Below are 72089 nucleotides of genomic sequence, written 5' to 3' on the forward strand. Positions count from 1 at the left end.
TTTGGAACTATATGTCTTAGTCTACTCTCTGCAAATCAACAACTTTATACTATCAGTTTTGTAACCTACACATAGAGAAGAGGTAAAAATGTTTGTGTTGTATAAGAGCTTACCTAAGTCAAACCCTAAATAGGTGTTAACCTCTACTACAACAATGATTTATTAGAAAAGAGATCTTACCCCTAGTAGGGTAGAGACTAAATCTGAAATCGAATACTAAAATGACAAGATTATACCTTTGGATTAATAAATGGTGGTCTATGGTTTTTTTTAATGGCATGGTCAATATTTAGCCTAGTTACGAAAGGAAAAAATTTCCATAAGAGATGAAAGATGCTCATGGATGTTTTGAGAGAGAAATTTTTGCAAAGAAAAGTTAAGATATCTTAAGTTGACCTTCCTATGGTTTGTCCTTTAGTTGTTATATTTTAGTAGTTGAAGAATGATACAATGTTGTCTAGGAGATATTTCTATATAGTGTGAGATGTTTGAGGTTCATTGAAATCATTGAAAAGGTTGGTAAGAGTCACCATTCCTCCTTAGCAAGGAAGCATGCACTTTGAGAACTCAAGTAAATTACAAGTCTATGGATATACTCCACAAAATTCTTATTTTGTTTTCAAAAGATGAATATTAACCATTGTCACTATGTTTATAAAGTTTCCACACCATTTTCTTGATCATCGAATGAAGAAGGGTAGTTTCTAAAATTAAAATTTTGTTGAATAGTATATGGAAGTTAAGATATTATTTAGAAACTCTCATGGTCTTTCTTATTTCAAAGGTTAAAACCTTTTCACATCTATGTATACCCTTTCTAATAAAACTATACTTGATTAAGCCCTATGATAAGGTTTTTTTGTGTTGATGTTTGGGAAAGTTGATGTGACATGGTTGTAGAGCCATAAGGATGGAAGAAAATATCATATGTCATGACTATGTTATAAAGAAATAGACAAAGTTTTAGAATGCTTTCAAGTTTTGAGGATTTTTCATGTTTATTGACCTGTAACCTTTGCTTAAGATATTTTTTGTGTTACCATTAATAAACATATATTAGATATGACTTATGATTAAATGCATGTGTATAGATTCAGTGATACGGTCGATCTCCTTGAGTGATGGAGAGACAGAAATTAAATCACATGAAGAAACCAACACATAATGACAAAGAGAGAAGTGTTTAAATAGAATTCATTATATCCCCTACAAGAACACAATACACTATAACAAAAGGGGTTTTTTATCTACTATAAATAGTATCCTATGAATATTAATTTATGAGACATAATGATAGTCCTTGTGATCTATTAGAAAGGCTAGAGAGAATGTTGGAGAAGATGGTGTCATGGACCAAAATTAAGTGAACAATGCTCTTGAGATCTTAGGTCTTTGACAAGAAGTCTCCATCAGATTATTATATTTACTCACTTTATTAGATGATGTAACAATCTGTCAAAATCTCTATTAAACCCTTATTATTGTCCTCTTGGAAGCATAGAGACAAGAGTACTCGTGCTTCATGAATACTAAAGCCAATCTCTATAGGGGTCTCTCATAAAAAGTATATGTATGATGTTAAAAGCCTATTTGATAGTAAAAAATGGATAGAGAGTGTGAAGGCCACCTTCAAAGGTAGAATGAAGATGATATCACATTGATGACAATTTTGTAAGAGATGCAATGTTAAATGGTTTGCCAATAAGTTTGATTATAGTGTTATGTATAAAGGAATGGACCTTTAAATTATAGAGAGTTACTAAGGGACAATGAATAACATCAATAATAGTATCAACATATACGGATAAGAGAATGATAGTGGGAAGACAAGGAACCATAGTTTTGAGAGCCCTATAGGTAGATGTTTGGCAGTCAAAAAGCTAGATAAAATTTACTAGTGATATGCATGTACAAAGAAGAATAACTTAGTAGATTAGTTAAACCAATAATATTGTTGTACGTTATTCTTTTTCCTTCATTTTTGGGCATATTTATGCTTTTTCAAGCCAAAAGGGCCAAGCATTATAGTCATTGTGAAGTGATGCAGTCAAAATTGGAGGCTTTGAAATGGATTGTCTAGCCTTGCATCCAACTACACACACAAAAACACAACTAAAAATGAAAGTGGATTATAAATATGAATTTTATTGATCATAATAGAAATCTTACATGATCACAAGCCTTCACATACTAGTTACATTTGGCACATTGGCCCATTGGTCACTCATGCTAGTGCACAGTGTTAGAACATAATGTTATTAGGGGTCATACCTATTAGGATTAAGGTGACATCTACCTTATAAATCCTATGGCATGGTTCCAAAATTCTTGGAAAGTGTCCTAAGGCACTTAGAATGTATTGGAAAAATAATTTGTAATATTTAATTCTCACCATTGTTTGTAATGCATTCATAATGGGTGATGGTTTTCACTAGCAGTGGTTTAAGTGGGTTGTAAATACAATTATTTAATATTACTTTACCCACTAATGGATACCTATAATAAGATATTTAATGACAAAGAAAGTGGGAAAAGAGGGATCTATAGGCTTCAAGTGGGAGCATGGAAGAGGCAAGGAGTTTCTCTTGGTTTCTCGTCATTTATTGCATTTAATGTAATGTTTATCTTGCAATTATAGGTGTCCATGTTGGAGGGAAGGCATTGGAAACTAAATTGATGTATTTTCAAGTTTCATGAAGGCATTCTAAGGGTTGTGGTTATGAGGAATTAAAAGTCTTATTTGGGAACCTTTATTGGTGGTTTTGGAGCTCTTGTCATTCTATAAATATAGTCTTTTGGGCGTAGAACTAAGTAGAACAATTTAATGTAGATTTCTCTACATGAACAAATGACAAATGGGAGGCATAAGGAGGTTGTTCACATGTACATAGGTGTTGCTATGGTGGAGGCATAGAAGATAATGGAAGTGATTGTATTGTAAGAACTTTTATTGTTGTTAATACAAGCTTGTCCTCTCTTCTTGGTGGAGTTTTTTCTCACAAGGGTTTCTCCACATAAATATGTTGCCATGTTTGGCATAAATGATGAAGATGAGATGATGATGGATTATTGTACTGGTAAAGGAAAGATGACATGATCAGTTATTTGTGTTGTCATTGATGGAAACTAGGGTCAACTAATTTTGATGATGTTTACAGATGGTTTTCGATGATTGACTTTTTGGCTAAGTGATTTGGTCTACCAGAGTTAGAGTTTGACAGTTTGATAGCTTTTACCAACAAGACTAGGAATTAGGACCTTAACCGGTAAAGCGGATAAGTTTTGATGGAATTGGGTGATTGGTGATGTTTGGTGACTTGTGGTTTGAAACATAAGCTTTTATGATGGATTTGAGTATGTAATTGGAACCGCATCCTATGATGGTTACTGGAAGGCATGTTTTGAATTTTTGTTGAGTTTTTGCTAAAGTTTAAGAAAGGTTTAAGGACCGGTAAAGAATTCTCTTAACTGGTAATGATTTTTTGTTTGGCGGTGATCTACATCAAGTTCACGTGTTGATGATAACATGGCACAAACCACATGATGTCTCCAAAATATGTTTTGGCGCATTTGGAGAGAGAATTTTTTGGGAATGTGCAAAGTGCTTAGCGAAATGAGCTAAGGGTTTGACTTTGTACCAAATCAACTTACTGTGATGATTTATGATCATTCAATGGCTGATATTGATTTGATTGTAATGTTCCATATGATGACCTATAATGAGTTGTAAAGATCTGTGATGATCTATATAGTAAGTCTTAGGGTTTTGATAGCGACCTAGTTGTAAAGGTTATTTATGTCGATAAGGTTGATGTTTTGAAGTTTTGGTGATTTTGAGAAGTGTTTGAAGCCAAACCAGGGTGTGTGAGAAGATCTGCCAGAGAGATGCAGACTTAGAACTTAATTGGATCTGATCAAGCAAGCAGTTGAGTTCTATACATAGATCATTCACTGTTGTTCTCTAACAATCACAATAGCTAAAATCCCTTAACCAGGTAGGTCCTAATAGGCCTCACATTGTAAAATTACCTAACAGGGTGACTCAATATCTAAGTTCTAAATCCTCTTGTGAGGTTGATCCCAACAAATCAAAACTCCTAACAGGGCTTAGGTAAATCCCTTAACTGAGTGCCTCCTAACAGGGTCTACTCCTAACAGGGCATCATTGTAAGCTTATAACCGGTCTTGGCTCCTAACAAGGTGCATTCCAAAAGAGTGCAAAATATTTGTGGGTACTAATTCCCACTGTCATTTTTCCCTATTTGGGTTTCCACGTGAAAATCGTGGTGTTCATGTGTGGAATGCTTTTCTTGTGATGTTCATGTTTTATTTCTGATTATCGGTTAAGACAGTTTATGTTTTCTTATCAAAGATCTTAAAGTGGTTATCGGTATTGATGGTTGAATGGTTGATGAAGCATTCTAGTTAGTTAATAAAATGGTAATAGTGTTTGTTGATTTGAATTTGAGTTGATGGCTAATCCAATTAATAAGTTTTCATAACTAGAAATGATTATCCAGATCTGATAAGGAAATTTTTTATGAAGAATTGGTTTAAGTGTTGAATGGTTTCAGATCTGAGATAAGTTTGTTTTGGTGTTGAAAGTTTTAGTTTTTGTTAATATTGATTCACCCCCCCTCCCCCTCTCAGTATTAACTGGATCCTCTAAGATTAACAATTAGTATTAGAGCATTGGTCCTCTATGTGCAGAAAGCCTAACAGCTTGAGGAAAACATTATGTGAAAGATGATGAAGAAGGAGGGTCCCAAGTTCACCAAAGACAACTACCAGATATGGAGGGATCAGATGAAGATCTACATTAAAGGAATGGGTTCACAATATTGGAATCATGTAATAACCAAGTATGTTTCTCCTACTACCAGCCCCTTGACACTAGACTAACTCAAAGAATAGCAGGAAAACATTCAGGCTCTTGAAGCAATTATAAGTACTTTGTCTGACTCTGAGTATATTGATGTTCATGGATTAGAAACTGCAAATGAGGTAGGGAGAAATTTAATTTAATTTATGGAGGAGATGAACATGTACAAAGAGAAAAGCAAGAGAGTTTGAGAGGAAAATTTGATGATATGAAAATGGTTGACGGTGACAACATAGCTCAATATGGACAAAGGATTAAGGAAGTTGTAGGTGGTATAAAGAGTGTCAAAGGTAAGATTGAAGATGATATTGTTTTTAGTAAAATGCTTGGAACTCTTTTACCTCAGTATTCTATCAGAGTGTCTTCTATTCAAGAACTAAGATCCATTTCAAAAGATAAAGTCATTGTTGATTCTCTAATTGGAAAGTTAACTGCATTTGAACTAAACAGTTTTGATAATAGTGTTTCCAAACCCTCTGAATCTGCTTTTAAGGCTTCTATAACTGGTACATCAGCAAGGAAAGGAAAAGATGTTTGTCATAATCATGACTGCAGATCTAGTCATGGCGGTAGCAAAGGTGATGGAGATGATGAAGATCATCTGATGGAACTTGAGGCATTACTGGCTAAAAGATTCCCTAGAGGACCAAGTAAATATAAAGGTAAATTACCCTTGAAGTGTTTCTCTTGTAGTAAAATTGGACACATAGCTGCTAACTGCCCTAACACTGATAAGAAAGAGAAGTTTAGGAGATTCAAAGGAAAAAGCAAGAAACATTGTCATGTTGTAGTGGATTAAGGTGTGACCGATCATGAATCGAAAGAAGATGGAAATGAGGAGATAGTGTTTGTTGTTGTGAAGGAGGATCTGACTGATGAGAAGGCTTTGGTGTCTCATATGGATAATAGCGATGAATGGATAATAGATAGTGGTTTCTCACACCATAGGACCAGTGAAAAAAGTAAGTTCTTATCCCTTGAAGAGTTTGATGGAGGTGTTGTAAGATTTGGTAATAACTCTCGTTCCAAGGTTAAAGGTAAAGGATAAATTTCATTAAATGGGAAGAGTAATGCAGATGATTTCTTTTGGGTTGAAGGACTAAAACATAACCTCTTGACTATTGGACAACTTAATGATAAGGTATATCTACTTGAATTCAAAAGTGGAGTGTGCAGGATTCTTGGAAATAATGGAGAATTGATTGTTACTGGGAAGTAGACTAGAGGTAACCTATTTCATTTGAATACTAATGTAAATGATTGTTTGGTGGTGAAGATTGAAGACAACTGGTTGTGGCACAAGAGATTTTGTCATATCAATTTTGACAATTTGATTAAAGTTAGTAAGTCAAGTATTGTGATAGGTTTTCCCGAGCTTGTGAAACCGGACAATGTGTAATGCAAGGATTGTCAAATGGGTAAGATGACCTCGGTATCTTTTAAGAGTAAGTCTTTCTCTTCAGCGAATATTATTGATTTGGGTCATATTGATCTTTGTAGTCCTATGAGGACTAAGAGATATTTTGGTGATAAGTATTTTATGATCTTTATTGATGCTTATTCCAAAATGATGGTAACTTTTCTGAGAGAAAATTTTGAGGCATTCAGTAAGTTTAAATCATTTAAATCTCTTGTTGAGAAAGATACCGGGAAGAATCTAAAATGCTTGAGATCTGACTAGGGAGGTGAATTTACTTCTGATGAGTTTGTGAAGTTCTGTGATGAACAAGGAATTAAGAGGCAGATGTCAGCTCCTAGAACTCCACAACAGAATGGGATAGCAAAGAGAATGAATAGAACAGTTGTTGAAGCTGCTAGAACCATGATGATTCAAGGTGAAGTACCGAAGATGTTTTGGAGAAAATCATTCAGCACTGTTGTTTATACTTTGAACTGGGTACCTGTCAAAAAAAGGTAATAACAAAACACCTTATGAATTATGGCATGGAAAGACTCCCAGTGTAAGTTATTTCAAAAAAATTGGGAGTAAATGTTATATTAAGAGAGATGATTACACTGAAAAGTTTGATGCTAAGTGTGATGAAGGCATTTTTTTTGGTTACTCTACAAAGAGTAAGGCATTTGAATGTGTGTGCGGGAAAGCGGGGCGATGAAACTCAAAATGCGAAAATGCAGTCTCAAAGAGGCTTGTTCACACACCCATAGGACTTCTCAATGCAAGTTATGGAGTCATGAGGAATGACTCAACTTCCCAAGGTTGGTTCCATGGTTCTCTATCTCACAAGGTCCCTCAAGCCAATGCCTTTTCTCTCGGATCACTAAGCAAAGTGGCTTAGGGATGACGAATGCAAGAACGAGGGATGCTTATTATTGATTTAAATTATGAAATACATCATATCCATGCATGATCCTACAAATGCAATAAACTAGATTATAAGATGACAAGATTAGTAGCAATACTATCCTAACATGATATACTAGTTAATGATTTAAGCTAATGATAAAGGAAATACTCTAAAGTGATTATTAGATTAATTCCTATTACAAAGAGAAGCTAGATGTATTGATGATTTGAGCATAAATGAGATACTAAAAGCTTTCATGGATCCTTAAAATGGAGGAATGAGAGCTCTATTTATAGTGAAAATAGGGCAATGGATGGTCAAGATTGAAGGAGTTAATCAAGGGTCGGGATTGAAAGTTATCAATCCATGTTTACAATTTTCACTAATGAAATGGTGACAAATGTCAAAATAAGACTGGTTGAGAGGTGATGAAAGAAGCATTAAATGCTTGAGAAGACCTTATGGTTACCTTAGGAGGTAAGGGTTAACGTTAGGTTAGGGTTATCCAATGGATAAAGCTTTTATCCAAGGGGTAAACTCTTGTGCAAAGGTTAAAGGGATAACCATGGTCAAAGCAATGAATGCTTGATGAGACCCCTGGGTTAGATGGAGGTTAAGTTAGTAAAAAAGTCTCTAACCATGCCACTAAGGGTTAGTTAACCATTAATGGTTTGAAGACTTTGGGGATAAATTTGTAAGAGTCCTTCCAAATTTGGGGGTATTCAAGAGGTTAGCTTGTTGAATGGATAAAGGCTTTAATGCCTTTTGAAGACTTTAGTCCAAATTTGAGAAGTGACCTCCTCAAATTTAGGGAAAGGGGATAATGAATGGGTTTGGACTAATTGATTAGGATTAGATGGATTCTAGAAGAAATTAGGAATAGGGTTTAGGATGCAAGTGGGAGATGTAGGAAAATGCAAGTGGGTGAGCAAAATAGAATTTAATTAAAATAAAATTAATTTATTTCAATTGTGGTTGCAAATTTGCATTTGTAGGATTTTGCAAGTGGGGGGGATTTAATTAAATGGGCTAGAAGGGGGATTTAATTAAATGGCTTAGCTAGAAGAAGGGTATATTAATTAACTCTTAATTTAATTAATAGGCGATTAGAAGAATAAGGATATTAATTAAATCTTAATTTAATTAATTAGAAGAATTAAGAATAATTAAATGAATAAAATTCACTTAATTCATTGTGCAACTTTTAGGTGTCTACAGAATGTTATAACAAGAGAACTAAGAAGATCATTGAGAGTGTTAATGTGAAGATAGATGAACTCTCTCAGAAATATGGAGAGACCAGCAGATCTGAGCCTGAGAAAGATGAAGAAAGACTTGTGTTTATAGAACTAGAAGTGCAGAAGACTGATGAGCAAAATATTGCACAAATAGGTCCAACTGGTAAATGTAGAGAGCGATGAAGAACATGAAGCAAGAAGCACAACACCGGAAATGGTTATTCCAAGGTATGTCAGGCTAAATCACTCAAAAGAACAAATAATTGGAGATAAAAATGTTGGAGTACAAACAAGGAGGAAAATCAGAGAAAATTCTTGTCTGATTTCTACTATTGAGCCAAAAGCAATAAAAGAGGCATTAAAGGATGATGACTGGATTAATGCAATGAATGAGGAGTTGGATAAAATAGAGAAGAACAAGACATGGACACTTGTTCCCAAACCGGAAGACAAGAATATGATTGGAACTAAATGGGTCTTTAGAAACAAGTTAAATGAAGAAAGCAAGGTTGTGAGAAATAAAGCAATATTGGTTTGCAAAGGCTATGCACAAGAAGAAGGAGAAGATTATGGTGAAACCTTTGCACCTGTGGCGAGATTGGAAGGAGTAAGAATGCTACTTGCTTATGTTGCATTTAAAGAATTTAAAGTCTATCAGATAGATGTTAAATCAGCTTTTCTTAATGGCATCCTTGAAGAAGAAGTATACATAGAACAACCAGATGGATTTGCTCCATCTGAAGAAAAAGATATGGTTTGCAAACTACATAAGGTGCTATATGGATTGAAGCAAGCACCGAGAGCATGGTTTGAAAGGTTGCATGCACACCTGATCAAGATAGGATTCCAACTTACCAGTGAGGACAGTAACATATATCTAAAGATTGATGGAGAGAAAGTATTGATAGTTGAAGTATTTGTGGATGACATGATTTTTGGTGGTAATGATGACTTATTCATGGATTTTGTTGAGGAGATGAAAAAGGAATTTGAGATATCTCTTATTGGTGTAATTAAATTTTTCATTGGGTTGCAGGTCCGGCAATTGGATGGTGGAATTTTTATCTGTCAGAATAAGTATGTAAAAGAGGTGTTGAAAACATTTGGCATGGAGGATTGTAAACTGGTTGGTACTCCGATGGTGATAGGCTGCAAGTTGTCTAAACAAGATGATTCACCATCTGTTGATGAGAAAGAATACAAGTCTATGATTGGTAAATTGCATTATGTCGTTCATAGCAGACCAGATATTGCAAATGTTGTTGGATTGGTTGCTAGATTTCAAAAGGATCCCAAGGAGACTCACTTGGTAGCAATGAAAAGGATATTTTGGTATCTGAAAGGCACATTAGATTATGGTTTATGGTATCCTTATAAAGGAAAATTTTCTTTGAATGTGTTTACTGATGCAGATTGGGAAGGTAATGTTGATGACCGAAAAAGCACTACCAGTGGAGCTTTTCTTCTTGGAGGCAGATTGGTTGCTTGGACAAGTAAGAAGCAAACTTGTGTTTCTCAGTCAATAGCAGAGGCAGAGTATGTTGCAGCATCAATTAATTGCACGCAAGCAATCTGGATGAGACGTGTGCTTGAAGGATTCATATTTGATATGTCTGAACCAGTAACAATTTACTGTGATAATACTAGTGCAATTAATATTTCAAAAAATCCTTTGTTACATGCCACAACAAAGCACATAGAATTGAAATATCATTTTCTAAGGGAAAGAGTTCAAGAAAAACAAGTCAGAATGGAGTATGTGACAAGCAAAGAGCAGCTAGCAGCCACTTTTACAAAACCATTGTCGAAGACAACCTTTGAGTATCTCAGAGGTAAATTAGGGGTCAGACCCCTACTCAAAAAGAAATAGAATGCAGGATGCATCAATCCAACAGGCTTCATGACTATTTTTCACTTTGGATTAATGAGATGCAAGCTACTCCACAGGGGGGGGCAGCTTAGATGAGTTTGCAGACATGTTGAAGACAACAGCAGCAGCAACATATTTGATGATTTGTGATGCTTATGAACCTTTGGAATTAATGTCAAAGGGGGAGAAGAAATATGATTAGTCATAAGAGAAGACATATGATCAGGAGGAGAAGATAAACTGTAACTAGTAGATGAGGTGCAGCAAAGAAGAGAAGAGTTGGAGAGAAAGTCCAGATCAGAGTGGAACAGTATGAGTTGAGTATGTTGATGTTTAGTGTTGCCATCAAAGCCAAAGGGGGAGATTGTTGGAATGTTTGGCATAACTGATGAAGATGAGATGATGATGGATGACTGTATCGGTAGAGGAAAGATGACATGATCAGTTATTTGTGTTGTCATTGATGGCAACCAGGGTCAACAGATGTTTGATGATGTTTACATATGGTTTTCGATGATTGACTTGTTGGCTAAGTGATTTGGTCTACCGGAGTTAGAGTTTGACAGTTTGATAGCGTTTATCAGCAAGACTGGGAATTAGGACCTTAATCGGTAAAGCAGATAAGTTTTGATGGAATCAGGTGATTGGTGATGTTTGGTGACTTGTGGTTTGAAACATAAGATTTTATGATGGATTTGAGTATGTAACTGGAACTGTATCCTATGATGGTTACTAGAAGGCATGTTTTGAATTTTGGTTGAGGTTTTGCCAAGGTTTAAGAAAGGTTTAAGGATCGGTAAAGAATTCTCTTGACCGGTAATGATTTTTGGTTTGGCGGTGATCTACATCAAGTTTGCGTGTTGATGATAACACAGAACAAACTGCGTGATGTGTTTGAAAGATGTTTTGGCACGTTTGGAGAGCGAATTTCTTGGGAATGTGCAAAGTCTTTAGCAGAATGAGCTAAGGGTTTGACTTTGTACCAGATCTTCTTGTTGTGACAATTTATGATCATTCAACGGCTGATATTGATTTGTAATTGATTGTAATGATCCATATGATGATTTTTAATGAGTTGTAAAGATCTGTGATGATCTATGTAGTAAGTCTTAGGGTTTTGATGCTGACCTAGTTGTAAAGGTTATTTATGTCTGTAAGGTTGATGTTTTGAAGTGTCGGTGATTTTGAGAAATGTGTGAAGCCGAACCAGGGTGTGTGAGAATATCTGCCAAAGAGATGCAAACTTAGAACTTAATTGGATCTGATCAAGCAAGCAATTGAGTGTTATACACATATCATTCATTGTTGTTCTCTAACAATTACAGCAGCTAAAATCCCTTAACCGGGTAGGTCCTAACAGGTCTCACATTGTAAAATCCCCTAACAGGGTGACTCAATATTTGAGTTCTAAATCCTCTTGCGAGGTTGATCCTAACATATCAAAGCTCCTAACAGGGTTGAGGTAAATCCCTTAACCGGGTGACTCCTAATAGGGCATCATTGTAAGCTTATAACCAGGCTTTTCTCCTAACCGGGTGCATTCCAAAAGAGTGCAAAATATTTGTGGGTACCAATTCCCACCATAGTTTTTCCCTATTTGAGTTTCCACGTGAAAATCATGGTGTTCATGTGTGGAATATTTTTCTTGTGATGTTCATGTTTTATTTCCGATTATCAGTTAAGATAGTTTGTGTTTGCTTATCAAAGATCTTAAAGTGGTTACCGGTATTGATGGTTAAATGGTTGATGAAGCATTCTGATCAGTTAATAAGTTGGTAATAGTGTTTATTGATCTGAAGTTGAGTTGATGGCTAATCTGATTAATAAGTTTGCATAAGTGGAAATGATTATCTAGATCTGATAAGGAAATTTGTTGTGAAGAATTGGTTTAAGTGTTGAATGGTTTCAGATCTGAGATAAGTTTGTTTTGGTGTTGAAAGTTTCAGTTTTTGTTAATATTGATTCACCCCCCCCTTCTCAGTATTAACCGGATCCTCTAAGAATAACAAAATCTTGTAGATTTTATGTTGTTTTTGATAATAAAAAAATAGCGATAACAAGGGCGCTGACCCAATACAAAGCTGAACGGAAAACTGAAAAGGAGGAACCAAGAAAGGGTGAAAACCCCAAACACACAAGGTTAGACAGGGCAAACAAACCCACTGTCAAACCATTGACAAACCAACCCAGCTCAAGAGTGGGGAGGGTCCACACCTTGACAAAGGGGGGAAGATTTTCCTTTCTGCCTGCGACACACAACCGTCCAGGCGACACTATCATTAGGAATATTCAAAGACAAATCAGGTGGGGGAGACCCCGCAGATACACTATCAGACTGCTACAACAAAACACTAGCAGCCTGACGTTGTAGAGACATAGCAGACTGTTGTTGAAGAAGGACAGAATTGCCAGTGGACAAGCAAAGCTGAGGATCAGGAGCAACAGGTGTAGGAGCCAAGGGGATGGAAGAGTCTACCATAGTAGTAGCCTCAGTAAAGGCATCATCAGTAGTAAGGGGCACCTCATCTTGAGAGGACTCAACCGAGATAGAGTCAGAAGCATTAATTGTCAAGTGATCTTCAGTAGCATCCTTCCACCAAGTAGCAGTGCCTCTGCGGCGGGAGAGAGAGAAGGCTGAAGCCAAGTGTCCCGTTGAGAAGCATCGTCGACAGCGAAAGGGGAGGCCCTCATAATCCAGCGGTTGAGCCCAAGGCTTATCCCCGACCATAAGCACCACATCCCTGGGGAGGGCTATAGATGTGTCAATGTCAATCAATAGGCGAGCAAAGGTAGAGTGACCCATGGATGTCGTTGCATCATCAACCTTCAGGAAACTGCCAATGGAGTTACCGATAGCCTCAAAGCAAGAAGACTCCCAGAAATGGAGGGGGAGATTGGGGAGGCGAACCCAAACCGGACGAATAGAAAGAGATTCAGTAAGGGGGTTGAAGGAAGGAGACCAGGGCTTAATGGAGAGAGAGTGATCCCCCCAAGACCACAACTTTCCCAGCACCAAATCACGGTCAAGAGTAGAGGCAAAAGAAGCAATGAAAAAACCTTTAGCAGACAGGAAAAGCTCAATGCCATAAACAACTAAAGGCTTCCAAGAAACACTCACCCAATGATGAAGGTCAGGAAGGGAAGGCCAAAACCTAGCAAATCTACAAACCAAAGCACTATGTTGGTAGAAATCGATATTCTCCACAACCTCCTGGCCACAGACCACAACAGGAGAAGTCTTGGCACAAGGAAGAGGACGAACCCCCTTGGAAAGATGGGCAGATCTAGCCACATGAGCAAAGCTACGGTTCCTAGCAAAAGGAGGTCTGGGTAGACCATTAGCAGTCGTAGGAGGGTCGTTAGGAGCCCCATCAGTACAAGGAGAGTCACCAATGACCTGAGCATTAGCAGCAGCAGCTAGGGCGTCTAAGTCCAAAACCGGAACAGAGCCATCGCTACCCACACCAGCAGGAGTGCCATTAGCATTCGCAAACGCAAGGCAGAATGCCTGGGCGGGAACGGCAGGGGCTGCGGGAGTTGTCAATGGTGCCGAGTCACCCCCATCGTTACCCACACCAGTAGAAGCGCCATTAGCAATCGCAAACACAGGGCAGTTTGAAAATGCCTAGGCGGGAACTGCAGGGACTGCGGGAGTCTTCGTCTTCATCGGAATACGTTAGATAACAACTTGATATTTTATTTTATGTTGTTGATTTAGGCCTTATTGATGATTTCTCATGATCATGTTAAATAATTATTTATTGTTGTTCTATCTTCACATAAGATAGGTTTATTAAACATGGTTAATAGGTTGATTTTTGGCATCATAAAGAGGGATCTATTTGTGGGTTGTCCACAATATAGGCAACTTAACTTTTAGATTTGCATATGAGTTTCAGATTTCATGATGATGTTATCCAAACCTTTAATCTCATCATTTGATCAGTTTATTAGATAGAGATTGATTTTCACAATCTTTGATATTGAACCTGTTTATTTCCGAACAATACCCTTATAACATTTATATAATCTTCTAATATAAGGTTACAAAATATTATATTTTATATGATTAATTAAGCATATCTCATTTAAAATAATTATAATCTAATAACTATTAGATTATTAATTATTATGAATGGGGATTATTGAAAAGGTGTGACTAGCGAAGCCACCCTTTCTCCTATATCTAAGGAGGCTCTCTCTCATTTTGAGGGTGTGTGAATTTAGATATTTGTAGTGAGTTATATCACTATGCACAAGAGGTATTATTGGTCATGTGGAAGTATTGGAGGAGTATCCCCAGGGTCTAGTCTATTTTGTCATAAACTATATTTTGTAAGTGTTTCAATAAAATGATGTTTTATGGAGTTTTTTACCCGAAGAGTTTTTGCCATGTATATCTTGTGTAAATATGTTAATTTATGGATGTATGTTTCTTAATGCATTTATTTTATATCTTGTTTATAAATATTAGTATCCTAAGATCTTGATTTCTAACACACAAGTTGTCATGGGCTTATTATAGAGAAAATACTATAATAGAAACCTTTTAGATCTATCTTCCCCTAGCTATTTCCCCTTGAACTACTCCCTTGCTATTGATCATTATTTCCAATGAGTCTTGAGGTGCTTAAATATCACATTCAAACACTAGAAATGTTCCATGTTAGCCTCCTAGGTTCGATTGTTGGTGTAATGTGTGCATCAGCTCTGAGTGCTTGAAGGAGGTCCAAAACTAGATGTGGATAGGTGTGAACCCATCTAAATATCATTCAGCCCTATATCCACAATGTGAGAAGTTATACAGGCTCTACAAGGTTTGGGAAATTTTTGCACATCTCAACATTTGGGTCTGGTCTCAGGTTCTCCAAGATGCACCTACATCAAACCCCTAGGGTTATTTGAAAAGTGTTCCCTACATGTTGTCAAATGTGTTCCAAATTGTTCAATTTCATCCTTTGAGATCAATGTTGCATCTTTTGTTGGCTTGTTCTTCTACTTGGCCAAGTATTCCTTATACTCCTTGTTTCGGGTACTACGTATGGTTTGGTTATCCAATATTTGTTCTAACTACTTCTTTAGTATTTGCAGAATCTATTTTTTAAATGATTCCTTAGTGTCATCCTCCTTGATCCATGTTCCATGAAACTAATAAAGATTTGCAATGTTGAAGATTGGCAATATTGTAGTGCCTTCAGGTAACTCCACTTTATAAGTGTTCCCAGAATCAAACTTCAAAATGATAGATTGCAAGGTCCAAATTTCTTCTTCAATTTACTATATGTGCCTAGTAGAAACTTCTCCTTCAAAAGATGCACCATTACTTCATCTCACATCGCAAACTCCTTTTGACTCCTCTTGGTATCCACCCATTCCTTATACTTATTGTTCATGTCCTACAAGTGTCACTTGAGTTCCTTGTGGGCAATTTTCATATGTTCAACAAACTAATCTACTCCTTTATGATGCATTCTACCAATGATTTCAAATGGTTTCTTCTCAGTACTTTGGTTCACTAAGTTGTATGCAAATTCTACATGTGGTAAGATCATATCCCAATTTCTAATTTTGTTTCCCACCAAACATCTACGTTTCCCAAGCTTTTATTTACTGTCTTTGTTTGTCCATTAGTTTGTGAATGGGATGTAGAGTTAAACTTCAAGTTCATTTCCATCTTTTGAACCGTATTGTCCTCCAAAAATATCAAGTGAATTTGGTATCCTAGTTTGAAACAATGCTATTTGGTACTTAGTGTAGCCTAACCACTTCTTGAAAAATAAGTTAGTAATGTGTGCCGCATCATGAGTATTCCTTACAAGAATTAAATGTGTCATCTTGGAGAATCGATCCACTACTACAAATATGCAGTCATGTCCCCTCCGAGTCCTTGGTAATCCCAACACAAAATCCATATTGATAGCTTCCCAAGGTCATTCCAAAAATGGAAGAGGTTGATACAACCCAATATTTTGGCTAGCTCCCTTAGCTACCTGATAGGTTCTATATTCTTGTACATATTTGTAGAGTTGAGACCAAAATAAATTCTCACTCACCAGGGCTACAGTCTTGTCAATATTGAAATATCCTGACAGTCCTTTAGAATGCTTATCTTTGATTAGATTCTCCCTCATTGAACTCCTAGGAATACATAATTGCTTTCCCCTGAACAACATGTCATTTTAAATGAAGTAATCCATCCACTTGCTTCTATCAGTTGGAACCAAATCCCTTCTTTCCTTCTAGACCTCTACAAAGTTAGGGTCAGAATCATACAAATATTTTAATTCATCAAATCCCATGATTGCCACCCTCAACTGCATCATCAAGTTTATTCTCATGCTCGGTGCATTTGCAACCCAATTTGACTTCCTACTCTGATTCTTGAGAATAAATGTGTAACTTTGTGTGACGTCTACCCACCTCATATGCCTTTGGTTCAACTTGCCTTGACTATTCAGATACTACAATGCTTGATGGTCAGTATACAATACAAACTCCTTCGACAATAAATAGTGTATTCATTTCTTCAATGCTTGAATTATGGCATAGAACTCCTAATCGTATACTAAATACCTTCTTTGAGCACCATTCAAATTCTCACTCAAATAAGCAATTGGCCTTCCTTTCTAGCTTAGGACTGCTCCTATAGCATTGCCATTGGCATCAAAATCTACCTAAAATACTTTGTTGAAATTTGGCAAGGCTAGTACCAGTTGCGTCATCACCTTTTGCTTCAACAATTCAAATCTATTTTGTGCTCCAAATCTCCACTTGAATTATTTTTGGTCTCCCCTTATTGTCTTTGTTATTGGTAAGCAAATGGTGCTAAAATTCTTGATGAATTTCAGGTAGAAAATGGCCAAACAAAAAAATATCTTACCTCCCCAATGTCTATCAATGTAGGCCATTCTATAATTTCTCGCACCATCTCCAAGTCCATCTTCAGTTCTTCCACAAAGATCACAAATCTCAAGTAAACCAATTTTGTCTTCATGAAACTACACTTCTTGATGTTGATCAATAACTTCTCCTCCCTCAACCATTAGAACACTTGTCTAATGTGCTAGATGATGAGAGAAAATTATGTTCCATTTTATGACATATTCTAGCCTATTTCATATGTCTTCATACTTATTCCCACATTCCATTTCCATTCCATATCATACGAGTGATATTTAATTTAGTTATTAAATAAAACATGTGAATAAATAAATATTAGATTGTATAATGCAGACTTCTTGTCATTTTCTATAGAGGAACCTTCATGTCACTCAAATCCTTCTTACAGCATTGCCACAATAGACTTCTATTGTCATAATCATTGTGGTATCTGCATTTCTGCAACAACGTATGCTTAATTGGACTCCTTCCACAACAACGAACAAATTTGTTTAGATAGCAGTTCATTCAATGGATGCAATATTTGGTTACTCCATTGTCTTTATAATACTTGTTCTCCACCTGCGAAATTCCTTCTCCAAGTCAGCAAACAACTTCTCTCAATGGTGGTTGGTAGTAAGGATCAAATTGAGGAGAAATGCCTATGATAGAAAGGCACTTGCGAGCTATGTAGAGACAACCAAAATTTTGTCCTTTCCTATTTCCAGTTGCTGCTGCAACAAAGTCATTTTTATTGTATGGCTAGAAACTAAGGTTTCACGTGAGCTAATAATATTTAGTTGGTTGGATGTAGGCTCAAATTAATCATCTATATTTGTATGTATTTGTTACCTATTGGAGCTGTATATAAATCAGCCCCAGGTAGACTTTTCTATATGCAGATTTAAAAACTCTATTCTCTAATAAATATTACTTGCATGATCAGTTCGGTGTAGAAAAAAAGCTCTCATTCCATTACCAGGTGAACTGTGGAGGCAAGGCCCACTTCATAGGTCGCTTGGTGATTTTTTATTTCTGTAATTCTATTTCAATAATGTGTGTTGTTTTGATTTGTATTGCTTTGTGTTTAATTTTAGTAATTAAGAATTATGATATTAGTATCGCAAATTGATTAAGCATTTTCTGTAATTATACATTGGTTAATATTTTATAATTGTGATTATAATGATTTGTCATTAAAATGAATTTATATTCTAGAATAAACTGTTGTCACAGATTATTGTCGTAGTGCCACCAGGAAGTGACAATTCTTGATGGTAGAATTATTTTGATTTTTTGTAGGTTTATTTTCATAGCTACATTCATAACCACTCATCTCACGACTTTCACCCCTTCGTGGCATAAAACCCCGACACCTTTCACACGCTTATGATTCTTGGATTGACACGTATAGACCAAGTTGAATCCAGTTTATTCCTTACCCCAGTTTTGGCCTATCACCAGATATATTATTTCCATGTCTTACTAAAAATTAGTATATACTTGAGATAAATGATGAGAAACTTACCTAGGGACTACTTTAATACTTCATTCATTAACCACAAGAATGTGCTTGGTGTGTTAGTGAGTCTAAAAGGAATGACCAACCACTCATACAATCCTTCATTGGTCTTAAACATAGTCTTCCATTCATCTCCCTCCTGAATTCTGATTTAATGACATTTTCTCTTGAGTTAAATCTTGGTGAAGTACCTTGTTCCACTCGAACAATCCATTATGTCATCCATCCTTGAAAAATGAAACTGGTACTTAATTAGGATCTTATTGATAGATCTTGAGTTGGTACACATCCACCACTCTCCATCTTCTTTGGTGCTAAGATGGAAGGTATTGTACATGGGCTCATACTCTCCTAGATCAATCCCATCTCCAACAACTCATGGACTTGTCTACTCAGTTATGCATTCTTTGCCAATATCATATGATGTGCCGCTTGGTTAGGAAAACTTGCCCTTAGTAGGAGGTCTATGTAATGGTTGATACTCTAGACTTGTGGAAATCCTTCTGAAACATTCTCTGACACTAATGTCTTAGTATTCCTTAAGCAACTCTGCAACCTCCTTCTATAGTATTTCCATTCCTTTTGTGATGGTGTTTTTGGCATCCTTGATGTTGCATTTGATGGACTTGTAAAGCACGAAGAAGGGGGGGTGAATCAGTGACACCAAAAATGATACTACTTTAAACACTAACCGGTAGATAAACTTAACAAGTTTGTTAAACAATATGCATACAATCAAAAATGATAAAACAACATCCACGATAAGTAAAACATCCACCATAACACAAGTGTTTATACGTGGAAAACCCAAATAGGTAAAAACCATGATGAGATGAGACTCACAAGTTAACTATCTACAGTAATAGATAACTAACCAGTTAGGGTCTACAAAAATGCTCTGCTAGGACCGAATCCTGTTAAAGATCCCAAAGCTTAGTTAAAAGCTATACCCTATAAAAGGTAGTACCCAGGAAGGAGTAACCTCAGTGGAGGATTTCTAAATCCAAACTAATGGATCACCTGGTTAGAGGATTTGAACAATGAAGTTTGTTAGAGCTTACCTAGTTAGGGGATTTGACAGTTGCAGTGGTTAGAAAACAACAGGTGATGTGATCTAGTAATAGCACAACTTGCTCGTATATATCATGTTCTGTGCACTTAACTCCTCTTTACCAACATACTCTGCGACTAAACACTTCTGCCTTCGCACATAACATATGACTTTCGCTCATACAAAAATAATTCATTGTGATGTCAATATATAGACATTTTAGATTTCATGTCGGCCTCTAGAAATCATAACACAATTACCTAGGTGCAGTGTATCTGATCAAGTGATCATAACTCATCACAAGAATACCGCCAAATCTAGTCGATGAGGATAACTCATCACATAATGAGCAAATACCGATTGGAACAATCAATACTGGTTGGAGTTAAACATATAAACTGTTATCCTTGATGCTCCTGTGATAATCTTCGTTGGATCTCCCTGTGATGCCGAGTTATGTATAACCATTGGTTGTCTGGTTGTCTCCTATGCATATACCGGTTGTCACCAAGTACCGGTTAGAAATAAACCTCTAGTATACTGGTTGTAGTGTAAACAACTTTGAAGTTACACCAGTAGACAATATGAACATATGTGTGTGTGTGTGTTTCATCAATGACAACATATGATGAATTTATTACAATCATCATCAAGCCAACAGCATTTTCTAGGAATGAGTGCAAAATAGGTGTTCTCATGCTTCAATCCATCTAGGAACTTCATCCCATCCACCAAACAGATCCTCACACTACCGCACATTGGTTTGTTATGTTCTTCTTCCAATTGAATCAATATCTGCTTCTTTCCATTCATGGTTATTGTGTAAGTGTCCTTCCTTCCATCATGTATGGCACTTCTATCATACTGCCAAGGTCTCCCCAACAATAAATGGCAAGCATTCATCAACATGAATATCACACAATACTTCATCCTTATAGGAACAAATGTGAAAACTAATAACGCACTGCTCACTCACCAAAATTTTGTGGTCATCCTATATCCAAGTAATCTAGTATGGGTTTGGGTATTTAATCCTCTTCAAGTTCAACTTTTGAACCCTCTCTTCTAAGACCAAATTGTCTTAACTACTGCTATCAATGATAACCTTATGACACTTGCTTCCCGACTTACATTTGGTCTAAAGCAAGTTCCTCCTCTATGTTACTTCATCTTTGATCTCCTTTTGCAACAAGGCTCTCCTTATGACTAGTTATTCTCCCTTTTCCAAATGTCTTGTGGATCCATGTGATCTATCTTGTGGATTCAAAATCTTGTTGTCCAACTTCCCCACACTTAAAACAAGTTCCCCAAAATGACCCATGGTTAAATCTCCTCTCATTCCTCCAATATCCATCAACATGATGATAATTCTCCCTTTCATTTTGGCCACAATAGGAGTCTTCTTTGGGCCTTCTCACCTCCCTCTGAAAAGGGCTCCTTCCTTTGTTTTTCTCAGTGTAAGGTTTCCTTTTAGTGTGTTGTGTTCATCTTTCTAGATCTCTCTGATTTCTAATTCTCGACATTTTTCTCCTACCTTCAATACAAAATGGTAAGATTCTTCCATGGTGGTCATCCAAACTACGCTTAATTCTTCCTAAAAGTTGGTTCTAAGGCCATTAATGTATCGCACCACCTCCTCTCTTTCCACTTCACTATTTCAAGTCCTGATGATCATCTTGTGGAACACCTCGATGTATTCCTTTACCATCTTCTCTCTGTCACAAGTTTTGAAGCTTCTTCAACGGTTTCAACTCATAATCCATGAGTATGAATTGACCTTTCAATTTCATCACCATCCTATCACATTTTGTGATCTGCTCTTTCCCTCTCTAGTTCCTAGCTAGATGTACTTTCTTCCACTAGATGGCAACATGCCCCTTCAACTTAGTTTTAGAAAATATCACTTTCTTTAGATCCTCAATCTCTTCATATTCGAAGTACTCCTTCTCATTTATCCAATCAATCAACTCCTTTGAATTCAACCTTCTAGCATGATTGAGAGTTTCAATCCTAAGCCTCTTTTCAATCTTCTTCTTCTTGGCTATCCCCATCTTGATCTTGTATCCTTGGCTTCTCTTCATCACCCTCCTCTTCTCGTCTTGGGTTCATGCCCTTCCTTTGGTCCTCCTCCACAACATGTAGCCAGTTCTTCATGGCTCCCATCATGTCCATCATCTCTTCTACCCTTCAAATAACATTGGTCATTGTTGGCATTCTTCCGGGCAGCATCTTTCCTTCGGCTTGGGTGTGACTACCTCAGTTCGACAATGGTTGCAACTGCCTCACTTCGACCATTGGTTGACAACACCCACAACCTACCTCCAGACAACAATTTGTCTGCACAAAAAGGTCTTCCAAAACACACAATTTCACGGGACTTGAACCTTGCACTGATACCACTTGATGCAGTCAAGGTTGGAGGGTTTGAAATGGACTATTAGCCTTGCAGCCAAACCACGTGCACAAAAACACAACATAAAATGGAAGCAAAATAGAAATATGAATTTTATTGTTCATAACATAAAGCTTGCATGACCACACGCCTTAATATGTTACTTACATTGGGCCTATTGGCCCCACATGCTAGCACATAGGCCGCCATGGGCTTATTACAAAATAATATAACACAAACCATTATGATCTACTTTTCCCTAATTACTACCCCTAAATTGCTTCCTCACTACCGATCATGCTCTCCCATGAGTCTTGAGGTGCTTAAATATCATATTCAAATGCTAGAAATGGTTTGTGTTGGATCTAATTCTTATTGTAATGTGTGCATTGACTCTAAGTGCTTGAAGGAGGTCCAAAACTAGATGTTGGTAGATCTAATTCTTATTGTAATGTGTGCATTGTAATGTTGGTAGAATATAATGAGTCAAAAGTGACAACCATCATGAATGGTCTAAAGAGAAGTTAGACAAGCTTTTGATGCATTGAGTTTTAGGTAAATATCCTCTTGATAAAAACCATGACAATCCTTAAGGATTAGGAAGAGGTTTGTCAACATCAACAAAGGAGAAAGGACATGCATGAAAGGCAGTCAATACGCTCAATAAGACGATGATGTGATGAAAACACCAAGAATAGCATACAATACCTAGCAAGTGAAATTCAATACGATAGTCCATAAATCATGAAAAGAAATAAGTGTCAGATCCAAATAGGACAGTATTCATAAAACGATAATACTAGTATACATACATCTAAGCACATTCTAAAGTCCTACAAGGTAAAAATAGTGTTCCAACAAAGTTCCTAAGAATATATAAGAAATAAAGTTTAAGTGACAATCACAATAGGCAAGAAGGATGAAATAATGATTGGGTGAGCCATGATAAAATGCAAGTAAACAATCATAGGAAGATGATATCACAAGCCTATTGGGGAAAAGTACAAGTGATTTTGTAATGCAATAATAGTGTCAATGTTCCAATAATTACCAAAATAAACATAGGGTAGTATGATAGAACATATGGAGAGATGATAAGGTTCAACTGATAGTAAAGTTCTCAAAGTAAAAGTCATCAAGTTTTGGAATGACAGAGAGAAAAAGCATATGCCGTTAAAATCCTACCATAATAGGGTTATAGGTGTGCATAGTCAAACCATGAGACACCTTATGCATGGAAAGAAGAAGACCAATGTGCCAACACAAATTCATGAGGGCATATCATAGTCATGTGACTATTGGAAGGCGTGAATGTGTTAAGACAATGGACAGTTGTTTGGTTAAGAAATGATAGTCATGAAACCTTGGGATGAATTACATAGTCCAAGAGTGAAGATATCTTAGATTGTTAAATGCTAAATGTTATATTTGAAGCACCTAGCTACCTCTTTCTTTGGCTTGGGTATGGATCAAAGTTGTCATGATTAGGCTCCTTGAGATAATTCATAATTATGCTCACATATTTCATCAAAAGAAAAAGCATGCATGATAGAGTGTACGAGGGGAGAACCTAAGTTAAAAGAGACTATAATTTTCCTCTATTAATTAGTACAATCATTGTTAAGTAGCAGTCCTTGATGAATTTTGTTAATAATTTAAGTGAATAGTGTTCCTTTGGCACAATTCTTCGTTGTTAACATTTCAAATGTTATATAAGGAGCAGTATGTACATCAAAGTAGTTGATGACGATAGAAAAAGTTGAGGGTATAGTAAAGGATGGATAGTTCTCTTGAATAGAAAGCATAGGTAGTAAGACGCGTGAAGTCCACAAGTTTCACAAAGAGCATGATCATAAAGATAAGCATGATAGTAAGTTCGTAATGAATAAACACAACACCTCAAACTTGTCACTAATTACTCTGCCTTTGACAAAGCATGAGCAAGTGATGAAGCATGAAAAGGTGGTCGGTCAACATAGAGATTGCAAGTGAGATAAAGGGAGAAAAATAAAAGAAAGAGGCATAACAATGCACAATGATATTTCATACCAACAAGACCATATTGAAAGAGCTTATCCTTATGTAAGGTCAGAGCTATGAGGGATTTTAACACGTTTAAAAACTTTTCAGAGGTATGAATACATTCAAAGGGTAGTTTCAAGTTATAATGATTCAGTTGGAGCAGATGGAGAGGTCTTAAAATAACCCACTTCTTTCAAATTCAATCCCAAATCCTTTTCAACTTCAAAATCAGGTGGAACGCATGTCCTATAACCTTAGAAAGGTAGTTGAGTAGATTGAGAGCATGGAGTAGGAATATTGGGGTTGAGTACGAAAATTTAGAGGTAGTTCAAGACACCTTTTGATTCAATTTGAAGATCGCATTGGCACCTGAGAACCATCACAACACCCTACAAAGACCTAGGAGTCAAATTAACAACACACTAATTAGAGGAAGCTAGACAATGTCAAAGCATCGAAGACAAATCATCAACACTCTCCCTAGGCACCCAAAGTATAATGACCCAACTTTTTTAGATTTTTCTTTTCTTCTAGTAAGTCCTAAATTCTCTCTCAGTTGGGTAATGAAGATGGATTCCTAGGGTAGTAGAAATCAGTTCTTGTAGAATTTTTACTCTGCATTGTAACTTCAGAAAGTTCTTTCCAACAAAGGATATTGTATTGTAACTCAAAAAATAGTCTTGTAGATTGTAACAGAGATAACATTTTAAAGCAATATCAATACACTCTGAGACTTTTCCTACTTTGTTACACCACCTATATCAATAAAATCATCATTTTACCTTTTTTATGTGTTGTTTCGTTGTATGTGAATTATTTAAATGTATTTCCCTAACATTTAAATGTAAATCCTCCTTTATATGCCTCATCTTTTAACATCTACAAGAAGAAAACACTTATTTAGTTTAGGTAATAGGTTGTGTCCTTGCTCAAATAGGCATTAGATGTGATAAATTACTGATTTTCCTTCTATAAATGGAAAATTTAGAGTCTCCGTATGATACAATGATACATTAATACTAAAACCTTTCAATCGTGTAAGCAATAGCAATAATACAGGTCCAAATCTCAATTTGGTGCATCACCTCAATAACATCATTAGTTTAAGTCAATTTAGGTGAAGCTCCAAGGGAGCCAACCCTCTCGAGGTTCATTTCCATCATAAGTCACTCACAATCTAGAAATGATCCCATCTTACACTAGGTTGCTGAGTTAATAGCTCAGCAAAGGTGCAATCTTTAATGATAACAAGTGCAAACAAATGTTCATCAAGAAGAGTGTCATCTATAAGAGATTTAGGTGTTATAGTCAATCTGGAAAGAAAATTTTCTACAACATTGGTCTTCTCTAGTTTATCCACTATTGCGATATCAAGCTCTTGTAGGAGCAATAACCATCTGACTAACCTACCACTGACAATTGGTTTATTCGGTAGGTATCCAATGGATGCATGATTAATGTTGCACATTTATAGAAGGCACAAAAATACGACTTAGCACACTGTAAAACAGGCCTGTTCATCAGCCAATTAAATTCAATTTGACCTGCACAAAAAGCATTTTTCCCTACAAAAAACTAGGGAACAGATAACTAAAAGAAACAGCCACGCTAAAAGCCAACCAGAAGCAACTAGCACATTTTAGAGATTCCACAGATTAAAAAGCATTCACAGTTGCCCAGGTTAAAGCAAAAGCCTGTTAGCACGTTACTCTCATATTAAACAATATATTATCTTATGTAATAATCGAATCCTCACCATTAATTTGATTGCAACTTGAAAGCGATACGTTAAATAAAGGACCTATTGATGGTTTCCATCATAATAGGATAATCATATGAAAAATTCTGGTGCAAGTCTCTGAAACATATTAACAGTACATTGAAGATAACTGCAGACACTACATTAAATACTTTGGCAGAAGCAAAACTGGCAATATAGAGCAAAGAAATTTCTGACATGTTTAAACAACATTTCCATGAAGAACTGTCGAAAAAACTTCAAGATTGATATTGAGAAAATAGGCAAAGGAAGAAATCAATATCTTTCCCCGTATGCAGGAAATATCTCTCCTCATAAGATAACACTTACATTGGTTAGAAATGTTTAAATAATGAACAAAATCATTGTAAAATTCCATTCTCATATTAAATCTGGAGTGCTCTAAACAAAAACCACAAAGCACTACATCCATGTACAAAAATAATCCTAACTAGGGTGTCACTAGACATGGGTACCATGAAACTTACACTGTAGTAGAAATGTAAATCAGCTCAAAAGAATCTAGAAAAAAAAATAATAATAATAAAAGAGACGACAAAAAGAATAAGTGATTGATGACAGATTCAGGTGCGCCTTCATGCCATAACAATACTACATCAATGCATGATGGAACCAGTATATATCAATCAATAATCCACTCACATTTCTCAAAACATCAGCCATCAGCTGAAACATTGGCAGCATGATAGGTACGCAACCATCATCCCCAAGCCCATTAATTTGTACCAGCCCCTTGACATTCAAAGCCACGGTTTATACACAGGCTGAATACATAATTTTGTACAATTTCAAGATGTGCAGCAACTTGGTTTTTCTACAGCTTTGCCTGGCCCTTTTGTAGGGTCTGGTTTGTTGATCTTGATGGTCTGGGGCTGCAAGCAAATAAAAGAATATATGTGCCACTTCTCTTATCAGCAAAATACTTTTAAACAGTCAATTTATAAAAGGCAGAAGACCAATCCAGAAACTAGAAAATGCTGAAATTGAATTTACCTCAACTTTGGAGTCACTCTCAGCAAGCCTTTGTTTGATATCCCGTGCAATTGTAAAGAAAACTTGTTCCACATTTAAGTTTGTTTTAGCACTCTACAACCACATACGAAATAAGATTTCTTAAGTGTTATGTCATCAAAAGCAAGTCTATCCGGCTCTGAAGTCAAAGGTCCAAATCAGATGTTCCAAAACAAAATAACAAACAAACACTTGATGCTTATAAAAAGCCGTGAAAATTTATTTTCTTACAGTTTCAAAAAACTTGATGCCAAACTCATCTGCAAGTGCCTGGCCCCGTGCAGTTGGGACAGCCTAATATTGCCAAGAAACATTGATCAAGAGGCAGTCATAAAGAAACAATAATAACTAATCAAAATAAGCCACGTAATTCCAACAAGAAACAGTACAATCAAGTCCAGCATTGACACCCAAGGTAATTCAGCCGGGCCAGAAAGAGATGAGCAACTTACTCTCTTGCTCTCATCCATATCAGCCTTGTTACCAACTAATATCTTATTCACATTGTCAGATGCATGCTGTTCAATGTTCCTAATCCAGTTCCGAATGTCTTAAGAGGAAGAGTTATGGATGAAATAGCATACCAAAAAGCTTCTTGATCATTTATAAGCATACTTCTCTATCAAAAATCACAGTAGCAAATAAAGACTGACATAAACAATCCAAATCAAATATCTTTCAAATCAGAAAAAAAAAGTACTTTTCAAATTACCAAATCAAAACAAAAGATAAAGCAAAAAGCACATTAAAATCTTGTACTAAAACTCAAAAATGATATTGAACCAATCTGATCACAAGGATACTATTGAAAGATGATTCATCAGTGACGTCGTAAACTAGAAGAATGCCCATGGCACCTCGATAGTATGCTGCACAGCCCGGCAAGATCAGGAGTAGAATAAACACCAAACACGAATAGAAAAACCTGAGACAAGTGTTCCTGGTCCCAATAAATTTATCAAAACAACCAAATCCTATTAGAAAATGAAAGAGCTACCTGTGGTGATCGTGCGGAAGCGCTCTTGACCAGCAGTGTCCCAAATTTGCAATTTGATCCGCTTACCATCAAGCTCAATAGTCCTTATCTTAAAGTCAATCCTGACAAGGTGGACTTCATTAGTAGGGTTGAACCATTCTAATGAAAACTTGGAATTAAAGAAAAATAAAATAGTATGGCATACCCTATGGTAGTTATGAAACTGGTTGTAAAAGAATCATCTGAAAAACGTAGGAGGAGGCAACTTTTACCCACACCTGTATATAATCAGACACAAATTAAACTAATCATACTTAAAACACTAAAGTTTGCCTTCCATGAATACAAGGTGTGCATTGCATTCACAAAATGGCAGCTACAATCCTCAAATTACCAAAAATTTAAGAAGTTTCAAATCCAATTAGAACTAGGAAATTAAAGTAATCATGATAAAAATCAAAATGAAGGCATTTTGTAAATGTAAAAGATTCAAGAATGTACCTCAAAATGCAATCAAATTTAGCCATTTAGATGCAAGTTTTCAATCTGCTAATACCTTACAAGACAGAAAAAAAACAGGCCCTTAATCTGCTAATACCTTACAAGACAGAACAAAAACAGGCCCTCCAGGCCCTCCTCCACTTGTGCTCGTTTTACAAGGAAAAGGAAACATTTTCTTCACTGGATATGTTTTTAGGGAAAACCATGTGTCTACACCACCTCTGATTAAAGAAGGATAGGGACATAGATCAATTTTCCCTTTTTATATAACCCCAGTCCCCTGCATATTCAAATCACCCATTTTTTCCAATCCTAAAGACTTGCATTGTCTTCCCTTATTCTCCAAGCAAGCCTATTGTTAGCCCGTTATTGAGATATAAAGAAACATGATTGTTGAAATGAAAGTGACCTATTTTCACAAAGCATCTCATGTCCCCTTTTTCAAAATCAGAAGAAAGACTGTTCACTTAGAGAGTCATCTGAGTTTGGGGTTGCCACCCAACGCGCCCCAAGAAACCACTGGAGATCGAGGATTGGGGGTGCAGCCCGATGCATGCCAAAGAACCATCGGAGGTCAAGGATTGAGGGTGCAGCCCAATGAATGTCAAGGAACCATCGAAAGCCGAGAATCGGGGGTGTGGCCTGATGTGTAACAAGGAAGCATCAAAGGTCAACAATCAAGAATGCAGCCCGATGCATGCCAAGGAACCATCAGACGTCAAGGATCAGGGTGTGGCCTAACGTATGCCCAGTCATACAAGGACGGAGGGAAAGTTTGTAAGGCTGTAAGGCCAAACTGTGATGTAGCATGTGGATTCAAATTTGGAACTTGGCACCATTTTGAGGCTTGGCCCACTAGTTTAATCTTTGGTTGGGTTGCATATAAAGCCAAAAAACATTTCAATTGTAATGGAGAGGTGATATCATGTATTTTCTGGGTACTTTGCATTCGAGTAATCTTCATAGGAGACTCTGATCAGTGGCCGAAAACCAATTGATTGCTGGAATCAGAAGACAAAAACCCTTTGGTTCTTGAGGGCATTCTCAATCAGGGAGTGCATTGGAGCTTCACAGATTTGCAAGAAGGTTCAGTGAGTTAATGTGAGCATTGATTGTTAATGCTGTGTGTTGCTGTTGTAATGACTGTCATAACATGCCCGTTGTTGTAGAGATTGGATCATAAACAATAAGTTACTGCTGGTATTCAAATATCATTTGTATGGTTGAGTTTAATTAATTGCTTATAATGGATATAGTTTGGTGAAGACTGTTTATGTTATATAGTGAATATTGTTGTTTATGTTCCAAACTGTTATTATCACAAAGAAATCTGGGAAGGGATATTACAAAGCAATCTGCAGTGGGGCAGAGTGGAAGAGAGATGATGAAAATGAATGAAATATGTTAAACAAAGACCAATTCGTATGATTCTTTATATTCATTTAAGATGTAGCCCAGTAGACAATCTTTACTTTAGTAAGCATAATTTGAGGTGTTTCTCTTTCCCATCATCATTTGCATAAGCTTACGAACACTTTCACATCTGTAGCAAATAATCTTTGGAATAACATCATATATGCTTGGGGAAATTCAGCTATTATTTTCACATGGTTTCGTATTGCATCTACACTCTTTCGAAGTTACATAACACATCACCAAGTTGAGCATAATTATAATTATTCATTGGATTTAGATCCTCCTCACGGCTGAAATTTTAACTTTTTTTATTCTTTTTATTTTGAGCTGGTTTGGCTCAGGCCTCGACTGCAGAGTCTGGCTTCTCCATTCATGCAATCCCTAGTGGTTAGCAATTAGTGAGCTTCATATTTTTCTAATGGCAAGTTCAAAATTTTCTACTACAAATCAAATAGAAACATGACAGTTAAGATGAAACAAGTGACCTATTTGCCCATAGTAACCTACAGTTGAGATGTGGAGCAGAAGAGAGATGATGAAAATGGTATGACATTAAAGATGAATTGAGTTAAACAAGGACCAATTGATATGATTGTGTAATTCTCAATTTACAGAGTAGATAGTCTATAAACAATATATGCTAGAATTTGAGGTATTTTCTCTTTCCAGGAGTGTATGCAATGTCTCCAATTACACAAAAGCAACATAATATGGAAATTACCAAGAAAGAGACACTCAATGCAGCTACTTAAAGGTGCAAGCAGTCTGTTAACCAAAAGATTCCACAGAGCACGCTGCTTCTAGATACCAATTGTTACAATAGAATCGGAAAGAAGTGATACAATGGGTGGTCTGACTAGCCATAAACATGTATATAAATTTTTAACAACAAAAGTGTTTTGGGGAAAAAATCAAATTATCAAAAGCATAGAAAAAAAGTTAAAAAGAGAGAAAACCTACTACTTTAAATTTAATGTCATTTTAATAGCATAAAGATATAGAAAGAAAATAAAAATGAGAGCAAGGATCCAAGGTGGCAGCCCCTATCATGGTCAATAGGCAAAGCCCCTCGTCGGATTCTAGGGGCAATGCCTCCAAAGGGGTCAAGAGGTAGTGCCCCTCACAGACTTTCATGGGGCATGCTATTTTTAATAATTTTATTGTTTTTTACCAAGCTCCAAGATTCCTCCAATCCTTTCAAAAAATGCTCCACTTTCACACTTACAGAGTTTGACTGATGTCAAAAAAAAATTCTTTTTGTTAATAATTATATAATATTAATATAATAAAATCATTATGGCTTTCAATAATAATATTAGAAATAGATAAGATCCTAATTCAAAGTCAATGAATAGCTAAGTAAATTTAAATCACACAATTATGCTTCACACAAATTTATTTAATGGCAAAGAGTCTATACCCAATGTAGCAAACAATTAACCTAAACAATGAATATCAACAAACATCAATAGAGAATTCCAAACAAGGTATAATGACTTTACACCAATGACAAAACATAAGTAGCTAGTCCTAGTATGGTAACAAGTATGAGTTCCAAGCCTGTGTTATGAGTACAGGTTCAAATATATATTTTTAATACTAAATTCTAATATAATATATAATATTCAATATATTCATAAGTTGTAAATGTATATATATATTAAAATACTTGTAATTTCAACTATATATTTAAATTTATATATTTATAATTTATAAAATATATAAAAAATAGTGGAAAAAGAAATTTAAATAATTTCATTTCTTTCAAACGAGTTGAAAAACAAAGAGGTGTGTTAGCTAATAAACAACAGTTTTTAGTGACAAACCATTCCAAAAAGAGTGCAGAATTTTCAAGTGACAGATTGGATTGTGAGTTGCACCTAGCAGTAAGTATGGTGTTTAGGAGATATTTCAAGTGGCAGATTGGGTTGTGAGGTGCACCTGGCAGTGAGTATGGGGTTTAGGAGATTAACAGAATTAGAACCTAAAACAAAGTTTCACTTCCCCCCCCCCAGAGCAACATAAGATGCATTTCAAACATGTATGATAGCAATCCTACATTTTTACATGATGACAGCTTCCATAACCTTTGTTATATAGAGCATCTTGCGTAAACTCAGTCATGCACAAATTATATGTCACACACAAAATAAAATAAAAAACCCTTTGAAATCCATCAAAAAAACATTAAACTTGTGTGTAAACCCTATGATGTAGAAATATACATCAAAATCGCATTTAATCGCAAAAAATCGGGTTAAAATCAATCAAATCACAAGTCGATGATTTATTTGGAAATTGTGACGAGGAAAAAACATGAAATATGTATATCCACAATTAATCACATATAATAGCAATTTTCCACGATTTTTGCATCTTTGATAAATTATTAAATACTAACCCAAGCCACATAAATACCATAATGTTTAGGAAGAGAAGTAAACATTAATGTTTTAACGAATATATTATTGAAAGTTACTTGGAGCGAGCATTGTACTAAAGAAATAATTCCTTTATTCTTATGCTGAAGAAATTATGTCTTGGGTGTCTTAAGATAAGTCAAAGAAGGATTGCAGCTTTCGTGTGTCAAGTAAGAAATATGTAAGGAAAATCCTTATATTTGTGCAACTAGTGATTGTTTTTAACTTTCAGTTGCAATGGCCTAAACCACTTGCAAATAGTTTTCTTTTAGGCTAGAAACCCTATGCCAAGCTAAAAGCTAGATTCTTGGCTAAGCTAGATTCCCCGTAAGTGAAGTGCTTTGACTACAAAGCTCAAGCATTAAACAGCCTCTATATATGGGAGTGAGCTTTCACATGCCCTTGGCTATATAGTAAAACCCTATAGGAGATTTTTTTTTAGCTTAACCCCAAAGAGTTACTTATACAATACAATAGAGACAAGATAGTAAGCTATAAGAATGGTCTATCCTCAACGGTTGATGCTCTAGCACTATTTACAAATAGGATCAATATATTTGTGAGCTCATAGACCAAACACACCCTATAAAAGCCTTCCCTCTTATACCTCGCTCTATGCAATCACAACAAGGCATTGGCAATCCAAAATTGAGACCACTAAGAAGTTTTATTATATTACACTAGTGGGACAGCATGCCAAAATGTTTAGAAAGCAAATGCTATTCTCCAAGTTACAAGTTCTTGAGTGAGTTATTGCAGCAAGTACTATAAAATGTATAAAATTTACAAGTTGTAAAGCCAATTTCCCTCAATACGGGAACAAATCAACCGATCCAATTGCAAACCCTGCCAAATAAAAAAACATAAAAAAATGTTTAAGCCAATTTTCAATTCTTCTAGACAACTTTCAAATAACTCCGAGAACCCTTTTTTGTCACTAGAAATGTTGTTCACCTCATCCAAGCACCTACCCACACCTAACCCCATTGTGGTCGCACATTAAACTAATCATGTTGCCATATAATTTCATCCACCTCCAAAATCCATATTCAACAACTACAAGCCTTCAAATCTTAAGATTAAAAATGATATAAAAGACATCCAAATGTCAGCTTCCACGCTCAAGGCATTAATAGCATTCAGCAGCAATTTGCTTCAAATTATCATGTTTGAGTAACCACCAAATAATCGGCCCTATCACTAGCTTTTTGAGTAGAGGAAGGTGTCATCAAACCCAATACTAGTCCTTGTTCTCTCCCTATGGAAAGGATAGCTAAGCAATGGATGGCAAATGTGCCCTAATTGAGTTGAATTGAATAAATAAACCATCAGGGACAAGTTTTCTATTCCAATCATTGATTATTTGTCGGATGTGCTTTATACTGCAGACTTTTTTACCAGGCTAGATCTAAAACTCTAGATTTTATTATATCCAAATCAAGCAAGGGGATGTACTTGAAATAGCTTTCCAAACACATGAAGGTCACATGAATTATTGGTGGTGACCTTTGACTTGACTAATGCTCCATCTACTATTTAGAGTTTGATGAATGTCGGGTTCCATAGCTATCTTTGCAAATTCATTTGTCCTTTTTAATGACATTCTCATTTGCAATTGCAATCTGATGACTTATCTTATGCATGTGGAGATTGCCCTCAAAATTTTGCAAGATCAATCTATTTTCAACAAGCTCCAAAAAGGAAGAGACTATCTTGGTCACATTGTTCATAGAAGGAAGAGCAAGTTGGTCCCAAGAAAATCGAGGCGATACATGAATGGCCTAAAGCCAAATCCATTAAAACCTTATGGGAATTATTAGACTTAACAAGGTATTACCGCAACTTCATATGTGATTATGGTAAAATGCAAGTCGTTTAATAGAACTCAAAATGAATTCCATTGTTTGGGATTAAAGAAGCTCATTTGGCATTTTTCTTGCACTTGAAAAAGCTACGTGTTCCACTCTAGTTTTGGCTGATGCCAACTTTCAACAAACCATTTGTCTAAGTTACTGAATTGTGGGATTTTTCGAGCGATTCTGAGTACGAAACATATCGGAATTGAATTCTAAAATGAATCCCCTATGGGTGCGTCCGGGATTCAAGTTTTTAGATGCTGAAATGTTTAGTAATTCCAATTTCATCTTTTTGATATTCTTAAGACCTATAGTGCTGATTAGTGAGCTCAAAACTTATCTATCATGGGATTCTAGTTTGATCTTTTTGATATTGAAAACTGAATTTAAATTAGAATATTATGTTTCAAAATTTAAAATTTGTAATGGTTTTTGTTTAGCATATGTATTGGTATATGACATTCTATAATTCCATTTTTTAGCTATACATATATATAGATAGCATCGTAAAATGTCGCTGATCTGATTTACACCTCATGTTTGTGCTTCCACTTTAACGTGATCTATCCTCATCCCCTCTCTAGGTCCGATTTGTGCTAATTACCCAACTTTGATGTCATTACAACTTGTTGTGGGTCCCACAAAGTGGTACCCACTTCCCTGGCATCTTGTTTTGGTCCCCTTTGCAATGAGACCAGGGCGTGGTATGTCCTAGTCTGGACCATGGCGCCCTAAAACACCATGGTCCCCCTCAAAGGAGCCCAAATTTGAAATAGAGCAGGTGTTGTATTTCCCCGACGAGATTTCATCCCCGTGGCCATACACGATCGTTGAAGGTCAGCCTAATCAATATAAAGACATTTTATCAACCTATTTTCATCTAAGCAATCTAAGTCTCCATTCCTAGCATCTGCGCATCCATGAAGCATTCATCATCAAGCATTTTCAGAGATCTTCAAGGTTGCATATTCATCCTTTAACCATTGTGAAGCAAAATTTCATCAATCTTATGCAAGCATGTGTGTGTGTGTGATTAGTGTTTTGTGTTTGTCATTCCATTTCATACAACATTTGTGATTACATTCAAAGAGCAAAGCATCATCATCAACAATTACAAATCTATGGTATATCTATTCCCAACAATTTCCTCCTCCTTTCTGTGTGCAAGAAACAAGTAGAGGGCTACATTCAAGCGGGTCAACAAAGTTTACAGAGACAAACAGGTTCAGCTTTCGACGACAAGAAATTCGGGGGACCATGGCGAATTGATACTACCTAGTCTCGTAAAAACAAGTTGAATTTCTGGTAACAAATCCGTGACATCTTATTTTGCCCAGATCTAGGTCGGTGTCTCCGTACAACGAATGTAGCTCACTATTTCTACCCGATCTCTTCAATAATCACCTATTTTGCCCTAATCTTCAACAATTAAATTCGAGGAGAAGGCCCTATCCAAGGAGCCTAGAATCTAATCAGAATCATGGTCTTGCAAGGCTAGATCTATTAGATTCCTCTCCTCCCTAATGTAATTGGTTAATTAGTACATTTAGTGGTTTTATTATCTTAATTTAACCCTAACCCTAATTTTCCACTATTACAATATATATATATATATAATTTTTGTATGAACATATCGAAAATGTACACAACCCCAAAACAAATTATGTCATATATATATATATATATATAATTTTTGTATGAACATATCGAAAATGTACACAACCCCAAAACAAATTATGTCATACCGACTTTTGGTACCCATGTACTCATTCCCATTTGCGTACCTAATTATTTTCCTTTAATATTTGTTCTTGATATCTTGACAAGTTATGGGTTTTCATCCAAAAACTTGATAGACGTAAGGGTTTTCATCCTGGAGTCTCTTTATTTCCTTGGGAAGTTTTTTGTCCTCTTTGGCTGTCATATTCACTTGCAAAGTCCCATAATATTTATTCCCAATTGATATCCTCCTCTCATTGAAGTGAATTACCTTTAATATCTCACAATTGGAAGGAGTTACAACCCTTCCATAAGTCACCACCTTTGGTAATTATAATCTAATTTTAATCTAAAGATCCCTTCATACAATTGCTGCCTTTAGTGATTAATAATTGAATGTTAATTTAAATATGGTTCACCCTAAGCGCTAGTATGAAACTAGCATCTCTTTTTAAAAAAACCTGATCTCCATCAATTGTCATCCTTATTTCCTTTAATTGCTATAACTATTGGCTACATTTTGGGAAAATTAGATTAATTTATCTGTCATGCCCCTAACCATGGTATGAACAATCAAATAAATAACAAACAAAATATATATGATCACCACCCTTATTTTGGTTAGGAATACCATATAAATAACAATCGATAGCATATTAAATTATTTCCAATAACTACGAATATCTTTATGACGGGAGGGTGACCAAGGAAATTTAATTGCAACCAATTATTAAAAGAAAGGCTGACTGGGTTAAGAGTTATTAAAGGAAGGACAGCGCTTCGCGTTGAGGAGGCACCTCCATTGGGAGGGACATCACTATGAGCAAGGGAGGAAACCCTTCACCCCAGCGGCTATATAGGCTGGATCTTCCTTGAAGAAAGGAAGGATCATCAGCATTGAAGAACATAGATCTCTGATTCAGAATACATATATTGCTTCATACCACCCGCAGTCCTAAACAAGTCTGACAACTCAACAGCCATTGGTATGTAGCATATTGGTATTAAATGGATAACTCTTCACATGGTAATAAGGCAATAATAGATACATAATAACATATGTAACATGTAATTAATCTTCTAGGGATGTATGCTTAAAGATTATGATTATGCTTATTGTAGGATATTATGTCGTCTAGGTGACATGACTATGAACTTTCCACGTGATAATAGCAGTAATGACTAGGCATCCATTGTATCTAGTGTATATATGTGATATGGATAAAATAGTATGGATAGCCATTAGTGTGTATGCAACAAATAATATATTTGCATAATAAATTGCTGCAATCAATCATGACGAGGTTAGTGAGAAAATACAAGGTGGGAGAAACTGTTATGAGGTCCTCTTCTAAGTACACCACGTCATGGTGGATGGCTGGTGGCCTGCCACATGAGGCCAAGGAGAGCAAAGTGTATCCCACCCTTGGGCTTAGATGGGAAGGACACTCTAGACACCCTATTGTGATTTTCCCACCAAACTCCACAATGGTTGGTTGTTGGAAGGGATTCAAAGTAGTCTCAATCATAAGAGGGTGAATACAGTGGCACGAATAGGGAGGGCAGGTATTCCTCACTAGGTACACCACCTCATGAAGGGTGGATGGTGGAAGGACACTCTAGACACCCTATTGTGATTTGCCCACCAAACTCCACAATGGTTGGTTGTTGGAAGGGATTCAAAGTAGTCTCAATCATAAGAGGGTGAATACAGTGGCACGAATAGGGAGAGCAGGTATTCCTCACTAGGTACACCACCTCATGAAGGGTGGATGGTGGAAGGCCACATGGGGCCAAGGGGGCTCGTATATCCTCTTGGGCTTAGCGTGAGGATTGTTTCTAACACCCTATTATGCCCCCTCTTATCTGAACTTGTTATGGTTGAACCCAACTAATGAATTATAGATATTATATGAATAAGATGATTGTGAATATATGTTCATTAACCCTAGTAGTAATAATTGATTTTATGAATAATATCTTCAATGATTGTCTAACATGATTGCAAGATCCAAACCAAGATCTATCTTAACAATTGCAAGATCTCAACCAAGATCTATCTTGTTTTACATTCTTTGGGTAAAGTTATATCTCTAATTATATTATGTTCCTTGTTTTTATTGAACTTGTGATTCTAGGGCAAAATTTAGGGTAATCCCCAAAAGGGGACATTACAATCTGCAATTTATTTTGGAAGTTAAACAAGCAAGCATACTTCCAGTTTATAAATTGTTCCAAAGTTGACCCTATTTAGAAAGGACCCTTGTTTAAAACATGCCATCCCAAGAGCTAAAAAGGGGGAGTCATTTGCAATATTTTGTGATTTTTAAATTAGTCAAATCATTAATCAATACAAATGCCACCTTGCACAAATTGCAACCTAAGATGTTAATTTGTGCTCAAATGTGCCTATAGATGTTGTGTGTGAGCTACAAACTCAATTAGAGACCTTTGATTCCAAAAATGAGCTAGAAAAGAGGCAAGAAGACTCCTCTTCTTCATTTCCTCCACTCCCTAGATCTTCAAGCACTGGGGCAATACTAATGTCAAGCCTTAAGTTTGCACATCCAAATTGGATTCATATAATGTACCACACACTACTTTAGGTTATCAAGGACAAGCATCAAGCAACAAGGCATGCAATTGAAGACTTTCATTTCTATTGTTTCACTCCATCTCATGCAGCCAATTAATTTTAACGAATATATTATTTAATTTGTCTCTTGAAATTTTTAATTTAAGGGTTTTTAACATTTAGATTATTACTTTTTTTTGTCTCTTGACTTATTTATTATTGCCAAATATAGAAGATGTCATTATTATGTGTTGGGTGAGGTTCAATGTCCCTAATGTTGAGGAAATAATGGGATCAATTTTGAGTGTAATGATGGTTGATGTGAAGACCACTAATAACGAACAATATGTGATATGGAGGAGAAAGGGTAGCTCCATCATGATTGATTGTTAGACAAATAAGAAAAATAGAACATTGTTGAATTCTATGTTCCATGGGGACGTGTCCTCGGGTCTAGTACCCCCATACCCATACAAGGGGCGATACAGGGACACGGGAACATTTATTTCCTGTACCCACCACATCCCCTTTTCTCTGCACAATTCAGAAACATTTTTTTCCCTTACCAATTGGGTATTTCTAGATTCAAGACACCTACTTAAGGTTGTGGAACAAAAGAAAAACAATTACTTATCTGCCACCATAGTGAAAGTTATAAATTGTTTTTGGTTTGTTGTTGTTAAGAACCTTTGAATACATTTTGATTGTTACATTCCATTTAAATTTAGTGTTGTTCTACAGATGTGAACAATTTTCATCATTTTAAACATGGACAATATTCTATTAGAGATTACTAGCAATGTTAAATGAAACAATGTGAAAAATAGATTTAAACTATAATAACGTGTGTGTTGTATCAAATATTCAGCGATAGGAAGTGACATCCACAAAATCATAATTGAAGATAAATTTGGTCAGGATGTTGTAGTTGCAACTCAACTCCCCTATTGGGCACGCACGCAAAATGTGCAATCGTAAAAAAACATCTAAATTGTTTGGCATAATGCCTCAAACAATTATTTATCTGCCACCATAGTGAAATTTATAAATTGATTTTGGTTTGCTGTTGTTAAGAACCTTTGAATACATTTTGTTTGTTACATTCCATTTAAATTTAGCATTGTTCTACTGATCTGAACAGTTTTCATCATTTTAAACATGGACAATATTCTATTGGAGATTACTAGCAATGCTAAATGAAACAATGTGACAAATAGATTTGAACTATAATAATGTAAGTTGCATCAAATATCCAACGATAGGAAGTGACATCCACCAATATCCAGTGATAGGAAGCGACGTCCACCAAATGAAAATTTAAGATAAATTTTGTCAAGATGTTGTAGTTGCAACTCAACTCCCCTACTGGGCACGCATGCAAAATGTACAATCATAAAAAAGCATCTGAATTGTTTGGCAGAATGCCTCAACGAACTTTGCTTTCATGGAAGACCATAATTGCAAGATATTCACTAAATAGATTTGTTGAAAAGGTTTTGAACAATTTCAAGAAAATGCAATTTGCAAGTATAAAGTTGAATTCAACAATATTTGCCAGTATCCTTGCTGCCCATTCCAAAATACTACATGTGAAATCTCAATTCAAGTCTAATGCTATGCATTAAGATTCTACAATGTCTATGATGAATGCTTTATCATTGTTATGATATGCATATTTCAAATTTCTCTAAATTTTAAAAATCCCCCTTATTTGTTAACAATCATCCCATGTGGTCCCCCTGAAAAATGGCCCAAAAGTACCCCCATACCGGAAACATCCCCTGCCATCCTAGTCCTCAAAACTCGATGGAACATAGGTTAAATTCCTTTGTCTTCCCTCAAGTGGTAAAGTTCTTTTGAAATCCATTGATGCTTAAAGAAAGACGAACAATGTTTTCCATACAAAAAAATATTTTCTCTGTCTTCGATATCCTTAATCCAAATGTAGTAGATGTTCTTATTATTTGTGAGGTGAGGTTTGAGGTTCAAAGTCCCTAATGATGAGGAGATAAAGGGCTTATTTTTGCATGAAAAGGTGTCACATGTGAAGGTCATCACTATTAATGAGCAATGTGAGATGAGGAGAAAGGGTTGCGCTTCACCATGATTTATGATTGGACAAATAGGAAGAATAGATCATTCTTAAATTAATTTATCTTCTTCAAATGGTAATGTTTTCTTGGAATCCATTGAAGCTTCAAAAAAGAAAATTGTAAAGTTGTGGAGGAAGTCTTGGTCGAGATGCATGAAGAAATTGTTGTGCAAGAAATTACAAATAATACACCAAATTATGTTTCTACAAGTAAAGTTCTCATGCATAAGAAACCATCTTTATTTTGGACTCCTTGTCTACTCATTGACTTGACCTTATATTGGAGGATCTTGAGAAACTCGTATGGATCAAAGCATTTATATATCATACTAAGAACATTTGTAAATACATATACAACCATGCTTGGATCTTCAACTTAACGGGACAATACACAACCAAGGAGGACTTGTATAGTCCTTGAATAATACACTTTGTAAAGAACTTTATCACCTGGCAATTTTGGATTCAATCAAATGTTGTCAGGAGCGGTCTTCATCTTCATATGCTAAGACCAATGCAAGTGTTGGCATAGTAAGTTGATTTGCAATGAGTACAACTTCTAGCTTCCAACAAAAGAGATCATATATGTAAATTCATATTTTTGTTCATTTTACTAGTTTATCAATTAAAATAGTTGTTTCATTATAATATTTATGTCCCCTTCTTTAGTCCCTTATAATACTTATTTATCATTTATGGTAATGTTTGCTAATAATCGCAAATCACAACGCCTTAAGTTACCTTCCTTTGTGTTGTTAATGGGGAGAAGCCTACAATGAGCTGTGTGTATAAAAGCATGGATAGGGGCCAAGGAGGCCATTAGATTCATCTATGGTAGTTTTGACAAGAAATATCATCTCATATGGGATATCATTGCTAAATGATAGTACTATCAACTTCACAAGCCCTTATATGCTTAGCTTATATCTATAATCCAACATTCCAACTCCAATTAAATTTCATGGCCAAAAAGAAAGTTGTGTGGGCTCTAAACAATCATAGAGCGAAACCAAAATCATATTTGAGATTGAAATCTTTAGGCCTGTGCAAAAGACCATGTTCGCACGAGATATATGTAAGGCAACTTGGACAACATTATAGTTGAGTAAAAGTTCATTAAAAACGTGTTCAATTCAAAATTTTACATTAATGTTGAAACTTGAACTTGTACAATAAGATTGGATTCAATTTTTTTCTCATTTCAACTACATAGTGGCAAAGGTTTGGTACTAATGTGTCAAATCTTCAAAGAATTGGCATTTGTGTTTAAGGCCAACCATGTAGTTCATGATGCAAATGTAATCAAAGTATGTTTGAGCACATACACTCGAAGAGATGCAATAGATTGTTGGTGCAAAGGTTGAATGATCTTGTCTATGTTCATTACAACCTTCACCTCAAATATTGGGCTCTAAATGATTATCTCCCATCACATTAGAGAAGGTTAATGCACAATCAAATTGGACCACCGAGATTATAGATCCTATCTTCACTAAGAACAACTTTGCATGGCATACCACAAAAGCAAATGTCACAATTGCATTATCATTAAGGACCTATCTCTTAGGCACCCACGTAAGACTTGCCATTGAGCAACAAATGTTGAATCAAGTGATGCACACATCTCTCAACCATAGTAATATTTTTCATATTTTGTTTTCATGTCATTTATTTCATTATTCATGAGTTTTGTGTAACTAAAACACTTTACAATATTTACATTATCATTGAGGACCTATCTTAGGCACCCACTCAAGACTTGCCATTGAGCAACAAATGTTGGATCAAGTGATGCACACATCTCTCAACCATAGTAATATTTTTCATATTTTGTTTTCATGCCATTTATTTCATTATTCATGAGTTTTGTGTAACTAAAACACTCGACAATATTTATATATTTCAAATGTTGTTTCCTTCAATTCAAATATGCTTTTGTACTCACTCATTAAATCAATGTATACATGTGGAGTAGTTTCTATTTAATAATTTTATTGTCTTTAAAGTTGTTTTGGTGAAGTGAATAATTAAAAAAATTAAAAAAATCCTTCAAAAGATTTGTATTTCATGACTTTTTCAATTTGTCAGGTCTTACTCAAGTTTGAGTGTCAATGACTTTTTCAATTTGTCATGTCTTACTCAAGTTTGAGTGTCAAGTCCAAGTACAAGTAAAAATTAGCCTATTGAATGCAAGTCTCGTAGCTATGTATGAGATCATCTTTACAAAGAGCAACAAAAATGTTGCAGTTGATGCTCTCTCACACAAATATTTGTTTTCTCTTTCAACATTAGTACCCCATGGATTTAAGATATTAGTCAAGACACCTAATTCAAGCTATCATAATCAATTGAAACAAGAACCCCAATCTATGTCAAGGTTTCAATGGATGGGACAAGTATTGCACAATATGATGACCACCTTTATGCCCAACTAAATCCTCAACTACTCGTGGAACTTCATTCTTCTCTTGCTACAAGTCATTTAGGTTTTTTGAAGACATACGAGTGTCAAACAAGATTTCTTTTGGAATGTCCTCAAGTAGGACGTAAAAACTTTTGTGGCAAAATGTGATGTGTGCTGATGCAACAAAAGGGCAGATAATTAAATTCCCAAAATTCTTCTCCATGTTTCCAACATGGTTTGGGTATATATTTCTGTGGATTTCATTGTTGGACCTCTAAAGTTGAGTGGTAAACAAGTAATTTTGGTCTTTGTTGACTATTTGACTAATTATGCTCATTTGTGTGCATTGTCTCACCCTTACACGCCCATTTTTGTAGCTCAATATTTCGTGTACTCAACCTTCCAAGCTTCACAGCATTGTCAATGATCATGATCTAGCTTTCACCAACAACTTCTAGCAAGAATTAATAAAGGTGTTGGACACTAAATTGAAACCTAAGTTCAGCCCATCCTCAAATTGATAGTCAAACTAAGGTTGTCAACAAATGCATAAAGAGCAATAGGAGTTAGCTCAATATTTCATGTACTCAACCTTCCAAGCTTCACAACATTGTCAATGATCATGATCTAGCTTTCACCAACAACTTCTAGCAAGAATTAATAAAGGTGTTGGACACTAAATTGAAACCTAAGTTCAGCCCATCCTCAAATTGATAGTCAAACTAAGGTTGTCAGCAAATGCATAAAGAGCAATAGGAGTAATGGATCGAATGATTGCTTATCACTAAGCAGTGGTAAAATACCATTTCTCACAGTGCCTCCAAGATGACCCCATTGAGACCCCTTATGGTCAGCCCCCACCTTCTTTGGCTACTCAAACCCTAGGTTCTTCCAAGGTTGAAGCAATTGACAGCTCCCTTGTCGAATGGGAAAGAGAATAGATGATGCTTTCTCGAGTCAAACAAAAAAATTATCAAGCACAAAACCACATGAAACAACAAGTCGAATACCATAGGACATAGTGCACCTTTGCAATTGGTGATTGGGTGTTTTTATGTCCCCAACCTTGCACACAAGCATCCTTGCATAACAAAGTGTGTCATAAGTTGGGTAAAAAATGTTTTAGCCCTTGTCGACTGGTGCAATGCATTAGTGAGTTTGCATACAAACTTTCACTCCCAACCTCTTCAAAAATCCACCCATTTTTTCATGTCTATTACAACTCAAGAAAGTGATTGGGTATGCTACAAGAGTCCCAACAGAACTATCCATATCAGATGAAGTGGGATCAATCTTTTAAAGACATGCCAAGCAATTTCACACTCATTCGAGTGAAAGGGTTTTAGTCTATGTTCCATGGCATTTCGGGGATGGAAGGCGGACAACAAAATGTCAAGGGATGTGTTTCAAGGACAGCAGTCAGGAGGCCATTTTGGGGGGATGGTATATATAGAGAGAGACAGTGACAGAGACAGAGAGACAGAGAAAGTCAAGTTTCTACAAGTTTAACTAATATTGAGTAAAATGACATCAAAATTAAGGCAGTGACGGTAGTATAGCTGCAATAAATATATCATTACAGAGTGTAAGAGCAACAAAATTAATTACAAAAAATACTGTATGATAAATATTAATCTAGGTCCTAGGAACAAAAGGTGAACAATGTAGTGCTAAATTCAACTCCAAAGTTCAGTGCCCGGTGGTTGAGAACTTTATCAAGGTTATCCATGGGTTGTCAACACCCAAACCAACCTTCTTTGGAACAACAGGGACTTTGTTTTGTTTCTTTCGCAATATTTGATGCAGTTCAGCATCATAATATATAATTACGGAAACTATGTGCCACTGCCATATTAGAAGGGTAATTTGTATGACTTACTATATGCAAGAAATATACAAACCCAATGGTCTTTGGCAGGTGGACAGATGAGCAATGTAATAGATTAATTTGTTTGTTGATTATATTCAAGGTGTATCCTAAACAATTCCTAAAAGTGTAAAATAAGCTTTAAGTATTCTTATAAGTGCTTTGTAACTTGCAGGATAATGACATTATGTGTCAATCCTAATTTCAGATATCTAGAATCTCATGCACTGCAACAGATGGTAATTCCTAAAAGTGTAAAAAAGCTTTGAGTATTCTTATAAGTGCTTTGTAACTCTGTAAGGAAGACTCCATATTTTGACTATAACAAACACAAAGAGATCTTCCAGAGTTTAAAATTGGGAAGTAAGGCAAGCTCATGTAAGAACATCCTAAATTAAACGTCTTGCCTGTCTTCATTGTAGTGAATGTCATGGTAAATTTCTTTTACAAACATTATTAAAAGTATGACATAATGTTAGGTGTGCATGCTTTATAAGTCACCCATATGAAAAATCAGAATATTATCCCACGTGGATGGGACTGTGAATTGGATATTTGTAATTGGATCATATGCCCCAATGGGAGGTTGCCCCCTCAAAGTGACACTCTGAAGATAATATAAAGCATTATGTTGCTCTCTTTTCTATGTATGTATGTGTGCATTGTCTTTATTTCACTTGCAAGTTCCGTAAATATCAGTAGCTATCATAAACTCCAATCTTTCCATCTTGTTAAATTATAATTATCTCATTTGGCCATGCTGAGTGACCAAGTCTTTCATTCAGTAAGCATTCCAAATCTTTATTTAATGTTATAACTGGAGGTACGTTTCCAATCATTGTATCCAGGGTTGTGAGCAATTATGTCTTACAGTTTTCTCAAACTTCTGCAAGATTTCTATTTTTTTATGATTTTATTTCTTTTTATCTTCTCCCTTCACTTTTTTCTTCTACCACCTTTGCGACCAGACAACAATTAAGAATGATGTAAACTGAGATGAGAAAATAGAAATATAAAATTGAACAACCTCACTAGGAGGAAGGTAGTGACAGAGAGCAAAGAATGTTGATTTGAGAGAATCAGCTGATAACATGGAGAAGGAATCCACAAGAAGTCGCAAGAAAAAACAAACTCAACTCGGTTACCTACCTGGATAGCTAAAAAGAAAATGTATACGAGGATGCTTGAAAGCAATGCAGGGAAGAGGATCTTCTGTGGACATCCCAATTAATGTATAGGTTTCTGCTGGCTTCAAATATTCATATTGTTGCAGAGCTCAAAAATAATTTACAACTTCTAGCTTCCACTTCAGCTTCGTGGGTTAATTCATCATTCCACTTCAGCTCCCTGGGTTAATTCATCAAGGATCAGGTCCATATTTAGGAACCATGCCCTCGAGAAAATTTTAAAACATTTCAAGAATAACATGAAAACTCAAAAGGTGCAAAAACATAGCCCTGAATCTAGAACACGAGGGGGGCAAAAAAAGGCACATAGAAAACCTTTTTTTCTCCTCTTTGGTATATTAAGGAGGAGATGTCACTCCTTTTCACCCTATTTGTTAAACCCTTGCATTTAACTACTTTTTAGCATGAAGATGTATGATGAAACTATTTCAGAGATCGAATTTCATTGCCTGATTTACAAAAAAAAAAAATGTCTAACTGTACTTGGCTACAATTGTTCATATATTGATATTAGATTGCACTGCTAGCAGTTCTTACTATGATTGTACCACAGGGCGACTATAGATTAATCTCCCAACTTAAACTACAATAATTCCTCCAAAGTATTAAGTGAATAGTCCAAAATTTTGCGTAATATATATTGTTGTGAACAGTCTATGCTTTAACATTTAGATGGCCTTCCCCATTCAAGGGATTATAGGTAATAATATAAGAGATACAAATCAAAAGCATACTTTGGGAGATCCCACTGAAAAGAAGTGAAATCCTTCCCAAGGGGTTTATCAAACTTCAACTTCAATGGTGCGACGAAGGAGAACCTGAGCATTTCTGAAAGGGGGCTTTGTGATTAGGGACCCTTCAGGGCAAATGATATATGGTGGATAACATTTTTTTAGTGTTCCTTTAAATAATGAAGCTGAATGGTAAGCTTTAATTACTGAATTTATCAAACTTCAACTTCAATGGTGCAACGAAGGAGAACCTGAGCATTTCTGAAAGGGAGCTTTGTGATTAGGGACCCTTCAGGGTAAATGATATATGGTGGATAACATTTTTTCAGTGTTCCTTTAAATAATGAAGCTGAATGGTAAGCTTTAATTACTGAATTTATCAAACTTCAACTTCAATGGTACAACGAAGGAGAACCTGAGCATTTCTGAAAGGGAGCTTTGTGATTAGGGACCCTTCAGGGCAAATGATATATGATGGATAACATTTTTTCAGTGTTCCTTTAAATAATGAAGCTGAATGGTAAGCTTTAATTACTGGACTGGTAGTTGCAGTTTCTCAAAATCAGTTCAATTTGATAGTAAGAAGGCAACTCTATGGCTGTAATTAATTCACTTTAACTGTTATGTAGTGGAGGTGCACAGTTTAATGGTGAATTTTGAATCAATAAGTTTTAAACAGCAAGGGGTGAGGTGTAATGGCCTGAGCATGTTAACAAAAAATATTAAAGAGCCAACATACAAAAATACAAAAATAATAAAAAACTAAAACACAACCAACATACATTTAAAAAAAAAAAAAAATCATAAAATAGCTATTGAGTAAATAAAATTAAATAAAACAACTCATGAGTAAATAAACTTATTGTAAAATAATTCTTATGTAAATAAAATAACTTTTCTTTTGATATAGACATCCCATAAAAGTAAAATATAAAAAGGCAATAACTGATAATCAGAAAATTTCGATAAATATTGAAAATGATATTCACATAGAAAAATATAATAGCTCATTAACAATTAAAGTAACTTTTATTTTTCATTTATGCTTTTAAAACCTGAGAATATTTTTTATGATTTATTGTATTATTATTGAAAATAACCCTTACAAAAAAAAAAAACAATGTCAAAAAAATTCTTAATAAAGAATAATGTAAATAAAATAAAAATAATTCATAGATAGTTCTGCAGTAAAACTAGCATGCATGTCTTCAGAAAAACCTATGTAAAAGACACCAAGAGATATCATTTTTGAGATACCTATACTCCACTTTTATAATAGGTCCAGTAAAAAATAGGTGCCTCAAGAATGATATCTCTCAGCATTTTCCAAATAGCTTTTTTTAAAGATAGATATGATGGTAATAGAAGTCTCAATATGGTTGCATATTTTTTGGCCAACGAAGATATCAAACAAGATCCACAAACAGTGATTTACAACACGGCAAATACATGGGATAATCTGGATTCTTTGCTCTCTTTTCATCCTCCTTAGATATTTCTTCCCATGGGGTAAGGCCCTTCACAAGGTTCGAATTTGAGTTTGAATTCAACAATATAACTCAGATGAAGTTCAGCCAGGGTAAAAAATTTGGAAAAAAAATAGACAATAAACTCAAGGTAAATAAATTTAATTTTAAAAAAAATATAAGTAATATATCCAATAGATTATCAAATTAGTTTAACTATTATGTTTGAAAGAGGAAGGATCTTAAATTTAAATATATTATAATTAAATATTATTTTTTTAATAAAGATTTAATATAAATAAATAATATTTGAACTTTTCATTGACATCCAAGTCAATATTTAATTTAAAAATACAAATTTTAAAAACTTTTTTTTAATTTCGATAGAGTTTTATTAAAAAAAACTAAAGAAAAAGCATTTTTAAATTTTCATACAATATCAAGTTGAAAACCAAAAAAAGACCTTAAAATAATCAAAAACAATGAAAATATGTTCAACCAGGAACGTGGCCTAACTGGAGACGCATCAGACTTGTTGGGTCACATCACTAGGGAAAGTTTGTTCGCTTCACTTGTTGGGCCGCATCACTGGTAAAACCACAACCTCTGTTCATGCCCGCGTGTCACGTATATGGATGAAACAGTCACCCTAGCCAAAAGCTGTGCATTCATTTGTAAGAAAACCCTAGATAAAGCGCCTAACAAAAATAAAATTTAAGAAAAAACACCACGTTTTCTGAATGTGAATTTGTCACGAATTTCAACGAATTTTCTTTTATCACCGAATATTCAACAAATTTCGAACTTCATGTAGCTCATTGATATGACTTTGCCTGATATGGTTAGATTTGTCCATAGCTACATTGTTAAGCAAATTCTTTATTTATTGGGCAAGGTACAGCACATTGATGAAGAAGTATCCATACAGTGTGGTGTTTAGACAGGGCAACTTGCTATTCTCTGGCTAGGCATGGCAGAAGAGCAAACATAGGAGTGTGAGGGTGTGCAGCTTCAGCATGGGCAGGTTTCAGACCATTACCTATAGTGCATTTTTTTCACATGCAAAGAGACAGGCTTGTAAAAGGTATATTGTGTTGATTTTATGGTAGTGATCAGACTGAAAATAAATAGCAAAGACAAGAATTACAACACATAACAGCATAACACACAAGAACACAGCAGTACCCTGGGAAAACCTTCCTCTTCGAGGTGAAAAACCCAGCAAGAAATCTCTGATTATATTATAGATTAATCACAGTCAGCAGATAATTATGGCAGGCGCTTAGGACAACTTATTTTGCACAGTATGATAACAGATCTGTCCTTAGCAGGTTCAGCAGTCTAAAACACAAGATCGCCAGCTCAATATGGAGTTCACTCAGCAAAAAGAAGAGATTCGCTTCTCCTGAATGAGATTTGCACAGCATACGAATGGATTCGCCTCTCCTTAATCAGGTTCCTTGATGTATTGCAGAGATAGTTCACCGAAAGGATGATGTGAACAATGATAAGTACTTTGTACTTATAGGCGACTAAACCTTTAATTCTTCAAGTCAGCTAGCATATATTAAATTACAAACAAATGTATTAGAGGTGGCGCCAAACTGAATTAGGTCCACATGTTATACATTAATATAGGTCATGCCCTATATGCAGGACACATTTGGGTTGGCCCTTATAACACGTTACATTTGTAAATAACCCAAGTTGCACAAGTAGGGCCTGAACCAAATCATATTACAAGTTACATTAATTTGTCCAAATGGAGCCACACGTTACATGAAGTCCTTTAAATATTACAATTATAGGGCTGACCTATAATTTACTTTACAAGGGCTGACCTATAATTTACTTTACCCGCTCAATTAGAGCCCAATACAAAGGCAAATTGCTAAGGTCGAAGACCCATTAGCAATTCGGTTGACTAGGTCGGCCCACCCAAGGGATCCGACCTAGCTATACATCAACATATTGGGACATCAAATGTTGTTTGGAGGGAACTGCTCAATGATGGTGGCAGTGATTCATAGCAACTTCATAACAAATTTGGCATATTTTCTTCCTGATGCTGCATTTGTCTATGGATTTGATTACAGGTTCTATTTGCTAGCAATACATTGGAAAATGCTGACATGGAGTTAGGGCTCGAGGACAAGCCTATGGTTTGAGGAATTAAAGGCAAAGGTTCTGCCTACATGCCTGTACCAGGAGCAGATCAAACAAATGAAGTTGTTGAGTTATGGAACGAAATTTGTGTCTTGCAAGCTTATTATGGAGATGTTGGGAAAGTACTAGCCAGATTACATGACCATAATCATCATGGGCTGCTGGAGATTTGAAGTGACTTCACTAATCCAGTTTTATGTGGTCCCTCTGTTCACAAATTACCGCCAGTGGGAGCATGTTATTGTGTTGAATTCTTTCACTGGCAAGTCACCATAGAGGTCATCATATGCATGCAGATGATCAATAGGTGGACGAGGTAGTTGATAGCATGCAAACTTCTCCTACCCCAAGGGAATGTTGCGGGATGGTTTAATATTGCTCATTGATGCTAAATTTTGTTAGTTGCTGCATATTCCTCACTTCCAGAAAAATCTTTTTTAATTCTGGTCTTCGATGATTGTACATAAGCTTTTATGTTCAGTTTTTTTAATCAAAGTTATACATGTTATGACAGTATAATCTTTGTAAGAACCATATTTTAAAGGGTGGGGACCCCCCTACTGGACCCCCTGTATTATATCTGAAATAAAAATACATTAGACATAAGTAAGAATTCCTTTACATGGCTCAAGTGTTTGAACATGCATTTCAAGATTGTCTGTCAAATAAATTAAGAGGGATTGTCTTGATAAGGTAAGTTACAAATCAGTCCATCTTTAGCCACAGCCACACATAACAACGTTTCAAGATTGCTCATAAATCTAATTATTTTCTGTCCATTCAATGTCATTGGTAAATAAGCCAAAAGTTTCCACCAGGTTGTAATCTAGCCATAAATTGGATGGCTTATAGTACCACAGAACAAGGTCCAAATCCAGCAGGAGCATGCCTCCTCTAATAATGCTCTTGGTATGTGTAGTTTGTAAAATGGAATAAAGTACACACTCGGTGCTCAAATGAGCATATACAAGGTTATGAACAAATAACCCTTATGAATTTTGTAACATTCAACAGATTGTAAATGATGTTGGTATAATGTCAAAATTAATGTTTATGGTGCAGCATTAATAATATGACAATTTTGCATTTGCAATTAACTGAAAAAGAATGGATCATAACAAGAAATGAATAAGTTTCTTTAAATCTTGTCCAAGAAAATGCTTCTGTCAAGTAAATATGAATTTCAGACGTATAACAGGAAAACATTTAATGTCAGAGAAAATGATTCATATTTTCTATCCATCTTGTATACTTGGCCCAAGCACAATTTTGAAGAGCCAAAGTCAAATAATAAGCATAGAAGATCTTCAATGTCTCACTTTTTTAAAACATCCAGAATGTGAAAAGAGCATATTTAGAAGTATTTAAGATCAGTGTTCCACGAGCGTTGGGGACGGGGGACGGGTTTCCTGGACGGGGGGACCAAGGGCCTAAGTTTGGGGACGGCGGGGGGACGGCGGGGGGGTGGTGCTGATATAGTTATACATATACATATAGTACTTGAAAAACTAGTTTTGAAAAGATGTACGACAGTATTGCAGTATAAGAATTACATTTCAAATGAAACTATAGGAAATTTGAAATACTAAATTAGTAAATCTAAATACCAAGATTTCTTCAATGCTAATTGTGTTGTTATATGGAGCCTAATCAGACTCGAAGGTTAAATTTTCCCTACTTCTATCGACGTGGTTTCCCCCTATATTTTTCAACGGGGGTTTGGGGGCAACGCCCCCAAGTTGGGGTCAAGGGGCATCGCCAAAAATACTTTTATTATTTTCTAAAGGCGTCAAGTGTTATTTATTAGAATATTTAATTATATTTTAGTCACCTATATTTAGTTCCTTGTTTAATGGTCATTTAGCTTTTTAGTTAATTAGCTTTTAAGCTTTATTTAGCATTTAGCTTTTTAAGCTTAATTTAGCTTTTAGCTCTTTAATCTTTTACTTTAACGTTATGTTCTAATTATAGAACATCATCTTGTAACCTTTATATATACATGTGTATATCGTTCAATGTAATCATCCGATTATTGAATCATTCATTCAATTTATTTTTCATGGTATCAGAGCGGGTCAATGGGATTCTTTAAAGTTTGGCGAATTTTTTAATAAACATTCATGGCCTTCTTTTTGGAATATTTTCCAGATTTTTTTTAATTGTTTTTTTATAAAAAACAATTTTGCTTTTTAGAAGGCTTTTTGAGAGTTTCTGGTTCATGGGCGAATTTCTTTGTGCTGGGCAGCAGTTCATGTATTTTTTTTTAGCGTTCTGGAGATTTTCGGGCCTGCAACCTGGAGTTTTTTTTTGCAGATTGAAATTTTTCCTAGGGTTTCTGCAATTTTCGACTAGGGTTTTGACCCTTCAGTTCAAGTCGAAATTTTATTTTGCTTGCAGATTCTTGATGGGTTTTTCAAGACCTCAACTGGGTTGTCGTCAGATTTTTCTAGGTGCATCGTTTTCCGTGCCTTGATTTTTGAGCCGTCGAATCTGTATTTTGTTTTCAGATTCTTGGTGGATTTTTTGAGAGCTTTTTTGGGTTGGTCTCAGATTTTTCTGGGTGCCTCATTTTCCGGGCCTCAAATTTTGTGCCAACAAATTTGCCTTGGAATTTAAAAGCAGTTCACAATTTCTGCTATTTCTATGGACGTTGGGATTTTTGCTGTTTTTTGGGCACCATTTATGCTGTTTTAAGTGTGAGAAAATTTTAATTTCTGGGTTTCTTCCAAACCTTGGAATTTGTGCCAGAATTCTCCTCCAGGGTTTCAAATTTTTTGTGCAGCTGCTTCTATTTTGATTTTTTAATCAGATTCTTTTGTCTCATGTTTTCACTAGGTTGACCTTGTTCAACCTCCATTTTTGTGATGGCATCTTTGACTAACATCATGTTGGAACACAGACAAAAGTTCAACAACTGTCACAACACCTGGAAACAGTGCATGTTCACGATATCTGAATATCGTTACCTTTATCAAATTGATTTAGGCCAGACCTCGTCTTACAGGTGTCAGGGTTTTTACGATTTTTCCCTGAAAAATTGTCTATCGGTTTTCTGATTTTTTCCACAAAAAATCATGGGAGGGTTTTCACGATTTTTTCCTCAAAAATTGTTCGCAGGGTTTATAATTTTCCCTTTAAAATTATCTCATCTGTAATCCGCGATATTCGCGTAAGATTTTAGTTATCTGGGTTTTTACCCTTTTTTTCCACCAAAACAATGATTTGTAACCTCACATTTCTTGGTTTTTCGATTTTCTCCTCAAAATCGTAATTTCTCTTTTCAAGGGATCCCATTTCAGGGTTTGACAATTTTTTCCTCAAAAATTGTGCTTTGTTGCAGTCAATTTTGGTCGCACCTGGCAGGGCGAACATCTGCAACCGTGGTATCTTGCAGTCAGTTTTGGAGTTAGTACTCTTCTGCAAAAGGGTTTGCTGATTTTTTCCTCAAAATCATTGTTTCAGGCTTCAGTAATTCGTGTGTGCCAGATCTCTAATTCGCGTGTGAAGGCTACATTAGCTTGGATGGCTTTTGGTATTCTTGGTCATTAACACTTTTCAGATCCAGGGAGGGTCTCCACCGCAACAGAGTGTTCTTTTCATTTGTGATCAAAAGACCTGCAGTGTCTTCTGTAGGGTAGTTAGTAGATAGAATGACCATTAAGGGAGGGCATTAGAATATTTAATTATATTTTAGTCACCTATATTTAGTTCCTTGTTTAATGGTCATTTAGCTTTTTAGTTAATTAGCTTTTAAGCTTTATTTAGCATTTAGCTTTTTAAGCTTAATTTAGCTTTTAGCTCTTTAATCTTTTCCTTTAACGTTATGTTCTAATTATAGAACATCGTCTTGTAACCTCTATATATACGTGTGTATATCGTTCAATGTAATCATCCGATTATTTAATCATTCATTCAATTTATTTTTCATTATTTTTCTATCGGCCCACGTCCAATTAGGGTTATCCCTTAACCCCCAAAAAAGTCACTTTTTTAAAATTTTAATTTTAAACATTGCATATACGTGGGGGCGACGGGAGACATCCAAGCGTCTCCCTGTCCCTCGAGAGACATTTGCACGTCTCTTGAGGGACGGGGAGACGCCCAGATGTCTCCCTAGGAGATGCGGAGACGTCTCTGGCGGCGATTGGGTGGCGGTGGCGGGACAGTGGGGGACGTCGCGTCCCCATCCCCCCATCCCGGAGACGTCCCCCTCAAGGAGACGTGGCCAAAAAGGGGGGGGACGCGTCCCCGTGGAACATTGTTTAAGATCATAACTTTGATATTTCTAAGATTAATCACCTTATAAAAGACAGCAATACCATCTAAATTTCATTGCAATCCTTTCGAAGATTAAGTTAGGAAGTAAGCATTGTCAACAAAAACAAACACAACAATCAAGACATTATATAAAGTTAAAACCATCCTCCACATGAGTATTTCCCTAGAAAGCCCTCCTGCTTTTATCAATATAGATCCCAAGGAGATTCTATAAAAGAGGCCACCCTTGGTTGACTCACAGTTACTCCTAACAAAGTGACAGATTTTATGGGCAGTTTCAAGCCAATTTATTGTTCTTATCTCATAAAGCCCCTTGATAGCAGTAATTACTGCTAACAATGAACAACAATAGCACATAGGGTATGAGACAAAAAAAGCCCTTGGGCACACAAAGCTAAATTCCACAAAGCAAAAAAGAACTTTACAACATTGTTAGTGAATGTCTTGACAGATAGCAAATAAAATGAAAATGTAATAATCTGGAATTCTCTCCTAAAAGCTTGCATGTCACCTTGCTTTAATATATTACCATGCTCCAAGAACTTGAAGAGCCACATGCTCAAAAGATTGGTATAGAATTTGGAAAGCATGTTGCTAATCATGGTAGTAATGTAATTCATTGTTCACGACAGAACCAGCACCTTGCATATGAAAGGATGATAACATGTTGCAACAAATAAGCAGTAAATTCTGAGGAAACAATCACGTTTAACAGGCTAGCAATAGGAAGAGCAAGTGAATCCATATAGCATTTAAGTAAATTGACCCAAAGCCTCCTATAATCTCTCGTGCTTTGCTAGTATAATCAGGATATAATTATAGGTCTCTTAAAGACACTGGCATAGAAGATCCAATCTTTTGGTAATTAATTTTCATGGATGGTCTTTCCTTGAGAAGGGAGTGCCCAAAAAGTCGTGAAATGTGGGAGGTATAAAGATGTTCACATCACTTAATCAATACAAATGCACATTTATTGAATCATAGGAAGAGGTGATAGATATTGTGCAAAAAGTAAATGGAAGAATGGTCACAAGGTATAAAGCAAGAAAGTCCACTATGAAGGGATTTTATAACCATCATCGTCGCACCAATTCATAGGCTAAAAAGATTGGGGATGAGTAGATTCGAAGTACTAGATGTGAGGAACAGAACCAAGGGAGCATCCCAATGGATAAACAATAAGAAATCACCTTTTTTGTGACAATAGAAAAAAGAGTAACAGCTAGGCAGCATATATGCTATCATTCCCAGTGCTAAAGTGAATCGCAGTGTGTTCACTGTTGAACGACCCTAAATGACAAAGTGGGTAGGACCGTAGGACATTGCAGAGACAGTAAGTCAATGCCAAAATGGCAGGTGGGTAAGAGGTGGCTAATGGAGATGTGAAAGACCCACATGTGAGCATGCAGAGAGACATCAGAAAGGATATAATCAGTGAAACATGCATCCTTATCATGATTGAAGATTGCAGGCCTTCCCAACAACAAACACAATGTTTATCACACAGACCACGTAACATAACTAATATTTTCAAGAACTATTTCATCCTTCTTTCCGCAGTAAATAACTTACAAAAACAAGTAATACTTAATAGAGGGCAGTTTTGAATATCTATCATATCAGCCCCTCAAGCAAACAACACAGATCTATCTACATCCAAGAATCATTTTAATCATATCATTCACCTTCAAAAGTGTGTGATTTATCCTTGTTAACCAAAATTTGTCTAGAAACTTTTGTAATCAAGAGAATTGTCTGAGACTCGTACAGCTAAGTTGGAAAGAAAATAGCTTCATAACGAAGTAATAAAGCATTCCTGCATGCCAGGTATAGCCATGCGAAGTTTCAAATTTTGGGTCCTTTGTGGTCCATGGGAAATTACAAGGTATGCATACCTTGCATTCCTGCATCTTGAGGACAGAGAACAGCAAGCTTGAAATTTCTACCTGTACTAAAATTGCAAGCATTGATGCCTTGCACAAACCTTGAATTCCTGCATCCCGGAGGCAAGGGAAAAAATACCAAAAAACGTCTACCACCTCATACCCAAATTGCAAGCAATGCCCCAGAGATATCTTGGCATAAATTCAGTCATTGGAGGGATGCTTTACTGGTAGACTGTCAAATACCATTTAGCATATTATTGTCTCGATTAGCAGAATAAAAATATGTTATATAGTTTCTAAAGCTTATCTCCTGGAAGCTGTAACTACAATCACATCATGCAAGTACTGGAATTTCCCAAAAATAAAAGCCTCTTTTGCAGATTAAAGGGGGAAAATAGCACTATTACAGCTGTTCTGGCTCATAAGTAGAATAAGCATACCTTTGAAAGCAATTATCAATATGCCTTAGTTAGGTTATTTTACAAGGTTAATCAAATGACATGCTGATAGTTGTTGCAGGTTGCAGAAAGCAAACCAAAACTCATTGCTTTTATTCTCGGCACGAATCCATTTCCAACAAAACACATCATAATTCCTCTATGCACTCCTTAGTGATTAGCAGATCTATCCCCAGTTCCATTACCGTGACCTTAACATTACGCGTAGTCAGCGGGAACCACAGGAAACAGCAACTGTAAGCCAATTTGAAATAGGCTAACTACAAGTGTACATGAATATACAGGAGCGCCTAGAGGTTTTATTGCACTTAACTTATAACAGGGCCCCTGTCCGTGAGCCCGAGTTTCCTCCAAAGCATACATATACAATCTACACAAACCAAAACCAATTCTTTCCTTCTGAAGCTTCAACGGACGCTTAGATACGTTAATTTTCAGGGCGAATTCTACATCAACTACGGATTCCATCTCACGTACGGCAATTTTCAACGATGGTAATTTAGTCTAAATGTATCAAAACAAATTTCTTTCTGAAACCCTAGCACAACAAACACCAAATTCGGCAAAGGAAGGTCCAAAAATACATAAAAGGCTGCGGCAACTCACCGCTGTCCCCGATCAGCAATAGTTTTATGAGATAATCATAATCCGCACGCGTTCTGGCGGGTCCTGTGGCCATCCCTTCCAGAGCTCTTGTATCCCCCGCTCACCTGAACCCTTGCAATACAACACAACCCGATACCCTTCGCTTCAGCGCCCGATCACTTATTAGATTGAAGCTCCAGACAGCACTCCTACTGGTGCTTGGTGGATTCGAGGGCGGCAGCTGAAGAAGGGAAAAAAATAGCAAAATGGATCGGTAGAGCCTAGAGCTTAGTGGGCTACGAACCCGTGACCTTTATAGAGGGAATTCTCCCGAAGAACATGTCTTCCGATTATTGCAAAATGCGAATTCGATGGAGGCACCCAAAGGGACAGCACCTGTAGACCTTTTCCTTAACTTGACCGCGGTTATCTTTAACCCCTGGTTTGAGCCAATGTCGGAGAATCCTTCGTCGCTTTTTCACTCTGTTTCCATTGACCGTTGGTATTTAACACGGATTTTAGATAGTTACTTGTTGACCTTCTTTTTAACCTCCCGTTTGATAAAGAAAAGGGAATATCCGTTGCTGCCACTTTGCCTTACAAGAAAGAAATTAATTAATTATATTAATGCACTCCGCGTACGGCCCAGTCTGAACCCTTGACTTACTCAAACACAACGGTGCACTCCTATCCTTTTGATTTTTTGGCCATTTTTCAAGGATTAGAAACATCACCTATACAATGTCATTTTCATATTATTTGTTTCTTTAGGTAATGATTATGCATAGTTTCTTTGTAAATTATTCAATTTCATTAATATTTAATTAATTTTTATGTTTAACAAGTCTCGAGTCTTGGTGGTTTCTTTGTGAACTATTCAACTTCACTAAGTCTTGGTGGTTTCTTTGTGAACTATTAAGCTTTACTAATAATTAATGGATCATGACTCCAAATTTTAACATGGGAACAAGTCTTTTAACTCAAAATAAAAGGGATAGGTTTCAAAGCACTCTTTAGGTCAAAATGGTGTGAGAACTTTGTAATGATAAAAATTGTGGTGTCGCACAAAGCTTGTTCTTATGATTTGGACCCAAAGTGATTATGTTAATCTAAGGCACCGACTAGTATGCAAAATGGCATACTTTTGTATGGAAGTTGGAAATTATCTTAGCCTCATCTCTTAAAGAGAAATTTTTACATTCAACAAGTCTCAATTTTTGGTGGTTTCTTTATGAATTATTTTGACTTCACCAATAGTTAGTTAACTATGGCTCCAAATTTTAACATGAAAAATGCTCTTTTAACTCTTTAACTTGAAATAAAAAGGATAGTATTCAAAGCACCCTTTGGGGTAACATGGTGTAAAAACTTTGTAATGGTAAATATTGTAGTGTCATGGCTTTCCCTTGTGATTTGGACCCAAAGTGATTATATTAATCCAATGCATTGACTAGTTTACAAAATGGCATGCTTTTGCATAGATGTTGAAAATTATATTGCCTTCTCTCTTAAAAAGTGATAGGCTTTTACGTTTAACAAATCTCGAATCTTGGTGGCTTCTTTGTGAACTATTCAACTTCACTAATAGTTACTTGACCACAACTCCAAATTTTAACATGAAAAATGGTCTTTTAACTCAAAATAAAAGGGATGGTTTTCAAAGCACTATTTGGGTCAAAATGGCATAAGAACTTTGTAATGGTAAACAATATAGTATCGTGTCTTTCTCTTATGATTTGGACCCAAACTGACTATGTTAATCTAATGCATTGACTAGTCTGCAAAGTGGCATACTTTTGCATAGACATTGGAAATTATCTTAGCCTCGTCTCTTAAAAAGTGATAGGCTTTTATATTCAATAAGTCTTAATTCTTGATGGTTTCTTTGTGAACCATTCAACTTAACTAACAGTTAATTGACCACAACTTCCAAATTTTAACATGGGAGATAGTCTTTTAACTGAAAATAAATAGGATAGTTTTCAAAGCACTTTTTGGATTAAAATGGTATAAGAACTTTGTAATGGTAAAAATTGTAGTCTTGCGTCTCTTATCTTATGATTTAGACCCACAGTGACTATGTCAATCTCATGCATTGACTAGTGTGTGAAATGGCATACTTTGGATGAAAGTTGAAAATTATCTTAGCCTCATCTCTTAAATAGTGACAAGTTTCTACATTCATCAAGTCTCAATTCTTGTGGTTTCTTTGTGAATTATTTTAATTCACTAATAATTAGTTGACCATGACTCCAATTTTTAACATGGAAAATGGTCTTTTAACTTGTTAATTTAAAATAAAAGGGATAGTCTTCAAAGCACTCTCTTGGTTAAAAGGATGGAAGAACATTGTAGTGGTAAAAATTGTAGTCCCATGTCTTTTTCCTCATGATTTAGACTTATGGTGACTATGTAAATATTTTGCATTGTGTAGTGTGCAAGATGGCATACTTTTGCTTTGAAGTTGAAAATTATCTTAGCCATGTCATAGCTTGAAGAGTGATAGGATTTTACATTCAACGAGTCTCAATTCGTGGTGGTTTTTTTGTGAACTATTCAACTTCACTCATAGTTTGTTGACCATGACTCCAAAATTTAACATGGAAAATGGTCTTTTAACTCTTTAGCTTGAAATAAATGGGATATTTTTCAAAGCATTCTTGTAAGGGCATGCTAGTCCTAATCTTAAAAAAACTAACATAATTAAGTCTAACATACATTATTAAATACTATTAAAATCAACAAACCTTTATTACAAATGTATAACAAACTATCATTAATATGAACACAAGATTTAACCTATATGCATACCAACATAATAGTCTAACATGCATTTTTTCACATGAATATTAATTACTGTACAAATGCAAGAATTTAGCATTCATATATATGTAAGGAATGTAGTTATGTAAAGTAAGGACTATATGTTATCAAGTATGTAGGAATAAGAAATATCTTATCAAAGTACAACCTGAGTTGGTCTAGTGGTGGAGAACTTGTGCTCTTGAAACAGAGGTCACAAGTTCAATTCCTACAAGGGGGTAGGGTATGTACACCTTATCAGCTTCAGCCTATTACCTATCCAATATATATATATATATATATATATATATATATATATATATATATATATATATATATATATATATATATATATATATATATATATATATATATATATATATATATATATATTGTAGCGTCCTAAAATTGTGACACTTGCAATTTCGACTGCATTTGGGTCTTCACGATGGCGACGCAACACTAAACCTGAATGGAGACCCCGAAACTTGCTCATGACATCAAAAACTGCATTTCTCAGCACCCTGGCCTGATCCTCCTTGCACCCCGCTGCCCCTGGAGGTGGGACCATGGCGCCCAGTGCCCTGGTCCCTGGCCCTATTTTGGGCCCGGTCTCCTATGGGACTTCGGGCCTTTTTGTTTGCAAATTGGAAAATAACATTTCCTGGTCGCCCTAAGGTCGGGAAAATCAGTCTATCAACCCTAATTGGCAAGTATATAAACTACTTTTCCTCTCCCATTTTGGTAAGAGGAAAAAAGGCGGAAACAACATTCAAGCATTCAAGCATTCAAGCATTCAAGCATTCCTTCAAGCAATTGATCATTCTAAGTCTCCATTCAAGGCTAAGTGTTGCATTCAAGACAAGGATTCAACCATTGAAGAGGAGATCACTTACAACACATTACATACTACAACATACAACATACAACAAACAACAACATCTATACCTTCGCATATAAGGATACAAACATCCTTACAACAAGGTATTAGTACTTATTTTACATTACATTTACAGCATTTCTCATTTCTTGGTTAATCCAAAATCGGGGTTTGACCTAAGGGCAAACCCCTAATCCCTAACCCCCCAATCGTCTTTGCTTTTCTGTGTGTAGGTTGCAGGTACGCAGCTGAAATTGAAGATCTAGAATCCTTGTGCAGAGACGAACAGGTCCCCCTTCGTTTCGCGGATTTTTCGGAGGACCGTGTGCACGCCGGGTGCCATCGTCCCGTCAACTTTTGCTCAAATTTGCAGGATAGCGTCGTCTCGACATTTTACTGCTAATTCCAGGTCCGCAGCTTCATATCATACCACTATCTCTATTTATAAGTGAATCTTTCTTGCTTCTACATGCATTCCTAGTTCAATCTTTCTATCCACATTTCTTTACAAAAGAGGGTATCCTTGCTATCACAACCCTTGAAACTCATATAGAATCCAATCTTGCATTGTGTGGGATTGGATCTTGTGGGTTTCAACCCCTCTTTTGAATGTAAAGTCTCTCCTAAGTGAAAACCATCAACCCTAGTGACTCTCCCTTCTCTCTCCTTGGAGTTGGGGAGGGGAGAACGACTAGGGTTCGATTTTTCCGCTTTAAATTTTGGTGAACCCGATGTGAACATCCTTTTTGATTATTCATAGTTAGATCTGAAAATTGGATTCCTTGATTACATTTCCATGTTTGATCTTTTGCAAAATTTTAGAGGTTAATTGCATAAAAACCCTAAATTTTCTTTTTAGTAATTAAACTTGTGAAATGTTTAATTGTTAATGCTTGTTTCAGATCTGCCCTTCTATTACAAATTATCAATTCATATTTGTGCGTTAATTTTGAAAATTAAGTGGTTAAGTGTCAAAACCCTAATTTTTGAAACCCTCTTGATTCAACCTTTGTATGACAATTTCACTGATCAAAACATCTCCAAATCGGCTGTAACTTTGGATTCCACAATAAAATCACAATATCTTTCATCCCTAAAAATTTGGAAAAAAGTTGCGAGGACCGTGTGCACCCCGAGCGCCATCCTCCCCGACATTTTTTTCGAAATTTCGGGAGCTAGATCTTACTGTATTTTTCTGCTAAAATCCAGAATTTTGGCCGATTTTATCAATTTTAACACCTTCAAAATTACAGTCAAAGTTGGTCTAGCGATTGCTTGGATTGAGGCTTCTAATCATTCAAAAATTGTTGAAACTAAAATTCATGTCAAAATTGTGTTTCTTATTGTCCTAAATTTGAAAAGTGTGTTATCATTCATTCGAAATTTCAGTGATTTATTCAAATTTTTGCAATTTGTGACTTTTGAAATTAAGTGCTTAATTACAACAACTTTGATTTCCGCTTTCAAAATTGAATTTTGCGTGAAATTGAGTCAACTTTCAAATTTCAAAACTTGCATTGCTTTTGGTATTCCCTCTAAAATCATAAAATTCAAAATTTCAGTTTCCCTCTCTCTTTCAAAATTCAAATTTTACATTTTTCAACAATCTTGGTAGGGTTCAATTTCGAGATTGCAACTTTAATTTGGCCTAGCTACAGATCGTAAAATCACTCAATTTTTTCAGGTTAGCTGTAAAATCATCATAACTTTCATCCCTGCAAATTTCGAAAAAAGTTGCGAGGACCGTGTGCACCCCGAGCGCCACAGTCCCAGACATTTTTTCCGAAATTTCGGGAGATTGTCCTGATTGTATTTAACAGCTTAAATCTAGAAGATTGGCTGGTTTTACTGAAATTTGCTACCTCTAAAATTCAAAATCTTCTCTCTCTCTTTAGTGCATGAGTTTTACAACAATAAGCCCTACTTACACTATTCCCGTTAGACGAAGCCTTAGAATTAAGTCCTTCCAAGGTTTAATTACTGAGGAGATGGAACCTAATTTGAATGGTCTTTTTAACGAGGACATGGGTAATTCCTCTAATCCTCTTAATGATGAAGAAGCTCTCCATGAGGTTTCTGTAGAACAACTTTCAAAATTGGATAACCAATTTGACGATTTTCGACAGTGGATGTCTCAAGAATACCCTGATAGTCAAGCTCTTCCTTTAATTGAGGGTCTAAAACGTATGCTTCAAAGTGATAAGAATGGAATTGATATTTTGCGTGGTATTGCACACATTGTGGATTCGAATGTGATGCCTATGAAGAGTTGTGCCGAAACTTTGGGTTATACACAACCTCCTACTCAAGTCAATCATTCTATTCCTTTGACAACTCCTATTGCTAGTATACCTACTTTTACATCAAACATAATGACTACTTCAACACAAGATATTCCCCCTATGATCACTAGTCATGGGGGCAATCCTTCTTCTTCAATCAACCCTCTTCCTTCATTCAATCCGACTTCTTCATTCATTCCTTCAATAAGTGTTCCTATTATATCACCACAAATGAACATGACGCAAGGGGGCAATTCATTTAACCATTCCATTCCTCCTTGTAGTGTTCCTCCTGTCCAATCATCTCCTATGACTAACTATCATAGTGTCCCACCACCTTACTCTCTACCTTCTTTCAATAACATAACACCTCCATCACAATCTAACACGTCTAATATGAACTCTTCGACTGAAGCGACCATTAACAATCTTGCACAATCTGTCTCTTCTTTACAGCAACAAATTGCCTCTATGAATCAATCTAAGTTTAGTGTGCCCACATTTGATGTTACGAGTCCACTTTCTTTTGACATTGTTCGAGCTATTCCCCCTAAACATGTTGAAATTCCGCATTTGGAGCTTTATAATGGTAAGGGTGATCCTCTAACACATGTTAAGACCTTTCAAACAATATGTACTGATTTTGCTTATGACCAAAGGTTGCTTGCAAAACTGTTTACTAGAACATTAAGAGACAAAGCCCTACAATGGTATTGCTCGTTGCCTTCCTATTCTATTACTTCTTTCGAACAACTTGCAAATGCTTTCATTCAACAATTTCAAAACAATATAAGTCCTAAAGTTACTTTGATTGATTTAATGCATTGTAAACAAGGTGTTAAAGAAAAAGTGACTGATTTCATTGGTAGATATAAGCATTTGTATGCTCAAATTTCCTTTCCAGTGCCTGACAATGATATTCAAAGAATCTTTATTTCTAATTTACAAAAAGACATTAGAGAAAAACTCTTGTTTTCTGAGTTTACTTCTTTCCAACAGTTGTGCGCAACTCTTCACAATTATCAACTGACTGTGAGTCAAATGGAACAATCACATCCTATGGCTCCGAGTGATAAGGGTGATAGTAGTCAACAACCATTTGGGAAGTTTAAACCGAACAGAGAGTCCATTAAATTCAATGAAAACATCATCAACAACAATGTGAATGCAGCATCAGGTGTGTCTCCTATTTCTAAGTTTTTCAAGAAAGAAAGAAAGTTTACTCCTTTGAATGAATCATTGCATAGTATTATGAATAAGTTATTAGAACAAAATGTGCTTACTCTTCCTCCTATAAGGCAAATTGATCCTGCAAAGATTACTTCACCTTATTTTGATAACAAATCTTTTTGTCAATTTCATCGTCATCCTGGGCATGATACTGAGAAATGTTTTGCTTTAAAGGGTAAAATTCAAGATTTGATTGATAATAATACTATCTATGTTTCTGGTGTGAATGATAAAGGCAACAAATCTGTAGCTCCCCCAAACCAAAATCTTCAGATTTTTACTGATCCATTGCCTTCTCATACCTCTAATGCGATTGATACTACCGATTCCTCTATCTCACCTGATGATCTCGTGTTTATGACTCCGAATGTGATTAACTTTGTGGAGCAACAAAAAATCCCTAAAGAACCTTCCATCACATTTGATTCTAGTGAAACTATCAGGGCACCTGACGGTCCTTTATATATAGTTGCAAAAGTCAAAAATACACCTTGTCGTGGAGTGCTTATTGATCCTTCTTGCATGGTTAATGTCATTACTGAAGAGTTTCTTTTTACTTTGCAATTGAATCAAGTAATCTATGATGAAACAAATGTGGTTGTGAAACTATTTGATGCATTTTCTTCTCCTGCAATTGGTTCTATTACATTACCTATTGAGGTCCATAACAAATCCCTTGATGTGGACTTTGCTATTATTCCATCATCCGAACAATTTCGTGTGAAGCTAGGCTATCCTTGGCTATCTTCCATGAAAGCTATTGCTTCTCCTATTCATAAGTGTTTGAAATTTCCCCATAATGGTGAAGTTGTTACTGTCAATCATAGTCTCTTTAAACCAGCTGAAATAACTTCTAGTGTTCCTATTGATTACTTTTGGCCTAAACAATTCCAATCTCTTCCTCCGCGGAGTGATCATCTTTTCAAATCTTATCAAAAGTGGAAAAAAGACATGATCCTATCTCTAAGTGAACCTAGAACACCCAAACTTGATATTCCTATCATTCTTGAGAAGGAAGTTCTTCCTTTGAAAGATAAAACTAATGTCTTTCCTCAAGAAGATTCCTCACCCATTCCTATGGATGTGACTATGCCTATATCTAATAAACTTCCTAAAAGTAGACCTATACCTCCTCGTCATGATGGGCTTGGTCTCCTTCCTAAACCAAATATTCCTCCTTTGTATGGAGCAGTTCCTCCTCCTTCCTCTTATGGAGAGAAGAGACTTTCCTCTTCTCCTATTGTTCAACCTAAGAGACCACAACCTAAACACCCAGGTGATAAGGATGAGAACATTCCTCCTCCTCAATCTTCGCGACTTCCTACTAAGACTAGACGAAATCGTTCTGCACGTGAATGCTGACGAAAGCGTCGTCTTAGAGCTCAGGCAGCTGCTTCTCAAACTTTGCAATCCCCAAAAACACCTTCAACAAGCATTATTCCATTTTCTCCTCAGCCGACGATTGAGCCAAAATCTCCTAAACATAAGATGCATGATGGTCTTGTCCCTGTGCGAGTTAAAGATCCTATTTTTATAAATATTGATGATGATATAGATGAAAATGTTATTCATGATGAAAATATTACTCCTGTTCATTCTGATAGTGAATATGAACTTGTTGATATTGATAACCATTTATCTAATGAATTTTCTAAAGCACTTATCCTAGCTCCTAGACAAGAACACCGTGCCTTGGGATATGAACATAGCCCTTGTTTGGATCTTGTGATAGCTCCATCTACTGTGTTGGATGTTCCTCCTCTAGCGTGTTCCCTACCTTCCCGAAACATTGATCAGCAAGATCGGGGGTAGATGACGTGCTAGACTAGTTTCATTAGCATAGCAGATTCTCTCCTCCTCTATTTCTTTTGTTACTTCTTCTATATGTTGTTCTCATTCTTCTATTTGTTGTCCTTAGTGTTGTCTACTTGAGGACGATGCAAAACATTGAGATCTCTTTTGGTCTCTCTCATGTTGACTCAAAAGACACATGTGCTCCCTTCTTCTAGGTGACCTTCCTTGATTGGGGAATGAAGAACAATTATGCATACATACATATGATATACATGAATTATCATACAGCATATTGACCCCAAGGAAAGCAAAGTCACCTTCTGCTTTGTGTTTTGTGTCTATTATCCTTGGGCTTATCTCACACTTGGGGGCTAAATCCTTGTGATAACGTGCTCCTTTCTCATCTCTTATATGTATCACTACCTTAAAGCAATCACCCCCGGTGAGGCGTGTGCGATCGCTTTAACATAGGGGGGCATACATCCCATCCATATCTTTTCAAGATACTTGAAAATTTCTTGACAAATTTAGCTTTGCCTTGAAAATTTTTGATATCTTTCTTGCATGACTCATAGTAAGGGAACCTTACTACTGATAGTCATGGTTCTCCCTCGTGATCTTCCCTTTTACTTTGTCAGTCGAAGTCATAAGATCCTTAGTCCACTGGGGGCTTGGTGTGTCTTGCCTCCTTGACGTGGTGAAAGTTTTTCAATGTTGTTTCCTTGTACTTTACCGGAAGTATGAGCGTACGCTTATACTCCCGCTAAAGTGGGGGCTAAATGTAGCGTCCTAAAATTGCGACACTTGCAATTTCGACTGCATTTGGGTCTTCACGATGGCAACGCAACACTAAACCTGAATGGAGACCCCGAAACTTGCTCATGACATCAAAAACTGCATTTCTCAGCACCCTGGCCTGATCCTCCTTGCACCCCGCTGCCCCTGGAGGTGGGACCATGGCGCCCAGCGCCCTGGTCCTTCAGGACTAGGGCGCCCAGCGCCCTGGTCCCTGGCCCTATTTTGGGCCCGGTCTCCTATGGGACTTCGGGCCTTTTTGTTTGCAAATTGGAAAATAACATTTCCTGGTCGCCCTAAGGTCGGGAAAATCAGTCTATCAACCCTAATTGGCAAGTATATAAACTACTTTTCCTCTCCCATTTTGGTAAGAGGAAAAAAGGCGGAAACAACATTCAAGCATTCAAGCATTCAAGCATTCCTTCAAGCAATTGATCATTCTAAGTCTCCATTCAAGGCTAAGTGTTGCATTCAAGACAAGGATTCAACCATTGAAGAGGAGATCACTTACAACACATTACATACTACAACATACAACATACAACAAACAACAACATCTATACCTTCGCATATAAGGATACAAACATCCTTACAACAAGGTATTAGTACTTGTTTTACATTACATTTACAACATTTCTCATTTCTTGGTTAATTCCAAAACCGGGGTTTGACCTAAGGGCAAACCCCTAATCCCTAACCCCCCAATCGTCTTCGCTTTTCTGTGTGTAGGTTGCAGGTACGCAGCTGAAATTGAAGATCTGGAATCCTTGTGCAGAGACGAACAGGTCCCCCTTCGTTTCGCGGATTTTTCGGAGGACCGTGTGCACGCCGGGCGCCATTGTCCCGTCAACTTTTGCTCAAATTTGCAGGACAACGCCGTCTCGACATTTTACTGCTAATTCCAGGTCCGCAGCTTCATATCATATCACTATCTCTATTTATAAGTGAATCTTTCTTGCTTCTACATGCATTCCTAGTTCAATCTTTCTATCCACATTTCTTTACAAAAGAGGGTATCCTTGCTATCACAACCCTTGAAACTCATATAGAATCCAATCTTGCATTGCGTGGGATTGGATCTTGTGGGTTTCAACCCCTCTTTTGAATGTAAAGTCTCTCCTAAGTGAAAACCATCAACCCTAGTGACTCTCCCTTCTCTCTCCTTGGAGTTGGGGAGGGGAGAACGACTAGGGTTCGATTTTTCCGCTTTATATATATATATATATATATCTTATCAAATCAAAATATAAATAAGATAAGATAACTAAAAATGAACATGCATGAAGAAATTTTAATTCCTATGTTAGACCAATGATTAATACAAACTAAGATCAATGTGCAAATGAGTAAGATTAACTTATCAATTTAATAGTATCATTAAACCATGCATTCATGAATGAAAAGATAGAAAATAAGCAAGGATACGCATAAGAGATGAATCATCCACACAAGGACACATGTTAATAGGTTAGTAGTGTATACACCTAAAAATGGTCTGAAGATAATTAATTAAATAAGCAATTATTTAATTAATCCCCCTTCCTAATTTAATTGAATTCATTAGTCAATTTGATTAAATTCTCCCTTTCATCTACTTATTGATAAATCTAGAAGGATTTATTCATTAAGTTCATTCCATAGTCCCCTTTGATTAATTAATTCAAATTAATTAATCTTCCCCCCATTTCAATCAATTCTTCTAATCCCCTAATTAATTAAAACAAATCAATTTATGAGTTGTTGAGAATTAATTAGTCTTTTCCTATTATTTGAATTTTTAAATTCAAATTACCCACATGCCTCCTAACTTATAACCACCTAACCTAACCATCTCTCTAACCTAACCCATTCCACCTAACCTTGGGTTTAACCAACCCTATCCTATCTTGCACATTCTAACCTCCTTATCCTAACCTCCCATGGTGTGGATATTCTTCCCTTGAGACACATGGCACTTTGGCCACATGTCTCCTCTCTTGGACATTTGCCCTTTTATGAGCAAAGCTTCTTGACACTCTTCACCACAGAGATGACAAGTGTCCCTCCCCCCAACCTCTTCTCCAACCTCCTCCAATTTCGCCCTTGATATCTTCAGACTCAATCTTGACCGTTGATTCCTGCCACCTCACCCCTGGCCTTGGAAATCCTATAAATATCCCCTATTTTGGAGCACAAAGGATCCCATCTCATTATCAATTTAGGCATTGTTACTATAGGCACATCGTTTGAGCATTGTTGCTATAGGCAATTGCATTAGCTTAATTTGATCATTTTCTAGCATAATTGTTGAATCATGTAGCTTAATCAATCTCTTTTCTAGCTTAATTGCATCATCATCATAGCTTAATCATGCATATCATTAGCTTGATTAGTCTCTTGGATCAATCTAACATAATCAATCTCATCTTTGCATAGTATTATCATTTCAAATCCTCCATCTAGGTGTAGTCAAGTCACTGGGATTGCTTATCCAGATCTGAGAGCAAATCCATACTCACATCTCTTAGGAGGCGATAGGTCACTTTGTCATGGTTCATCTTTCATTTGCTTCTTATTTGCTAACCATGCTTGTAATGATCTATTGAGTGTTTTGTGTTGCAGCTGTAGGTATCACGCTTCATAGGCACGACAAGTAGATTTTCTCACTTTTTGTTAGTTACATATACATGGCGACCTCATGTCGCATTCATGACAGTAGACCTCATTTGTCCCTTGCATATTTTACATAGCTCAATCATGTGACCACATTGGTCTATTACAATGAATCAATAATACATAGGACTTTACAATAATATAATACGAGTCTCTATCTCTGGATGTAGTGTCTTCCTTGCCATCAAACTCACCTCCATCTGCAATCTGGAAGACGGACATATGACCTAGGAGTTTTATCCACCCAACCAAACCAAGCTTACACTTCCCGATGCTCATGATAAGCTCTCGTCCCTCACGATGGGTATCCTAGCAAACCGACATCAACTTTGAGGAATGGAACCTGTGCGTGCATGTAGTATCTAAAAACCAACTTGTTGAACTTAGCTACATGTGTTATGGCAAGGAGAAAAATAACTTGGCCAAGTTTTAACCCTATTGGGGTAGGTGAAAAACACCCTTCCCTGTTTAACCCATAATCAAGCACACCTTTCCATTATACATCCATCATAGATAGATAAAATTACCCCTCTCGGCTAATGCATTAATTATCATGATAATGTTTTGTATTTGACACTTCTCTTTTAATCATACCTAATTAAGAAATTTAAAATCTCATACAACTGAAATAGTTATTTTAACACATTTATTAAATGATAAAATATATGATCAAACAATCTATAAATGAAAAAACTAATGAGTCAGAAAAACATAAATTAGTTGAGGGAATCGACTGACAATATTGATCTCAAGATAGGCTTCTCCTATTTGAATTTTTAACTAATACGGTTTCCAACTGTTATGAAGGGCTACAATTTAAATAAGAAATCTCCTCCCTATAAGTTGACTTAGGCTCGGTTGAAAAGAAAAGAAGACAATTATCAAATTATGCAATTTGTAGTGGAAATCTCGAGTTTTAATCCATGAGAAAAAATAATTATAAATAACTATGCATGTATTCATAGACTTATTATGTCGAATAAACCTCTACCAGTAAAGAAATTTCAAAACCAATATGCATGATTAAGCAGATCGATTGCTAATGTAACGCTAGAGAAGAAACATGGGGTGCGAATTTAACATTTGTAGAAGTTGGCTTTACCTGCCAACCGAACATCAAAACATACCCCGAATCACACCATTGTGTTTTGCCAGATCGACCCCTTTCACAGAGAAAAAGAGAATGGTAGGGTGCGATTTCATTCCACCCCAAAATTGACTTATAGGACAAACAAGAAATCAAAACAAACTATGACCAGCATATATAACTAGTGGTTTGACTAAGCAGCCAAGAATAAACAAGGAAAAATCTGCAGAAGACAAAGCAAAGAAATTTAATATTTACCACCCACATCGATTTAGTTAATCTGCAATTTAAACTAGTCATATTGATTTGCAAGGGAGTCAATCTAATGAAATGACAAATCTAAATTAGAAAAATCAGAAACACATAAAGAATGAATTGATGTTTGTATCTGCCACGATTTTGGAGGAAGCGGAGAATTGCGAGTTGAAAATCAAAACATTACCCAGTTGATGGAGAGGAGGAAGGAATGAGGGAAGGGAGGAGGGGTGACTTTCCCTTATTTCAAAACTGATCTACCAAATCACTCTTGCAACCAGGCTAAATCGATCCAAGAAAAGCCTTTGCCAGTCAATGATAACGTGGAATGGAGTGGAGTGGAGGAAAGGGCATGGCCCTCCTCAAATCTGCCAGGGTCGATCTCCCTCTAAGCACTTGCGAGAATTGATCTTCCCCCTTCACTATTTTGATTGCCTCCAATCTTCCCCGCTTTCCATCTGTGATTTCCCAATAGCTCGGCTAAATTTTAAACCCTTGGCTCAGAAGTTCAATCCACAAAGTGTGGATCTAGTTGTGATGAAACAAAGGTTATGGTTCAGCTGGAGTGAAGGAAAATTAAATTGAAAAGCCAGTCAAGGAACAGAACTCAAACAAATTCCAGAGTTGGACTGAATCATAGGGAGAATTGATTGGAAAGACTCACGAAATTACTGAGTTACCTCTGTTAATTGAGCAATTGGATAGTTTGAACTCTTAGTCATAAGAGTCTTACCTCTCTTTAAATTTTAACTCGTGTACTAATTTCAATAATTTAT

The 72089-nt window shown here is 36.0% G+C and overlaps 1 protein-coding gene across 1 annotated transcript; it reads right to left on the reverse strand.

Annotated features, from left to right (window-relative positions):
* Nucleotides 1–26286: 26286 nt before the first annotated feature.
* LOC131071429 (ras-related protein RABE1c) lies at nt 26287–57909 on the reverse strand. Its single transcript, XM_058007252.2, has 8 exons — nt 57558–57909; nt 28135–28207; nt 27951–28051; nt 27757–27822; nt 27406–27503; nt 27185–27247; nt 26936–27028; nt 26287–26814 (listed from the first exon to the last, which is right to left on the reverse strand). The coding sequence occupies exons 1-8, from the start codon at nt 57628–57630 to the stop codon at nt 26731–26733; spliced, it is 651 nt and encodes a 216-aa protein (XP_057863235.1). The 5' UTR covers nt 57631–57909; the 3' UTR covers nt 26287–26730.
* Between the last annotated feature and the right edge of the window lie 14180 nt (nt 57910–72089).

This window comes from Cryptomeria japonica, chromosome 6, assembly GCF_030272615.1.
Source record: "Cryptomeria japonica chromosome 6, Sugi_1.0, whole genome shotgun sequence".
NCBI lineage: Eukaryota > Viridiplantae > Streptophyta > Pinopsida > Cupressales > Cupressaceae > Cryptomeria > Cryptomeria japonica.

Excerpts from the sequence above, each read along its gene's own strand:
- LOC131071429 (XM_058007252.2), bottom strand. The coding sequence starts at position 57,630 with ATGGCCACAGGACCCGCCAGAACGCGTGCGGATTATGATTATCTCATA. Across the intron at positions 27,504-27,756 it reads TGATGAATCATCTTTCAATA|ACATTCGGAACTGGATTAGG; the intron begins GTATCCTTGTGA and ends CTTCCTCTTAAG. Across the intron at positions 26,815-26,935 it reads AGAGTGACTCCAAAGTTGAG|CCCCAGACCATCAAGATCAA; the intron begins GTAAATTCAATT and ends ATTTGCTTGCAG.